Source organism: Lactuca sativa, chromosome 2, assembly GCF_002870075.4.
Source record: "Lactuca sativa cultivar Salinas chromosome 2, Lsat_Salinas_v11, whole genome shotgun sequence".
NCBI lineage: Eukaryota > Viridiplantae > Streptophyta > Magnoliopsida > Asterales > Asteraceae > Lactuca > Lactuca sativa.
The window spans coordinates 80,291,368-80,363,456 of NC_056624.2; the positions used below are offsets into that span (position 1 = coordinate 80,291,368).

A 72,089-nucleotide genomic window follows, 5' to 3' on the forward strand; every position below is an offset into this window, starting at 1 on the left:
GTATATATGCATGCATACATACTAAGGTCAGCATCAATCTAGAACATAACAAAAGTAATGATTGTTGAATGGCACAAGTAGGCTTGGGGATGTATAGTCAGGTCTAGGAAGGGCATAGCCTGATCAACTATGTCTAACCCAAAAGTGATTAGCATATGCCCGAGAATGGTTGTGGCGTTGCAACAAGTCTAAAAACTTACCAATTCTATCTACAAGCAAACGTTGAAAAGCACAAATCAAACATTAAAATACTATAGGAGTATTTTGTAATACTATAACCAACTTATGTGAAAACTAAAGACACCTATAAGTAATTAATTATAGAGTTAGACGCCTAATAGTTATCTCTTCCGCTCCTATTCTCGCACGTACAACATAGTAAGATCCTACTTACCGGACGACCCCTACTTTCCCAATCCGAACCCGAGAGATGGTGAATGGTTATGAGAAGAATCGGAAGCGGAACCGGGGGGTAATCAATCCTCCATGCATAGCAAGGGTTCCCGCGAACCGTTTCGACTACATCGAACATGTGCCCCGTTGGGCAACCGTGATCGAGGGTTGAAGTCGACAGCAATGACAGCAACCACCATGTGGAGACCAGCGAGGGTGCTATGACCTCAACCATGGGGGACCGACTGACAGAGCCCTCCCGGCGAAGACCCGGCAGATCGTGAACATCGGGGATTAAAACAGGAAGACTACAACCCGAGTTCAGAAACTGCGCGCTACTACAGACCCTACCGTCTTACGTACTCGAGACTCGGAATTAGACTACTATTTCCGAGACCAACTCTCTTTTTAGGACCTTATCGCCGCTTGTTAAGAGGAAAGAGATTAACAGGGTAGACACACGACATTCAAAGAGAGGATGGTTGCAGCCAAGCGTCGATTGGCAAAGCTGCAAGATGCATCGACTTTGCCTCAGGCACCACAAGGGACGAACTGTCATGAGTAAAGTTCATACCACTCACAAGACTTTGTAAATTAAGATCTTGAGTATGTGTTAGTGCTACTCTATTGTAGGTGTAAGCACGTCACTGCAATTTAAGCGGTTATACTAATTGAGAGATCTATTTGCTATCAAAACTTTTCCTTGCATGGATGTGAGGTATACCTACATCGAGGCCAAAAATGTTCGCTGAAACCACAATTACTAGAGTCGTATTAACAAGATGGGCTTAGGACCTAGCTTGGGGTCAAATTACAAGGTTTCACTGGGATACAAAACTACTAAAATGCATGAGTTTATCATTTATAGGCTTTCGTTATGAAATGTTTTCAAAACACCATAAAACAACTGAAATACGTTACAAAATGAACTAAGATAAACTTAGTTAGGAAACTCGCGACGTATAGCCATTCTAAAGACTCGTTACCATCTCTCCCCTTAAACCTTATGATTGAGGGGATGTTTTCTTTGTAGACCTATAAGGTGCGATCTTTTCAGCACTAATACACTGGGTCCCATCAAAACTCCTCAGCCAAGTGTGTTTGGACAAACATGATTCTAAGATGAGTAAAGCTTAACGACCGTATGATTGAGAGATCAACTCGAGAGATGGTGAATGGTTATGAGAAGAATCGGAAGCGGAATCGGGGGTAATCAATCCTCCATGCATAGCAAGGGTTCCCGCGAACCGTTTCGGAAGCAGAACCGGGAGATGGTGAATGGTTAATGGTTAACGACCGTACTTTCCCAATCCGAACCCGAGAGATGGTGAATGGTTATGAGAAGAATCGGAAGCGGAACCGGGGGGTAATCAATCCTCCATGCATAGCAAGGGTTCCCGCGAACCGTTTCGACTACATCGAACATGTGCCCCGTTGGGCAACCGTGATCGAGGGTTGAAGTCGACAGCAATGACAGCAACCACCATGTGGAGACCAGCGAGGGTGCTATGACCTCAACCATGGGGGACCGACTGACAGAGCCCTCCCGGCGAAGACCCGGCAGATCGCGAACATCGGGGATTAAAACAGGAAGACTACAACCCGAGTTCAGAAAATGCGCGCTACTACAGACCCTACCGTCTTACGTACCCGAGACTCGGAATTAGACTACTATTTCCGAGACCAACTCTCTTTTTAGGACCTTATCTCCGCTTGTTAAGAGGAAAAAGAGTAACAGGGTAGACACACGACATTCAAAGAGAGGATGATTGCAGCCAAGCGTCGATTGGCAAAGCTGCAAGATGCATCGACTTTGCCTCAGGCATCACAAGGGACGAACTGTCATGAGTAAAGTTCATACCACTCATAAGACTTTGTAGATTAAGATCTTGAGTATGTGTTAGTGCTACTCTATTGTAGGTGTAAGCACGTCACTGCAATTTAAGCGGTTATACTAATTGAGAGATCTATTTGCTATCAAAACTTTTCCTTGCATGGATGTGAGGTATACCTACATCGAGGCCAAAAATGTTCGCTGAAACCACAATTACTAGAGTCGTATTAACAAGATGGGCTTAGGACCTAGCTTGGGGTCAAATTACAAGGTTTCACTGGGATACAAAACTACTAAAATGCATGAGTTTATCATTTATAGGCTTTCGTTATGAAATGTTTTCAGAACACCATAAAACAACCGAAATACATTACAAAATGAACTAAGATAAACTTAGTTAGGAAACTCGCGACGTATAGCCATTCTAAAGACTCGTTACCATCTCTCCCCTTAAACCTTATGATTGAGGGGATGTTTTCTTCGTAGACCTATAAGGTGCGATCTTTTCAGCACTAATACACTGGGTCCCATCAAACTCCTTAGCCAAGTGTGTTTGGACAAACATGATTCTAAGATGAGTAAAGCTTAACGACCGTATGAAACCTACTCCTACCCACTGCCATAACTCCATCTCAGGAACGTTAGCAGAAACACTAGGAATAGTACAGTAAAGTGCAAAAATTTATATGCGTAAATATAAATCGTAAGGATGCACTTGAGATAATTATTTCCACTAACGAAGTCATTTTCATCGTGAAACAGAGCTATGTCTTCACAAAGAGGCAACCAACCAACTGGAAAGGCGCCAACCCTGCAGATAGACTCTGCTACTTTTCAGGCTGCAGTCACGGCAGTCGCGACAACCGTCATGCGCGCAATTCAATGCTAACAACACCAGTAGATATGGAAGCGGTACTGACAATACAGATGGTTGTAACAATCAGGAACATCAACAAGTGTCGACCAACGAAGGCGCCTCAGGCCACAAACCTACGAACAAGAAGCGAAAGTTCTGGGACAAAAAGAAGTGTAACCTACCTCAAAAATTCACTGGAAGAAAGCAATTCGTAGCTGCACCTGCCATTACAACAGTAGTCATGACGAATGCCGCGACACTAGCCACAAGGTCTGTCACCCAAGTGTCAGCCAGACCATATAAGGGATTGCTCCCAAAGTGTAACAAGTGTAACTACCATCACACAGGAGCTTGCCGAATTTTACACTGTAGCAACTACAACAGGAAAGGACATACCGTCCGTTTTTGTAAGGCCCTGACCCAACATCTCCCTTCAATCACCAGCACCAAGGTAGACCTAGTATGCTACTTATGCGGTGAAACGGGACACTTCAAGAGAGAGTGTCCAACCGAGAAGAATGACGGAGGAGCAGGAGGAGTGTGATGAACACACCAGCAGGAGCAACAGGGAACCATATTAGGACTTTTGTAATGTTTCCAACGACAAAAACGTTTAAATACCATATGTTTGTAATGAATTTGTTATGCTTGCTAAAGTCACCGTCTTTCTAAAAGTAGTTAAAATACTCTCTCATTCAAATCAAACCAAAGACATTCATATATGACCTTAGGACCATTACCTGTAAGATGTGATGACTTTGTACATACATCGGGGTCAATTATAATCAAAATACTAAAGTCTTGAAACAAATAATTCCATCCTGACTCCTATTCCATGTCTAGTAGTAAGAATTGAGTGGGTCCACCCACTTGACGATTTCACCAACATCGAATTGCATACGACGTTCATATACCACTCGATGGTAGGGATACCGTCAGGGATCATGATATCAAGTATCATTACTAGCTATCGAAACACACCCATTACTAGTGCTAGATACTATGGTATGAATCATCTACAGTAATAATGATATCAAACAGAATGGAGCACACTGAAAAGAATCACAAGATACTCCATCATTCTAATGAGCACTCCGTACGAATACAGATTAACACGTGTCCTACCTAAAAAGATATTGTTGTCATCATCCAATTTTGATTGATATAGCCCTCATCTTCCCGATTTAACTGCTACGAAAGGACCCTTCACCTAACCCTCCGAATATCGAAACCTTCGTCTCTCATAAACATCCAGCACGGACCTCCGGGTCAACTCTCGTTGTGAAACCCCCAAAACACGCACCAGAGGAGTGTTATACCTCCCGAAAGCTTATCACAAGTATTTCTAGGAGACCCTTCGGGAATGTCACGCATACAGCAGACAAGGTTCAAGCACAAAGCTTGGGACGGATACGGTTAGTCTACAACTACTATGTGTATACGCGAGGATAATGTATAATTAAGATTCTACGGATATTGGATGTGTGCTTCCGCCCTATTTCCTGTTCCATGTCTGGTTGTGGACTTGGGGCAGAGTCACCCATCCAACTGTCTTGCCAATCTTAAGCACATACGACCTATATGCGCAAGTTAATGATAGGTGGACCAGGTACGAGTCCTGCCATGAACTTCAGGCCAAGGTTGCCCAGGAGGACGAGTGAACGTCCTACCATCCAAAAAGGTCTAGTCGCGTAAACCAAACCCACATGCTTCCTACCGAGCTACGAAAACTGTCAGGTCAAACCTGTCAAACTACTCAGCAATGAAATTGAAGAACCAAGCTTCTCACCATGGAGATTTCCGGTATTGTTCTTCAAATAGAAAGGCAAATTGCTCATAGGTCCGTCGACTTCAGAGGCCCCGACAATATCTCCAGTAGAAACCATTACTATATGCCTCGCATAGACGAATAGGCCGATCAAACGCAAGGAACGAGGTACCCTTCAGGAATTGAACCTGAAATCCGAATATGACCAGTCGCGAGTATTGGAGAAGGATGTCCGAGGACAATCCTCCAAATTCGATGCGGACGCTGCAAGTCCATAATGATACCCCTCGGATAGGACCAACCCGCTCGCAGTCTTCATGAACTCAATGAATAGGGTACGCCATTCTTACTGGGATCAGTTCGTCATTATCCTTGAAAATGACTTGCTTATCTACCCTCGTAGTAAGAAGAAAACCAACAAGAGCAGCTACAACAAACCGTGGGAACAATACGATCAGAGAAGCCTTACCCGAAGTTCTCTAGATACGAGTTTTGGAATTGAAGAGTCAAATTCCTAAGACAAACTATTATTGATGTGGAAATTCTTGAGGACCCTTTCAATTAATCAAAACCGTTGAGAAATTGTCAGCACCAAAGGCGTCGACGGGAACACGCCGAAATTCTGGGTCTTGCTGACCTACCGTATTAGTTCCTTTAGAACTTCTCGCAAATTACGGAACCCCCCTTGTGACTTTGACCCTGAAGGGAGCAACCCTTTTCTGGGAAGAGAAGCAAGAGGGAGAAACCTTTAGAACTCCAGAGTTAGAGACCAAATTCCTCTGGAAGCCTCACTCTGGGAAGACTTAGTACGCTTCGGAAAGTGTGGAAAGCTAAAACCCAAGATAATTAGGCCCTTCGAGATTCTTGTCAAAATCAGCCCTGTAACTCGCAACTTCAATCTACCCCCGCGAGATTGGTAAAGTACATTCTACCCGCCACGTCTCGAACTTGCAGAAGTATCTATCCGACGAGACTCTTGTAATCCCCCTTGACGAGATCGATTTCCACAAGAGCCTCACCTTCGTGGAAGAACCGTAGTGACCATGGACGGAGAGGTCAAGCGGACGAAGCAACGCCGCTTTCCATTAGTGAGGGTTCGCTGGAATACTAACCAAGGACCTGGAGTCACTTGGGAGCTCGAGAATCAATCGATTAGGAAGTATCCCCACTTCTTGGTCCGATTATTCGGGACGAAATTCCCTCTAACGGGGGGATGATGTGATAACCGTCAATTTTCGGTCAAGTCAAAGTCAACTAAAGTCAACAAGTCAAACCGACCGACTCAATTAGCCTATGGGTACTAGGGATTACATTATGTAATTACTAAACAACTCGCTATTCTAATGAGAGATCATAAATCGAAAGTTCGTAGATCTAGATTTCCTTAACCTAAAACTGTGGTAAGTAACAAACCAAACCGATAAAACAATGTTGCATACTCATTGGGAGTGTGTAAGATCCTTAAACATGGCTTAACGGTGCTTATGGACCTTGGATTACAAAGCCAAACACTCACAAATGTCACACACGAAACCTCTCTCAATCGTTTTCACTCGATCTCTCTTTATCTAGAAATCTCTCCAAGAATGTGGAATCTCTCCGAAATCTCTCTCCACATGTGAAATCTCTCCCAAATCTCTCTCCGTATGAGAAATCTCTCCAAGAATGCGAAATCTCTCCCAAATCTCTCTTTGTATGAGAAATCTCTCCAAGAATGCGAAATCTCTCCCAAATCTCTCTTTGTATGAGAAATCTCTCCAAGAATGTGGAATCTCTCCCAAATCTCTCTCCACATGTGAAATCTCTCCCAAATCTCTCTCTGTAAGAGAAATCTCTCCAAGAATGCGAAATCTCTCCCAAATCTCTCTTTGTATGAGAAATCTCTCCAAGAATGCGAAATCTCTCCCAAATCTCTCTTTGTATGAGAAATCTCTCCAAGAATGTGAAATCTCTCCCAAATCTCTCTCCATATGAAGAATCTCTCCAAGATTGTAAAATCTCTCAAAAATCTCTCCCGAAACCTCTCTTGAAATTTTTATAATCAATTGGGGCATCCCGATACTTGGCTTGATAAGGAATCACTCAAAGAATGGAAAAATCTTGGAAAATAACCCTTTAGGACCGAAGCCTCCCCATAAGGGCCAAGTCCCTCTTGAACCGAGGTCTAGAGCAGAACCGAGGCCCCATGAGAAGCCATCCGGAGCCGCAGCCAAGGAGGCCGACCGCAGTCAGCAAGCCGCAGCGAGCCGACCGCAGCCAGCGAGTCCCCTGCAGCAGTAGCTTGGATCCTCAACCTCCCCTTCTCCTCGGACCGCACCCAGGTGACTAAGCCACTCCGGTTTTGGCTGCTGATGACCGAGACTCCGGTCCTGGACTTCGGATTTTACGTTTTTCACCCGGTTTTTGACTAATTCTCCATCTTAAGTCCGTTTTTAATCATTTTAACGCGGGATTTTCTCCAGAAATCATATTTTAACAATATAAGGCCCTAAATATTCATAATTTGGGCATATTTTTATGGAAATATTTATTTGAGAATAAAATCTTTTAAGTGAGATCTTGAGGTGGAGTGTGAATCTTGCCATAATATTTGACACAAACCACCACCCAATGCACATTCCTTTAACTAATCCTTGTACTCCTAGTCACTTCAAGACACTACCCCTCTCTTTTCCCAGCCACCCACGTCCAAAGGTGCTGGAGAACACTCTTATCTCTCTTCATTTCCCTCACTTCACACATTTTCCTCATTTTCACCAAGAAGATCAAACAACCTTTTCTCTCCAACTTCCTCCCTCAAATTCGAGATTCAAGGCTGATTATCAAGTTTTCTCACACTCTTGGTAAGTATAATTCATCCTCTCTATGATTATTACACTTTCGTTTTTCTCAAATCAATGATTCCTTACACAAACATCATCACATTCTTGTTAGATCTTCGAATCTTCAAGTGATTCTTCAAGTGTTCTTGAGTTGAACACTTCTCTTCTTCAACACTCATCTACTGAAACCACTCAAGGTGAGTTCATACCCCTACATTTTCATGTTTTCTTAAGTTTTTAAGGGGGGGGGGGGGGAATATAATCAAACTTTTCTAACAGCTTTCATCAAAAAAGTTGGACTCCATTAACGGACTGTTTTGGAAAACTTAAACATTTTAGTTTTCAAAACTGTTTTAGGTGCAAGTAGTTCCAGTTCTTAGCTTGAAAATGACTACTTGCACATCTCCATAAGATTTTTTCTACAATTTATGGTGACTTTTACAAAACTGCATATCATTTCAAACACCAATCCGGACCAGTCTGTGATTATGGACTTTTTCACCCAAGTTGGAGGTCATTTAAAATCATGATAAAAATTATGAGTAAACTAGACACATTTTGGGAACTCTCAGAATTTACGAATTTAGTTTTTGACTTCGTATGATTTTTCTACGACTTTTCTAAAACAGCGTAGAAAGGTTAAAAATTAGTTAACAGGTTATAACTTTCATAACACTTTGTATTATGTTGAGCAAAGTGTATAACAATAAGTTCTAAATATTGAATGTGTTTCCTTGTTAGTTTATCATCATAAACTAAAACCTAGTCATTCATGATAAGATTATTCATTCATTTAGAACACGTATATTAAGCTATAATAATCATAGTTTATGGATTCATAACACTAATGCGTTTTCATAAAAGAGTTCTTATACATTACAAACGTTTTGGATAAACCATAATAGGTATAGTTTATGTATCATTTACTTTTCAAACTTATTTATCAATGGTTTTCAGTTTAGTTCACGTAAATCTGTTAATGAATAAATTTGTGAGTTATTCGCTTCGGGTTACTTCCAAAGTAACCAAGTCAAAAAGTCCTGTAAATTGTAACCAGAGTCTCTTGTAGGGAGAACGTGATAGTTGTGTATAGATCTATATTGGGTTTGACAAACCCACACCTGAGCTGCTTGCAACAGCTAGACCAGCAGGTCTGTGGTGACAAGTTTCATTTAACGGCGACGCCTGAAGAACGTCGTATTACGAGGCCGTCTATGTCAAGTATGGTTATGATAGCTCACATGTGGTATTAACAAATCATAAGATTTATGGGTTCTAACTTCAAATTAGTGAGTTATGTCGATTTAGCTCACAGAAATTACTTTAAGTATGGAAAAAAATACTTGTACGCCTTCATATCAAAAAGGGTTTTATGTCGATTTAAAATCACTTTTTATATCAATAAGTACAGATATTACTGTATATTTTCGGTCTTGGTATTTAACACTACACATCATTCACTACAGGATTCTTCTCGAATTAAAAAGGGTTTTACGCCAATTTAAAACCATTTTTATATCTTTAAGTATGACAAATACTTGTTCATTTTCGGTCCTGGTATTTAGGACCACATATCTTTCATAAGGAAAATATTGGATTTTTCTTGGTAATATACATCTCCTTACAAAGATCAATTTTCAAACTCTTACTATCAAAAGCTTATGAACTCACCAACCTTTGTGTTGACACTTTTTCACAACTACTTGTATTCTCAGGAATTCAGTGAAACAGGAAATCAACAGCGTTTTGAGGATGGGACGATAAATCGTCAAACAGTTCATTTTGTATCATAATATAATTGATTTGAATCATGTAAACATCTACTTTGGTGTAACCTTTTCAATTATATTTATGATGGTTTTATTTACTTTGAGCACTATTATACTCGTTGTTGTGATACTATACATGAAGTCCTCTACCCCCGGACGTTTCCGCCATCCTTGGTTTGGGGGTGTGACACATGGTCCATTTGGGTTGCATATCATCAGTACAATTTGTTAGGATGGACTTTTGAACGAAGGTAATTTATGGTTTATAAATATATTATAAATTATAATATATTAATATGAAATCACATGTTTTAATTAGTATTGATCAAGAATTAATTTGGAATTAATTTAATGATCAAAAGAGACTAATTAAATCTATGGGGACTAATTATGATAATTAGTTATATTTATATGTGTTGGGCTTATGATCCATGTTGGACCAACTTTATGTATGGATACATAAAGAGTTGGGCCATATGAACCATTGATCTTATAAACCTATGGGTATGGATTGGGGTTATACCCATGACTCTTGAAATACCACACATATAAATACACACATCATGACCTAAACTGCCACTTGTGGTTACACATGAAGTTCTTGGAGTTCATGGGTGTTTTTGGGTGCATGGAATTCTCTCTCAAGTTGTAACACCCAAGTTTTGGAGGCCAAGAAAGGAAAGAAAACCTTAATGTTAAAGGACGACTCGGCGAGTCCAAGGAGGAACTCGGCAAGTCAGAGCGGGATCCGGGTCGAGGAGTTAGTGACTGACTCGGCGAGTCGGCCAAGGTGACTCGGCGAGTCTGGTCTGTGCGAGGAAACCCCTAATTTCGAGAGTTGTATCCTATATAAAGGGTGTTATGTCCCTCCCTCAGCCCCCATATCATCCCAGAGGACCTGCAAACCCTATAATTCGTGTGAGCTTCCATCATTGAGAGAAATAGCCTTGGAAAGGAACTTGAAGATCAAGAAGGTTGCTTCAAAGGAGAGGTGTGTGCTCGAGATCTACTTCGGTTTGTGTTCATCTTGGAGGTATTAAGCTGCCATTTTCCCTTCTTTGCATCTAGATCTATTTTGTCATGAGATTTGGGGGTTTTATGGTTGTTTGAGACCCAAAGCGGGTTAGGGGCTTAGATATGTTGTTGCCACTTCAGATCTATTGTTAGGATGGTCCATTATGTCATAAAGCATCAGGAGATGAGTAGTTGGTGAAGCCCTTTTGTCCTTAAACCAAACCCTAATGTGTTTTGAGCCTAGATCTCTTTAGTTATACGTAAAGTTTGCAACTTTACGTAGGGATTGAGTTTTGGAAGTATGGATCTATGGTTTGGATTCCCTGCATGACTCAGAAGTCCTCTGCATGTTTGAAGATCTGAATGGACTCGGCGAGTAGCATGAAGATGAGGAGGAACTCGACGAGTGGGATGAACAGCTCGTCGAGTCGGATGAAGTTGGGCATGAACTCGGCGAGTTGAATGAACAACTCGGCGAGTTGGATGAAGATTGTCTTGTACTCGGCGAGTCTGTTCTTGGACTCGGCGAGTCAGGTCGCGAAACCCCAAACCCTTCGAGTTGAGACTCGAATCAGTGAGTCGGTTGGAGACTCAGCGAGTTGGACAGGTCAGGACTCAGTAATCGTTGGACTCGGCGAGTCATGGACTGACTCGGCGAGTCGTGTCGCGAATGGAAAGACCCTGAGTATATGAACTCGGCGAGTCAGTAAGTGGACTCGGCGAGTAGGGTTGACCTGGAAAGGTTGACTTTGACCAGGACTTTGTCTTAGACCAGAATCGACTTGGTTAACTGTCGGGGGTCAGTTAGACTAAGTGTTGCATTGATATTGATAGCTCGGGAAGCTAGTAGAGCAGGATTCCAGTGAGAGGTCGGGCAGCAGCTAGTGGGATCATCAGCCAGTTCAGCCAGTGCAGGTGAGTTTCCCTTTGTATGAATGGGTCTACGGCCACAATGCCGGCCCATGTAGTTATGTGTAGAAGACTCGGGGGTTAGCCCTAGGCACAGTATGCTAGTATGATATTCGGACAAGGTCCAATGATAGAGGGAGGGTGCCCAAGAAATGGTTTATGTGATAGTTTATACTTGTTGTCTGTGTGATACTTGTATGTGCCTGGTAGGGAGGTGAGTGTGGGCGAGGTCCCGTATCTCACCAATAGCAGAGTGTGGATGGTGTTCCACATCTCAGTAGCAGCAGTCCAGGGGCGAGGCCCAAGTTAGGAAAGGAGTGAGGGTGGGCTGGGCCCGTACCTCACTATCAGTAGGAGTATGGACAAGGTTCCATGACTCATCAGTAGCAGGACACGGGCGGGGCCCAGAGATAGGCGAGGCCTTAAAGCAAGAGCTGTTAGTATATGTTTAGCTTATGTGATGTTATGTGATATGTGTATGTGCTATTATATGTTAGTGGGCGGGGCCCTGTGATAGGCGAGGCCTAAGTGAAACAGATCTGTATCCGAGCGGGGCTCGAAGCAAGGCGGGGCCTGGAGCGGCGGGGCCGTTGTAGCGGGCGAGGCCCGAAGTAGGGGGCGAGGCCCCGGATAGTGGGCGTGGCCCAGTATGTGCAGTATGTGGTTATGCATGGTATGTGGTAAGGTGGGGAACTCACTAAGCTTCGTGCTTACGGTTTTCAGTTTTGTTTTCAGGTACTTCTGGTAGCGGAGGGAGGAGCTCGGGGTGATCGCATGGCACACACCGTAGATTAGTCCGCCTGGGAATGTTTACTCTAATAATGAACTTGTGTTTTGAAAACTTATACTCAGATTATGTTTTGGAATGATGTCTTTGCTTAAAGTAATGTTTTATTAAAAGAAATTTTTTGGTCTTGAATTTTGGGACGTTACAAGTTGGTATCAGAGCCTTGGTTTGAGGGATTCGGACATGCTCTCGGGTGTGTCTAAACTCAAACTGAGGAATTGGTATAAAAGTTTTCAAATGGAAAGACAGTTTTGTAAAAAGAGAGTTTTGAGAAAGAAAACGGTTTAAAAAAAAAGCAAAAAGAATTCAGAAAGAAAAGAACTTTGAAAAGAGAAAAGAGGTGTGGTGCATGCAATCAACCGAGCTCAAGTAAGTACCCCAAAATACCCATACAAATTTATGTTATGATTATCGGTTAATAGAACAGTATGCTAGAATAGGACTAAGGATCTAGGGACGATGCCTTATGTGCCTGTTATTTGTGCAGGATTATATTGTTATGGTTCTGCATCATTATCGGTATGAGTATTTTATTTATGTGCGGTTGATTATGTCGAGTTATATGCCATCTGCATACCTTGAATATTTGTATGGTAGTTAGGGGATGTGCTCTATTGAAGAAGGTTTCGAAGGATGCAGTAACTGTAGCATGCTTGAGAAGGACTTGGTATGTCTCACTAGATCGGGGTTGTGTAGTGTTAGAGGTGGATTGGTCAGATCCCTAGCTATGGTAAGCTTGGGTTCCTTAGCAGATTGATTATGGGATGGTAGCAAGGACTGGGATTTCTTTTTGAGTATTGAGTAGCAAGGGGTAAGCAGGATCGAAGTGGGGGAGAATCCTTCGAGTGTGCCCAGAGAGGAGCACGCAGACCCAGAATGAGTGTGCGACCTCCGAGGAGGAAAGGAAATAGTTCAGCGTTTGATGGATTGAGGATTTCAGGGTTGGGAGTTTGAGAAACTCCCCATCAGCTAGTGCGTGTGATGGTAATGGTTAGTTTGTGGTTGGGGATTTAGATTGTGGATCGCCCGTAGGAGTCGAGGGAGTCGGAATGAGGATCTTGAGAGCTAATGGCACATGGGTGCCTTCGTATTAGCAGTCAGTGGTGGAAGTGTTGTAAGACTACGGGGCAGCCGTAGCATTCACTAGCAGTCAGCAATGGATGGTGATGTAAGGCTATGGGTAAGCCGTAGCATTCCTTAGTCGTTTCGTTAGCGGAGTTGGGGCGAGGCCCTTATTTTCTAGTGATCAGATAGGGATCAGGATGGGTAGTGGATGAGAATGATAGGGAATGGCCTGTATAGCTCTGGCGAGGTGAGACCTTGGGAGAGGCCGCTCCAGGATATAGTTGGGTAAGACCCGTGGGCGAGGCCCGTATGAGATTAGCAGTGTAGACGAGACCTGGGAGCAGGGTTGCTCAGTAGTATGGTTGGGTGAGACCCATGGGCGAGGCCCGAGCGTGAGTGAATAGACTAGTGGGACTAGAAGGATAGGGGCGGGTGGGACCCGTGGGCGAGGCCCGTGAGTTTTAGCAGCGCAGGTGGGACCTGGTAGGGACCCTAGTGTCAAGTTAGGGGATCGGGGATCCCAGGGTTGTAGTGCCTGAAGGGAAGAATTGATTGAGCAGTTATAGGTGGTCGAGGTTTCCTTTGGAAGTCGCTGAGAGCGACTAGTGATGGTGTTGGGACTAGCTACCGGTGGGAGCTGGTAATCCTGATATTCATAGGTTGGTAGGGACCAGAGTGGTCTCAGTTCATCCGGAAGGCAGATGAGGAATGGCAGAAAAATCCAGTCAGTAGTAGTGCGGAAAAGCGGGTTATGGTGAAATTCAGTTAGTTGAGTCGAGGAATGCTCGACACCAAGTTATGACAAGAGAGGAGTGTCAGTGGTTACTGGCAGTGATGACCCGTACCGCATCTAGCAGGAATAATGGAATGGTGAAGATAGGATCTTCACAGTGACAGAAGAAATAGTTGTTCTTGGAGCATCGTCTTGAGATGGCAAGGGAATCGTGTGAGGGAAGAAGGGGGGTGAACCCCTATAGGTTCAGTTGCAGTATTCGGAGAGTACCAGAAGGATTGTCGGTTGAGTAAGTTGTGTTCCAGGAGGTTCAGGGTCAGGGTTGACCCGAGGTGATTATCTGCAAGGATTGATGTTAGTCGGATTAATTGTTGGGATATTGAAGGCAGACCGCAGGCGGTGGGCCATAGCAAACTTCGAGGACGAAGTTTAGTTTAAGTGGGGGAGAGTTGTAACACCCAAGTTTTGGAGGCCAAGAAAGGAAAGAAAACCTTAATGTTAAAGGATGACTCGGTGAGTCCAAGGAGGAACTCGGCAAGTCAGAGCGGGATCCGGGTCGAGGAGTTAGTGACCGACTCGGCGAGTCGGCCAAGGTGACTCGGCGAGTCTGGTCTGTGCGAGGAAAACCCTAATTTCAGGAGTTGTATCCTATATAAAGGGTGTTATGTCCCTCCCTCAGCCCCCATATCATCCCAGAGGACCTGCAAACCCTATAATTCGTGTGAGCTTCCATCATTGAGAGAAATAGCCTTGGAAAGGAACTTGAAGATCAAGAAGGTTGCTTCAAAGGAGAGGTGTGTGCTCGAGATCTACTTCGGTTTGTGTTCATCTTGGAGGTATTAAGCTGCCATTTTCCCTTCTTTGCATCTAGATCTATTTTGTCATGAAATTTGGGGGTTTTATGGTTGTTTGAGACCCAAAGCGGGTTAGGGGCTTAGATATGTTGTTGCCACTTCAGATCTATTGTTGGGATGGTCCATTATGTCATAAAGCATCAGGATATGAGTAGTTGGTGAAGCCCTTTTGTCCTTAAACCAAACCCTAATGTGTTTTGAGCCTAGATCTATTTAGTTATATGTAAAGTTTGCAACTTTACGTAGGGATTGAGTTTTGGAAGTATGGATCTATGGTTTGGAGTCCCTGCATGACTCAAAAGTCCTCTGCATGTTTGAAGATCTGAATGGACTCGGCGAGTCCTTCTAGTGGACTCGGCGAGTAGCATGAAGATGAGGAGGAACTCGACGAGTGGGATGAACAGCTCGTCGATTCGGATGAAGTTGGGCATGAACTCGGCCAGTTGAATGAACAACTCGGCGAGTTGGATGAAGATTGTCTTGTACTCGGCGAGTCTGTTCTTGGAACCGGCAAGTCAGGTTGCGAAACCCCAAACCCTTCGAGTTGAGACTCGAATCAGTGAGTCGGTTGGAGACTCAGCGAGTTGGACAGGTCAGGACTCGGTAATCGTTGGACTCGGTGAGTCATGGACTGACTCGGCGAGTCGTTCACGAATGGAAAGACCCTGAGTATATGAAATCGACGAGTCAGTAAGTGGACTCGGCGAGTAGGGTTGACCTGGAAAGGTTGACTTTGACCAGGACTTTGTCTTAGACCAGAATCGACTTGGTTAACTGTCGGGGGTCAGTTAGACTAAGTGTTGCATTGATATTGATAGCTCGGGAAGCTAGTAGAGCAGGAGTCCAGTGAGAGGTCGGGGAGCAGCTAGTGGGATCATCAGCCAGTGCAGGTGAGTTTCCCTTTGTATGAATGGGTCTACGGCCACAATGCCGGCCCATGTAGTTATGAGTAGAAGACACGGGGGTTAGCCCTAGGCATAGTATGCTAGTATGATATTCGGACGAGGTCCAATGATAGAGGGCGGGTGCCTAAGAAATGGTTTATGTGATAGTTTATACTTGTTGTCTGTGTGATACTTGTATGTGCCTGGTAGGGAGGTGAGTATGGGCGAGGTCCCGTATCTCACCAATAGCAGAGTGTGGATGGTGTTCCACATCTCAGTAGCAGCAGTCCAGGGGCGAGGCCCAAGTTAGGAAAGGAGTGAGGGTGGGCTGGGCCCGTACCTCACTATCAGCAGGAGTATGGACGAGGTTCCATGACTCATCAGTAGCAGGACACGGGCGGGGCCCAGAGATAGGCGAGGCCTTAGAGCAAGAGCTGTTAGTATATGTTTAGCTTATGTGATGTTATGTGATATGTGTATGTGCTATTATATGTTAGTGGGCGGGGCCCTGTGATAGGCGAGGCCTAAGTGAAACAGATCTGTATCTGAGCGGGGCTCGAAGCCAGGCGAGGCCTGGAGCGGCGGGGCCGTTGTAGCGGGCGAGGCCCAATCTTGCTTCTACTCTGATAATGAACTTGAGAATGGCACACACCATAGATTAGTCCGCCTGAGAATGTTTACTCTGATAATGAACTTGTGTTTTGAAAACTTATACTCAGATTATGTTTTGGAATGATGTCTTTGCTTAAAGTAATGTTTTATTAAAAGAAATTTTTTGGTCTTGAATTTTGGGACGTTACACAAGTTCCACCTTTGTCCATGGTGTGTTGTGATTCCACTTGAGGCTTCCACACTATTGGGGCTAATCTCTTAAGACCAAATACATCAAGACTTCAAGCCACATGAAAGGTATGTTACCCTAACTAGTATCTTATATGGTTTATGTCAAATGCATGCTAGTTATAGGTTTAATGCTTTGGAAACCATTTGCATGTATAATTAGTGAAAACATAGATCCAAGGTATTTAGGGTTGTATTGGAACCATAGGATGTTGTGTTATACCAAAACCCAACAGTGTTCACGGCCCAATCTTGCTTCTAATAAGGGTTCACGACCTTACAATGGTTCAAGGCCCAAGGTCTTATGAAGGGTTAACGACCCTATGAAGGGTTCACGGCCGTGAACTCTTGAATATCTTGAAGATGGTGATGGAAAGGGATGAATCAAGGTTAGAACAAAGGGGTTTCTAAGTATGAACAAGTAAATGGATGAAATACTTACGTTTTGAGGCCTTTAGGAGTGATCACGGTTAAAGATAGTTGAGAGAGAATGGGGATGTTCACGACTGGAGCTTGAAGAAGTGAAGAGAAAATGAGTGAATCTCATATATATGGAGGGTGGTTCATGGCCCAAGCATGGGTTCACGGCCTGAACCACCTTTGAAGGTGTTCCAGGCTCGAGTGCAAACTATTGATTCCAAGGTAACGCTTCCCAACATTCAACCCTTGAGTGTACTTGGCTTAGAGACCCTCAAATTGACTCTAAACACAATAGTAGATAGTTGAAACAAGTCGGACTTTTGATTGATTGAACTGACTTACAAATAGAGTTTTCAGGTTGTCACATAAAGCAGCCTCACGACATGAGATTGGAGGCTAACGGCGTGAGATGGCTTGTATGAAAACTTTTGTTCGAGACTGGTCTCACAACGTGAGAGCTGATACAGACTAAGACCATGATCATTTTAGGGTTTCCTTCATATTTAAGCATCTGTAAACTCATTTTTTTGGGTTTCTTATTAGCCCCAAACCCTCTTTCACCTCAGAAAAAACCCTAATCTTCATCCTTGCTTGATTTTTGGTCATTTTAGAGCTTTTCTTGGTTTGGAAGAAGGAGAAAATAAGAAGAAGGTGATCTTCAGTTAAGGCTTGTAAGGAATCTTCATCATCATCATCTTACATTGTTTCTGGATCATTGTAAGTATCAAAGATTCTTCCTTTATTGTTCTATGAGGCTAGATCTAGGTTTTGTCCCACTTTTCTTCTTGGCTGTGCAAGTTTGATGGATGGAAACCATAAAGTTGGCAAATTTGTGAGTTATCAGGGTCTTAAGAGCGATATGGAGTTTAGATCTAGTGAATGGTTGAGTTTTGGAAGGTTGCATGAAAGTTGGATGTCTTTTCTTCAACTTTTGACCAAAATTAGATCTAGACATGTATTGGACATATGTCTTAAATGCATCGACTTTCCAGTGCATTATGGAGTTATAAGACCTTTTGGAAAGTTAGAGTTCAAGGCTTAATGGATTAAGCACTTAAAAGTTGGACTTTCGGCTGCAAACTGATCTCATGACGTGAAACATGGAGCTCATGGCATGAGGATTGAATGACCCCATTTCTGGTTAGCTTCTTGGAGCTCACGACATGGGAGGAGGCTCTCACGATGTGAGGTCAGCTCATGTGACTTTGCATGTCCGAGTTGACTGAGTTGAGTTGGGAAGAGTTGGAATCGAACCGAGTGAGATCTCATGACGTGGCCAAGGACTAGTCACAGTGTGAGGATGGATAAGTTGACATTGGGCTGTTGACTTTGACTTTAATCGTTGATTGTTGGTCAAAAATCTATTTTTTGAAGGTATACTTAGGGTTTACCTTTTGTGGATTGATAACAGGTGTTAAACACCCATCTTTTGGCAGGAGAGCAGTTAGCTGTGGTCAGAACGATTTTGATCTAAGTGTTAGTCAGCTTTGTGATTCAGGTAAGTCTCCTCACTATACCCATGGGTCGAAGGCACCAATGTCGGCCCATTAACTTATGTTATATAGGAAGACTAGGGGGTGGCCCTTGGCATTTGTATGAAAGACCCGGAGGTGGCTCCCGACACATTGTATCCAAGACTAGGGATCGGACCCTGACAATTATATGTAGTATGTTAGTTGTCTTTGTGTACTTGCATGGAAGACCAGGAGGTGGCTCTTTGCACATGTCTGTAAGATCTAGGGTTTTGGTCCCCGACCTGACAAGGAAAGACCATGATACGGTTCATAGCATAATTGCAAAACTATGGTTGGCACATAAAAATCCCTATTGTATGTATTATATGTGGTATCCTGGGGAATTCACTAAGCTTTATGCTTACGACTTCATATTTATGGTTTCAGGTACTTCCGGTTTGAAGGAAAAGAGCCCGACGTGACTGCACAGCATCCCCTAGAGTTTTTTGCATTGGCAAATTATGATCTGTACTCTAATGTTTAAATAGTATACTTACTTTAATCAGTTTTGGAACAACTCTTTTGTATGGTTTATTGCTTTAAAAATGGAAATTTTAGTATGAATTTTTGGGACGTTACAGAGGGGGTTATGAAGATCTTGGATGAGCGTTTGGGCAAGTTCGCACTGAGATTATGGCTATTATGGAAGCTCTCACTATTTCCTTTCATGACTTCCGTGCTTGTGTACTTCCTAAGTTCTCTGGGGAGAAGGACCCCATTACTAGTAGGAGGTGGTTATTAGATATGGTGAACACCTTTCAGACGAGCTTCTGCCTCGAGGGGTTAAACTCAGCAGAAGCCGCGTTCGACTTTGTTTTCTCTTCTTTCTTTCCTTGCCACCATTCGGGATACCCAATTAGCTTGAAGCATTCTTCTTTCTTATGTCCATTTCTTCCACAAAAACACAGTGATCATTCTCTTTGATTTCTTTAATGCTTCTTGGGAAGTTCCTTTGCATTGAAGAATTAAAGTTTTTGTCCCTTTTCCGGATGGCCTTGAATGCAACTGATTCGGGTGGTGTACTTTTGTCTATTGAAATTTCTCTCTGTCTTTCATCTTCAGCGACGAGGTGGTAGGCGGTTCCCAATGAAGGAGTAGGTTTGGTTGCTAAGATCTGGGTTTTTATAACAGTGAAATTTGGATCCAAACCCATGAGAAACTGGTAGAGGCGTTCCTTTTCTTGATATTCTTACATCATCTTCCCAATATCACATGAACACTTGTTTCAAGGACAGTGAGTAAGTGGCTGGATTGATAAGGTTTCGTCCCATAACGATCTCAAATTAGTGTAATATGTTGAAACTGAAGTGCCATCTTGTCTGGTGGCTATAACTTTTTGTTTTAATTCGTAATCTCTAGGGATGCTTTCTTTGCCAAATCTCTCAAGGAGGTTCTGCCATATTTCTGATGCTGTGTTTGCATACCTAACACTGTCACATATGTTCTTCTCCATTACAGCAGTAAGCCATCCCTTGATCATTGCGTCACACCTCATCCACATCATATAGTCATCGACCCCTTCTCTGGTTTCACGATCGTGCCATCAACGAACTCAAATTTATTTTTGGCGAAAAGGAAATTATCCATCTCCTGCGACTAGTTAGCATAGTTGTTGTCTGTGAGTACTTCATTAATGTGTAATTGTTTAAGAAAATAAGATGGATGAATGTAGTATGGGGAATTGTGATTGATAGTGGTGGAGCTTTCTCCCATTTTTCCTGTGTCTGATCTGTCATCTTCATAGACCTGTTTTAGGGTTCTTCAACCTGCTCTGATACCATCTAAAGAACCGATGGTATGAAAAGAATAATTTTATACCATCTAAAGAACCGTAGCCAATATAGGGCAAGAGTGGACCTTGGCCCACCGATACAAAATTAAGGTTACATATATATAGTATGTACAATATATATTTTGTTGAATAAAAGGAATTAGGGTTGTGATATGACTTATTCCATTCAAAACTTGAAATTAGTAGAAGAGAATATATTGTTGTCTATGTCGATTAGACTCCAATTTGGATTATTTTAACGATGTAAGACAACATCGTGTGCAATTTAAAATAAACAATTTAGTTAAGAATGCATATATAGTTACATTTTATTATCGTTTGAAGAATTTTGCTACTCGTTCGTATTCTGTATATTATTTGGCCTACTCTAAAACAAAATTCTGGCTACGCCACTGTGAACATGTGGTTCGGAAGACACTAACTCCCTTTTAACTTGTGAACTGACTTCAAAATTGGTATGCTCCCCTCAATTTGAGCTTATCTCTAAAACATTACACGCCTCCCCTCAAGAATATACCCACTTGCTTCTAAAAGAATATCAAAAGTAATTTGTGACTCTTCCGTATGCTCTGTGGATTCATCAACATTGTTTTCCAGAGATGACTTTGAAGTTATGGCAGTTACTATGACAACCCGAAATTTCAATTCGGTCAAACCCTAAAAGTCAACCACTTCGTATCATAAGTTAATGTCATTATTTCTTATTTTTAAGAAATATAAAGTTTGTTTGATTATTTTAATATTGTTTTTAAACGGTCGGGTGAAAGAAAGTGTTGTCTCGGGTTTTGAATTTTAAAAACCGCAAGCACCTCGTGTCTTAGAAGTTCTCGGACAAACTATTATGTTTGGGTTGAAAAATCATCCCAAAAACCGTAAACTCATACCTATGTATGAGTTTACTCCCCAAGACTAGCCATTATGTGTTTACTCCCCAAATACCCAAAAGAGTAAACTCTAAAAAGGCTTTCACGTATCATCCTAGATTTGATTCCAAATCTTCAAAGTTGTAAGTGTTCTAACCATTTCAAGTTAGTAAAACACTTAATCTAGTGTTTGTACATCTATTCATCCATTCATTTATGTATTTTGTCTAGATTTCCAAAACACTAAGAACACACACTAAGTGTTCTTGGACTTTTAGCTCAAATCAAGCCTCCTAATCGTAAGTACTTCCATCCTTGAGTGTTATTAAGCTAGTATAACATTTAAACATCAAGAAAATATGCCAAGAACACAAGGTTAAAGGTGTTCATGGTCCAAGAATGTTCTTGGGCCGTAAACACCAAGAAAGGCACAAATGGTGCCTAAGTCCCTAATCTAAGTCCTAGTTTGATGTTTAAGCCATCCTTGACAAGTTTAAACCTTCCCTTATTGTGTCTAAGCCTTGACAAACACCAAAGACCAACATTTATAGGTGTTTACGGTTTGGGGATCTCCCAAAACTGTAAACAACCTAAAGTGTGTTTAAATGGGTCATTTTCCTTCCTTGTGCCTAAAAACTAACTTAGACTATTACCTAGTTGTGTTAAGGACTTGAAAACATGGCAATACCCTTTTCCATAAGGGTTTACGGTAGTAAACCCAAAGGGAAATGACCATGAGGCCGTAAACTCCTCTAAGGAGTGTTTTTGTTGCCCTAGTCCCTTCCAAAGGCCAAATCACCTAGTAGAACGCAAGCTAATCAAGACATCAAGAAAGCATCATACCCGCAGCTGCCTCTGGCACTGCTTCGTCTCCCTCTGCCGCAAGCTAATAAGCACGACCCTGAGCCCTTGGGGCTCCGCTCCATCCTGTCCTCCTCCTGAACTCCTCAAGGTGGCCGGTGCTAGAGCCTGCACCGGTCCTGCAGGAAGCTGTGGATAGTTGACCCTCAAATGTCCAACCTGCTGTCAATGATAGCAAATCCTCGAATCCCGAATCTGCAATGACTGCCGACAGTCCCGCGCACAGTGCCCCTCTTTTCCGCACTTGCGGCATGCACCACCGGACCGGCAACTCTGGTGTGACCCCTCCCACACTTCCCACAAGTGTGGCGGCTCCGATCCCCCACTCTAACATCAACGGTACTGGACCGTTTCGGCGTTGGCTGCGACTGCATCGGAGCCTGCCTCAGCTCACGCAACTGTAAATCAACCTCTAACTCACGCCGCATGGCGGCCTCCTGCAACACCAACAAGGTCTCGCACCTCTGCGCATACACGAACTGTCTGATATCCCCCTTGAGCATACTCAGATATCGGGACATCTGAGCCTGCTCCGAAGCGAACTCAGGGCAAAACATCGCCCTCTCAATAAACATCCCGGTGCTCTCAGTCACCGACTCCAAATCCTGCTTCAGCTCAAGGAACTCCCGAGCCAATCTCTCCCTCTCATCTCGCGGAACATAACGAGTACTGAACATCTCTCTGAACTGATCCCCTGAAACCGCAGCCCTCTGCGCGTCGAAAAATGACCTCGTAGTCAATCTCCATCAATCCTTCGCTCCTAGCCTCAACAGGTTCAGAGCACACCTCACCCTCTGATCAGCAGGGCATAAACTCGTGGAGAAATACCCCTCCACGTCTGATAACCATCTCATAGCAACAATCGGGTCCTGAACCCTATCGAATGTGGGAGGCTTCGTGTAATAGAAGTCCCGATACTGAAAACCCCGACTAGCTCCTCCCCTTGCCGCTGCTACAGCCGTTGTAGCCGCCGCGGCAACCGTCTCTGCGAGAGCCGCATATCGCTCATCGAAATACTCAATCATGGCGGTCTTGATCGACCCAAACAACTCCGACAACTCAGCCCGAAACAATGCAGCAACCCCATCACGCAGGATCTCACGAATCCTCGCATCCCGCTCGCTCGTGCTCGTCCGATCGATAACCTTCGACGGCACTGATCCACCCGGAACTCGCTCTCCAGCTCCCGATCCTGATCCGGATCCACTATCATCATGCCTCGAGATCTCCATAATGAAGACACCCTACCAATCTCAGACACTTCCCAAAATCCTGGGATCCAACTCTCGCAACCCTACCCTAGAGACCATGGTTTCCCTGATACGTGTATGGGTCCTGTGCTTTCAGTAGTACGGGCCCATACTACCTTCCACACCTACCCATATTTGTATGAAGTACTACCACAATACCCTAGGGAACATGCATAACAACTATCAACCCTCACCACTAGAGGAACACTGAGAACATCCCATAAGGGACCCTAGGCTACAGGCATCACATATCAGGCAACATTATCATGAATTCCTGAAGATCCCTACCCTAACTCTAGCATGCTGCTCTATCAAGCTCAAATAAACAAATATCATGTATGGTATCTTGGGGTTACTTACTGGCTCCGGCTGATCGTACCTCCGTGTCCTCCTTTTACCAAATTTGAAAACCATTTTAATTTCTCATTTTAAAATCCTCCTCGATTTGAGACTGGAGTCACACGAATGTTTCCCCAATTCACTCAAACCAAGGCTCTGATACCAACTTGTAACATCCAAAATTTCAAAACAATTAAAACTTTTCAAAAGCCACTCATTTTAATAATGTTGTTACAAAAAGGTTTTCAATACATTATTTAACAGAGTATTTCCCAGGTTCAATTCATAAAACACCAACGTGAGGAACGGTACGATCACGCCTTTGCCTTGTCACAGACTCTTGAGAACCTGAAACATAAAACCACAACTGTAAGCCCGAGAGCTTAGTGAGATACCCCCAGAATACCAACCACATATACGCCTTTCCAGGCCCTGACCTTCCGGTCCATCACACAACATAATCGCCTTCCGGCCCATAACATATTGCCTTCCGGCCCATAACATATATTGCCTTCCGGCCCATAAGCATAAAATGCGTATACAACATAACGAATAATCATATAGTAGTTCATAGACAACAATCGATCAACATATTACATATCATAGCATTACTCTAACAAGATACCGGTCTAGCCGGTCACTATCATAACATTACCCTATGAATCAGTCAACATACTAAATGCATACATACGCCTTTCCAGGCCATGACCTTCCGGTCCACATAGTAATGCCTTCCGGCCTGTAACATATAATGACAACTTCCCGGATTTCCATCCGGTAAAAAGGGTCGGCCTTGGTGCCATAAACCCTAGCGATATAGTGAGGGTAACTCACCTCGAAACTGCCGACTGAACAGATAGCTCAAGCTGCTCCGATCACTGATACGATCTCCACCTCTGGACAGCCACCAATGCACTGAACTCAAACAATGACAACAATTACCAAAATACCCCTGGAACCACTGGTAAATCCTTGGTCAAAGACAAGGTCAAAGTCAACCCCTGACTGACCCTACTCGCCGAGTCAACCCTATGACTCGCCGAGTCCCCATACTCAGAACTTCACTTAACCCGCGACCTAACTCGCCGAGTCACCCCAAGACTCGCCGAGTTCAACGACTCTGAGTCCACTCGCCCTTGACTCACCGATTCCTTAAGATTCCCTTTCTACACGTCGAGTATCCCCTTTTCACGCGACGAGTTCCTCCTGGAAGAATCGCGGGGCCACCCCGACTCAACTCGCCGAGTCTGAAGAACAACTCGACGAGTCCCAGTAAATCTTCAAGCTACTCGCCGAGTCTGCTCATCGGACTCGGCGAGTCCATGCCATGCAACCGCTCAAACTGCTTTCTAAGGTCAGAACTGCTCCGACCATTCAGAAGTATGGCCTTCCTAGACTGATCCACCACGTAAGGTCCTCATTTCAATGCTCACGATACACCCCATGATTCATAATTCACATTTTGACCTAAGGCATAAGGATTCCAATCCCAAGCCTTCATCAATTCCCGAAATGCACAGGCATGGGACATTCTGGACCTCCAAAGGTCCTAATACAGAGTCACAATCGTTTGGGGGACTAGGGTAGCATTCAATCTAATCACAAAAGGGTTCCACAAACCCTAATTCCATAAACACATCAACATAGCAGAGTATACTCGAATTCTTACCTGGATGATGTATTCTCTGTGTCCCCAATCCTCAGAAGGTGACTCCCTTGCTGCTCCTTTAGCCAATCCCTTCTCTTCCTTGCACAACCACTCTTCTATAACCAACAATGGTCTATAATCCTTGCTCCAGATGCACACAATCGATTTAGGGTTCTTCTCAGAAGGCTAAAATGAACAATGACGGCCAATAAGTGCCTCTTATACGTCCCAAACCTGAACGGTTAGGGTTTTCGCTAAACAGCGCAGACTCGCCGAGTCCATATCTGGACTCGTCGAGTCCAGTCGCGAACCCGCGACCAGGTCTGCGATTCTACTCGGCGAGTCTAGGCTCCAACTCGCCGAGTCCCCTCTTAAAACACCCCAAAAACATAATTATTACAATACTTGAAATTCCGGGCTGTTACAACTCTCCCCCATTAGAACTAGACTTCGCCCTCGAAGTCTCACTCTGAAAATAGCTCCGGATGCTGCTCCCGCATCTCACGTTCCAGCTCACAGGTCATTTCCGATCCCCTCCGGTGCTGCCACCGAACTAACACTAGAGGTATCTCCTTATACCTCATAGCCTCGATCTTCCGATTTCTGATGACCACGGGTCTCTCAGCATAATTCAGGCCCGCATCCACCTGAATGTCTTCTAATGGGACCACTGCCGACTCATCGGCTAAGCACTTCCTCAATTGCGACACATGAAAGGTGTCGTGGATCTGTCCCCACTCCGCTGGCAACTCCAATCGATAGGCTACCCAGCCTATCCTTGCAATCACCCGAAATGGCCCAATGTACCGGGGACCCAACTTGCCCCTCTTCTTGAATCGAATCACTCCTCTCCAAAGGGAGGCCTTCAGGAGTACGAAGTCGCCGACCTGAAACTCAAGCTCGGATCGGTGGCTGTCTGCATAACTTTTCCTGTCGGCTCTGGGTGGTCAATAACCTCTGTCTCATCTGTTGAATCTGCTCTGTCGACTGAAGCCCGATCTCTGTACTGTCCATCGCCCTCTGTAACCGAAAATTACCCAAGATGCAACTCTGCTCTAAATCTCAACGATCACTCGACCCATAAGGGTTAGGAAACCATGAACCACCGAATCCCCGATCCAAAGCCCACTTTGTCCATTCCGGACCGACTGAGAGATCCATTCTCACTCTCAGAGCAACTCTCACAAGTTCTCCTCTTGCCATCACATACACATACTGAACTAGTCCCAACACCCGCAGGTTGGAAAACCCGATACACTGATGATATCCTCGAACATCTCCCAAGATGAACCACTACATCCATCCTACACTCTGATCAGAATCACACGGAGGATTTAAGATTCTCTCTCCCCCTGCATCCCTTCTGAGCCTCAACAGACATCACCAAACCGGATGGGTTCCTACTTCGCTGCTGCGAACACGATGCTCGAAGGCATACTCGAAATACTCTAACCATAACTCTGCTCTGCAGCTTTCATTCTCGTGAACTTGCACTCCCTTTCGGAGTTACACACCTTTCTCTTTTCCTTCCAAGGGACCCTCTTGGCCATAATGCCACTCCAACCGGTGCTACGGTGCTTGCCCCAATCGACACCACCCTTTTTGCGTAACTGCTATTCACATACTCTGGTTCTCATTGTAGGGGCTCTCAATCCCATGCACTCTCTCCACTCATCAAAATCACTTCCTCAGCTAAACAAGATCACTACCCGGGGCCAGACCTTCCAATGCAATCACACTGCAACATACACGATCCGCAATCTCAAACTGATCCAGCAATACCAACAGAGTCTCCAGCATGACTGGACCGACTCTCATAACACATACTAGCCACTTGAGGCTATATCTCTGTGGGTCCATACACCCAAACTCTGCGAACCCTCAGGTTCTAACTCTGGGAACCTTCCGGTTCCAGCTCTAGAAACATGCACAACATAATCCCGTGGGATTAATGCAGTACAACCCATCACGTACCTCCAACATACCAATACTCTGATCGCATAATCCTGGTTACTTACTCAAGCTTGATCCCGGCCTTCTCTCAGGCCTCCACAATCAAATGCCCTAGGCCTGTATCCCGCCCCGCGTACTCGACAATCGCTCTTGTCAGCCTATACTCTGAGCTGATAGAACACTGCTGAATCCCAACAGCTAAGCACCCTCACATACTCAACGATCTCCCGGAGAATTCTCCAATTCTCCCCCACTAAAGCACTGACTAACTGCCACCGATCGTCATTAACGACCTTTCAGAACAATCCTACACAAAGAGAACATTTACACACTGACTGCTTCCCACAAGCATAAGCAACCCTCAGCCAAGTACATCTCCTCCCTGATCAATCTGCTCAAAAGAATCTGGTTTTTCAATTATACACTCCACGACTGCAGATGCTACCCCAGTGCCGCATTACCACTATCAACTCTTACGAACGATAACCAACGGAATTCCCAAACAATAACCCGTAACCAAAACCCACAACCTGTAAGGGATAAATACCGCATCGAAAACCGCACAGGGCTACCGGCACCAAAACACCAAACTATAACCATACCAAACCATCAGGGAACAACGAATGCCAAAGCGAAAACTTGAAACACCAATCCATAACCATGCCAAACCCGCGAAACAACGAATACCGCATCGAAATCCACACTACCAGCACAAACAATACGCCACAATCAACGCAAGCTAATCAAGACATCAAGAAAGCATCATACCCGCAGCTGCCTCCGGCACTGCTCCGTCTCCCTCTGCCGCAAGCTAATAAGCACGACCCTGAGCCCTTGGGGCTCCGCTCCATCCTGTCCTCCTCCTGAACTCCTCAAGGTGGCCGGTGCTAGAGCCTGCACCGGTCCTGCAGGAAGCTGTGGATAGTTGACCCTCAAATGTCCAACCTGCTGTCAATGATAGCAAATCCTCGAATCCCGAATCTGCACTGACTGCCGACAGTCCCGCGCACAGTGCCCCTCTTTTCCGCACTTGCGGCATGCACCACCGGACCGGCAACTCTGGTGTGACCCCTCCCACACTTCCCACAAGTGTGGCGGCTCCGATCCCCCACTCTAACATCAACGGTACTGGACCGTTTCGGCGTTGGCTGCGACTGCATCGGAGCCTGCCTCAGCTCACGCAACTGTAAATCAACCTCTAACTCACGCCGCATGGCGGCCTCCTGCAACACCAACAAGGTCTCGCACCTCTGCGCATACACGAACTGTCTGATATCCCCCTTGAGCATACTCAGATATCGGGACATCTGAGCCTGCTCCGAAGCGAACTCAGGGCAAAACATCGCCCTCTCAATAAACATCCCGGTGCTCTCAGTCACCGACTCCAAATCCTGCTTCAGCTCAAGGAACTCCCGAGCCAATCTCTCCCTCTCATCTCGCGGAACATAACGAGTACTGAACATCTCTCTGAACTGATCCCCTGAAACCGCAGCCCTCTGCGCGTCGAAAAATGACCTCGTAGTCAATCTCCATCAATCCTTCGCTCCTAGCCTCAACAGGTTCAGAGCACACCTCACCCTCTGATCAGCAGGGCATAAACTTGTGGAGAAATACCCCTCCACGTCTGATAACCATCTCATAGCAACAATCGGGTCCTGAACCCTATCGAATGTGGGAGGCTTCGTGTAATAGAAGTCCCGATACTGAAAACCCCGACTAGCTCCTCCCCTTGCCGCTGCTACAGCCGTTGTAGCCGCCGCGGCAACCGTCTCTGCGAGAGCCGTATATCGCTCATCGAAATACTCAATCATGGCGGTCTTGATCGACCCAAACAACTCCGACAACTCAGCCCGAAACAATGCAGCAACCCCATCACGCAGGATCTCACGAATCCTCGCATCCCGCTCGCTCGTGCTCGTCCGATCGATAACCTTCGACGGCACTGATCCACCCGGAACTCGCTCTCCAGCTCCCGATCCTGATCCGGATCCACTATCATCATGCCTCGAGATCTCCATAATGAAGACACCCTACCAATCTCAGACACTTCCCAAAATCCTGGGATCCAACTCTCGCAACCCTACCCTAGAGACCATGGTTTCCCTGATACGTGTATGGGTCCTGTGCTTTCAGTAGTACGGGCCCATACTACCTTCCACACCTACCCATATTTGTATGAAGTACTACCACAATACCCTAGGGAACATGCATAACAACTATCAACCCTCACCACTAGAGGAACACTGAGAACATCCCATAAGGGACCCTAGGCTACAGGCATCACATATCAGGCAACATTATCATGAATTCCTGAAGATCCCTACCCTAACTCTAGCATGCTGCTCTATCAAGCTCAAATAAACAAATATCATGTATGGTATCTTGGGGTTACTTACTGGCTCCGGCTGATCGTACCTCCGCGTCCTCCTTTTACCAAATTTGAAAACCATTTTAATTTCTCATTTTAAAATCCTCCTCGATTTGAGACTGGAGTCACACGAATGTTTCCCCAATTCACTCAAACCAAGGCTCTGATACCAACTTGTAACATCCAAAATTTCAAAACAATTAAAACTTTTCAAAAGCCACTCATTTTAATAATGTTGTTACAAAAAGGTTTTCAATACATTATTTAACAGAGTATTTCCCAGGTTCAATTCATAAAACACCAACGTGAGGAACGGTACGATCACGCCTTTGCCTTGTCACAGACTCTTGAGAACCTGAAACATAAAACCACAACTGTAAGCCCGAGAGCTTAGTGAGATACCCCCAGAATACCAACCACATATACGCCTTTCCAGGCCCTGACCTTCCGGTCCATCACACAACATAATCGCCTTCCGGCCCATAACATATTGCCTTCCGGCCCATAACATATATTGCCTTCCGGCCCATAAGCATAAAATGCGTATACAACATAACGAATAATCATATAGTAGTTCATAGACAACAATCGATCAACAGATTACATATCATAGCATTACTCTAACAAGATACCGGTCTAGCCGGTCACTATCATAACATTACCCTATGAATCAGTCAACATACTAAATGCATACATACGCCTTTCCAGGCCATGACCTTCCGGTCCACATAGTAATGCCTTCCGGCCTGTAACATATAATGACAACTTCCCGGATTTCCATCCGGTAAAAAGGGTCGGCCTTGGTGCCATAAACCCTAGCGATATAGTGAGGGTAACTCACCTCGAAACTGCCGACTGAACAGATAGCTCAAGCTGCTCCGATCACTGATACGATCTCCACCTCTGGACAGCCACCAATGCACTGAACTCAAACAATGACAACAATTACCAAAATACCCCTGGAACCACTGGTAAATCCTTGGTCAAAGACAAGGTCAAAGTCAACCCCTGACTGACCCTACTCGCCGAGTCAACCCTATGACTCGCCGAGTCCCCATACTCAGAACTTCACTTAACCCGCGACCTAACTCACCGAGTCACCCCAAGACTCGCCGAGTTCAACGACTCTGAGTCCACTCGCCCTTGACTCACCGATTCCTTAAGATTCCCTTTCTACACGTCGAGTATCCCCTTTTCACGCGACGAGTTCCTCCTGGAAGAATCGCGGGGCCACCCCGACTCAACTCGCCGAGTCTGAAGAACAACTCGACGAGTCCCAGTAAATCTTCAAGCTACTCGCCGAGTCTGCTCATCGGACTCGGCGAGTCCATGCCATGCAACCGCTCAAACTGCTTTCTAAGGTCAGAACTGCTCCGACCATTCAGAAGTATGGCCTTCCTAGACTGATCCACCACGTAAGGTCCTCATTTCAGTGCTCACGATACACCCCATGATTCATAATTCACATTTTGACCTAAGGCATAAGGATTCCAATCCCAAGCCTTCATCAATTCCCGAAATGCACAGGCATGGGACATTCTGGACCTCCAAAGGTCCTAATACAGAGTCACAATCGTTTGGGGGACTAGGGTAGCATTCAATCTAATCACAAAAGGGTTCCACAAACCCTAATTCCATAAACACATCAACATAGCAGAGTATACTCGAATTCTTACCTGGATGATGTATTCTCTGTGTCCCCAATCCTCAGAAGGTGACTCCCTTGCTGCTCCTTTAGCCAATCCCTTCTCTTCCTTGCACAACCACTCTTCTATAACCAACAATGGTCTATAATCCTTGCTCCAGATGCACACAATCGATTTAGGGTTCTTCTCAGAAGGCTAAAATGAACAATGACGGCCAATAAGTGCCTCTTATACGTCCCAAACCTGAACGGTTAGGGTTTTCGCTAAACAGCGCAGACTCGCCGAGTCCATATCTGGACTCGTCGAGTCCAGTCGCGAACCCGCGACCAGGTCTGCGATTCTACTCGGCGAGTCTAGGCTCCAACTCGCCGAGTCCCCTCTTAAAACACCCCAAAAACATAATTATTACAATACTTGAAATTCCGGGCTGTTACACCTACCAACACTTGGATGCAATCCTTGTGATCTTTAACACTTGAAACAAAGTGTTTTCATGTTCTAGAGTGTCCCAACTTAATTTATTAGTTATAAATTGGCTAATTAGTTATATATATGTTCATTATATGATAACTAGGCTCGTGCGTGTGTACAAGTCTCCATTTGTCACCTAGCACCGTACCCAACACTCCAATCCAATCCACTCACCACAAGTGAGTTCATACCCCTTAATCAATGGTTTAAATGTTTTTAAATGCTTATATGGGGGGAATACAAGTCAAATACTTATAGTTATTACATCAATCACATGTGATTAATAACTACAAAACCAGTGATTTCCTTATTGTTCAAATTGTTTATCAAACTGTTTTGTTTCAAACTGTTTTACAAGTTCTTATACTTATCAAATACATTTGCTTAAACTTTGTTTTACTTATTATCAATTGCATGTCTATGTATGTATAGTTATATAAGAAATGTTTAAAGGACTTACGAAGGCTATCCACCCTATTTCCTTTTCGCGCTTGAGATGTGGTCTGGTGGGATATCGGGTACCCGTCCGAAGGTCGTTTAAATATTAGTTATATATCATGTGTACATACATAGTCATAAAAGGTCCTTCCAGTTCATTCAGTACCCTTGGGTAGTAAGGGTATACTTCCATGTTCATACGTACCAATACATCACTAGTAAGTTACCATAGGGGTAGCACAGGAGGATACTATTATTATTACTAGAACAATGAAACATACAATGAGTCAGTTTATTCATGAGTCAATACTTTGCTAAATATAGAGAGAGAACACTCATTACAGCTAGTGCACACAGTACATTACTATACATGCTAGATAGAGAGAGAGAACACACATTTCAGCTAGCACGCACAAAACATTACAGTACATTACCATACTATTATATAGATATGTTTACATGATTACGCTTACATGAGTACGTTTACATAGATACGTTTACATGAGTGCGTTTGCATATACGATAATAGGACAGGCATCATTAGGTGCTATAGCATAGAACAAGTTCAGGATCTAACTATACCGATGAATCACAACGCATTGTGATAGTTATATCGGGTATACATGATCATAGTAATGTGGATGTTCACGGCGTGCAAATATGCAGGAGTCGTGTAAAGGTCCCAAAATCCCTTTGACGGGGAAGGGCGTCTAGCCTGGGATCTATCCATCACATTAGGCCTTATCCCTCAAATAAGGCAATAGGAGTACAAAGGTAGTCACTTATTACAAATACTACAGTACTTATAAGAATTACCCTAGACTTAAGGTAATTAGTACGGTTGTAGTACGACACTACACCATAGTACTATCTCATTTTCCCATTAATATTCACTTCGTGAATATTCACACGATGCACGGTAATGTAGAATCTATATTTTTGGTTAATGATAGTCCGAATTGGGGAAAACACACACTCTATCAAGAGACATATACACAAACACTAGATGCCTTGGTAGAAGGCTACAATTAGTAGGAAACATAGGGTTTTCTAGGAGAGTTCAAACATTTTACAAAACATTGTACAAAACATCTTACAGAAACATTTTACAAACGTTTTCATACAAACTCAGACATTAATATACTTATGATCTCACCAGCATTAAGTTGATACTCGCTTTCAAAATAACTTGTATTCTCAGGTCACCACTAGACATGTACAGGTGCCAAGCTTTTGAGAAGATGGAGTTCGTTCAAGACTCCTCTTTTATTTTGATATGTATATTTTTGGTGTCTATAACTTTGACAGAACACACATGTATGAAATTATTTTATTAATGCAATGGATGATGTTGTTGCTTGTTTACTATTATTCATTGTTTGTGATACTGTACATGACGTCCTCCGCCCCAGAATGTTTCCGCCATTCATGGTTTTGGGGTGTGACTGTTACAAGTTTACCAAAAATAAGTTTGAAATGTACGAATGTTAGATTCCAAACTTCATATCCCGCCAATCATCACCAATACTGGAATAACCTTTACTGCTCGGGAATGTTGCATTAGAGTTAGTAGTCATTTTACAGATATTAAAAAATAGTTATTGTTATTAAAATATACGTTTGTATTGATTAGTTTACCCAATTTTTCTGATTCTTTTTACCATATACATTTATATTGTTTAGTTAATTTAAAGCGTGTTTGATACGAGCTTCCAGCGTTTGACAAAACGTTCAGTTTTAAACAAAAATTTTGTTTGGTACTACAAACTTTTAGCGTTTAGTTTAAACAAAACGTTTCAAGTCTAAAAGCTACCTCATGTAGCGTTAACAAAACGTTTCAAGTCTAAAAGCTATCTCATGTAGCGTTAACAAAAAGTTTCAAGTCTAAAAGCTACCTTATGTAGCGTTTAACAAAACGTTACCAGCTACCCACTACCAGTTAGTTTTCCGAAAAACTTTATTAGTTTTTCCAATTTTTTTACCATATATATTTATATTGGTTAGTTTACTTAGAACGTGTTTGACACAAAACATTTGAAAGTTTCTAGCTTTAAAGTTTGACAAAATGCTCAGTTTTAAACAAAAAGATGTATTTGCTGTATAACTATTTTAGTTTTTTCAAGATTTTAAAGTTTAGTGTTAGTTTGCTGTATAACTATTTTAGTTTTTTCAATTTCTTTTTACCTATTTTTATAGAAATTAACCTTTTAAAATGTTTGTTATATACTTTTGAGTTCTGTATCTCGTTTTTGTCTCATGCCGAGTTAAACAGGGCAACAGGCTCCATAAAACCCACAAAATTTCATCATCGATTGCCTCTGTTCTTGCCTTCTTCCTGCACTCGATGGAGTTGAGTGTGCCCCACACTTGTTTTGTAAACCGCAATCCATCATTTTCCTCTTCTCCGCTCCTCAAATCTAGGTTACTTCTTGTCCCCACATCTAACCAAATCAAGAATCCACTCGTTTCCTTCACTCAACGAAATAGGTTCAACTCAATGGAGTCGCAGAGAACAACAATATGCAGCGCCTCTTCTCTCGTCAAGGACCATGGCTCTGCGACAACCACTGATTCTCCTATGGATACTGGTAACCCTAATTTCTGGTCGTTTATGTCGTATTGATGGTTTAATCAATCACATTCTTAGTTATTTGTATGATTTTGTTTTTGCATGTTCAATTAAAGATCGAATTGGGTCGGTAAAAAGGGTTACGAATGAAACGAATGTGGCGGTGAAATTAAACTTGGATGGTGTTGGTTCACCTGATAGCAGCACTGGAATTCCCTTTCTTGATCACATGTTAGATGTCAGTATATTTAATCTTACGAACTTTTGAGCTTTTAGATCTTGTTTGTTTATGTTACTCTCCAAAACTTCTCCTCATTTTCACTTTTCAATTCAAGTTGACCTAAACTTCCACTTGATGAGTTGAATATTGTTTTCAATGTAGTTGTGAAACTTGTAGAAATTAGAGAAATAGGAGAGTTTCACTGTTATGATGAGGTTTATTTCATTGTTAGCAAAATCCATTCCAGCTTTATCATTAAACATTCAAAGTGGTATTAGGATGAGTTTTTCTTAATGGAAAGTAACATAACATAATAACTTTTATGATTACTATGTATTTGATCTATTCATTTCATGCTCATTATTTGTGATCTTTCATATCAGCAACTTGCTTCCCATGGATTATTTGATGTGCATGTGAAAGCTGTTGGTGATACTCACATTGATGATCATCATACTAATGAAGATGTTGCCCTTGCCATTGGAACGGTGATCTTACAATGATAAATGCTTTTATCTTTTATATTATTATATTAAATGCAAGAAACAACACCACACTTCCATTCATTTGTTCGTTATATTTTCCTATTACCACATTCCACTTTGAAAAACCTACTCAATTAAAACAAAGTCATCAAAAATGCAAAACATATTTCATTACTATAATTGGGTATAATTTCAAGTACAATGTGCCTAATATAAGAAAAAGATTGAAAGCACAATGCTACAAGATCTTAATACAAAAACATTTGAAACTAATAATGCAATAAGCCCATAATAGAAAGAAATGAAAGCAAGATATTATAACAAACAAATAAATGAAAGTATGTTGTTGTTTCTTGCATTTAGCCCTTTAATATTTACAAATGTTGACATTATATTTTCTCTTAGATTAGAGTATAAGTTAAGCTCCACTTTGCTTTTCAACAGGCTTTGCTTAATGCACTTGGTGATAGGAAAGGAATTAACAGATTTGGTGACTTCACAGCTCCACTTGATGAGGCACTTGTACATGTTTCTCTGGTAAATAATAAATATCATTTGCATCAATATCATCACAATAATAATAATTAATAAATAATAACATAACTATAATTGTATCAATGTAAGGCACTATTTCTTTTTCTTTTTCTCATTAAGTGCTTTATGGATAAATGATGTCTGAAGAAAATCACAGACATAGAAGGAAAAAATAAACGAGGGCAAATTTGTAAAAAGTTGGGAAAGCCTCTTTTCCATGACTTTCTCCATTAAGTTGTTTTTTTCAGCATTAATCAAAAGGAAGTAATCAATGTAGCTTACATTAAGTGAAAAAAAAAAAGAATAGTATGAAGTTGAAACCATAAACTATATAGTACATCTGTTGGAAAGATAAAATACGTTATTTATAAAACAATAAATATAAAAATTCACAAATGTAATTGTGTATGGAAACAGTGCTTATAGTAATTATTTTTGTAGGATTTATCTGGAAGACCACATTTAAGTTATGACTTACAGATTCCTACTGAGAGAGTTGGAACATATGACACACAGGTACTCATTTATCTTCAATACTCTACATTATATTTCTATAGATTTTATTTTTATTTTTATTTTTGTAATTGGTCAAATGCATCTTATGTTAATTTTTGAAACGACCATTATTCTAGCTAAAGCAGTCTTATGCCTTATTTCCTTTTGGCTTAAATGCAAGAAATAGAAAGTTACTTCTATTTATTGTTTATTATAGCATCTTGTACTTTAAAAAAAAACTTCCCAATTATAGCAATGTCATCCAAAACGAAAACATTTTTCACCACTATAATTCGGTAGATTTTTCGAAATAAAATATTGATAAGAAAAATAATTAGTATAATGCTATATAATTGGGTGGATTTTTTAAACTACAAATAAGAAAAAAAAGTTGAAAGTTACAATGTTGTAATAAAAAGAAATGAAAGTAGGATCCTTCAATAAACAAATAAACAGAAGTATGTTGTTATATCTCACATTTAACAGTATATGATATACACTGCAAATTATGAAGTTATTTATTTATTTATCTTTTTTGTAATCATATCACTATATTCTATCAATGTAATGACAATTTTTTTAACCACAGCTTGTGGAGCACTTTTTCCAGTCTTTGGTCAATACATCTGGAATGACACTTCACATCCGCCAGGTAATCTCAGTAAAATTTCAGATTGTATTATACTATTATACTATTATGTATGTAGATAAAATATAAAATGCTTATTTGTTGTATTTAAACCTTTTCTTTTTAACATATGAACTGCAGCTTGCTGGAAAAAATTCTCACCATATCATCGAGGCAACATTCAAGGCATTTGCAAGGGCTCTTAGACAAGCAACCGAATACGACCCAAGACGCCGTGGGACTGTGCCCAGGTTTTTCAAATTCACTACCATTTATAAAATTTGAAAAAGGAAGAATTTTCAAAGTACAATTTGCTTAATAAGAAAAACATTGAAAATACTTATGCAGCTCAAAAGGGGTGTTGTCTCGTTCCTGAAGAGCTTTGAAAGGAAATAGTAACAAACAATTGTGGATGTTATACTATTATATCAATCAGGTAATGGAAATAGAGTACTTTGTTATTGCGACTGATTAATCAGAATAAAGAAATTTCAGTTAATGTAAGTTTTGTATTCCGTGTGTTATGTAGATAGATGAAGGCATCAATGTTGGAGGCAACAGGGAGGTATAATTTATAAGAGAGACTCAAAGATCTTGTATTCTGCATGATTTTTGAGTTTATGGACTCGTATTTCTTCCATGAAATTTCCAATAATTCTCATTTTGTAATGTGTTATACTATCCATCATGTTGAGTCTAATTGATTCAGGGTTTTTGTTTGCTATTATTATATAATAAGGTAGTTGTATGGGACTTTCATTTTGCAATGTTTTGCGACTAGAGTTATTTGGAACTTGAGTGCCTTTGCAAAACAATGATGACAACATTATCTCTCACAACCACACCCTTCTTTACCAAACCTAACAGCATACATATCATCTTATTGCCTAATAGAAGCTATCTAGGGTTAATCTCATAAATGGGTAATCAACCATTTGTTACTAAAAGCGATTGTCCAAAAGATGTCTTAAAGCTTGATAACAAACTATTATTTTTTAAATACCGATAAAATAAAACTGTTTTGTAAACTCAGAGTTCTAGTTACTTAACTTTGCATAACATTTTTTCAACAAAGGTGCATAAACGCTGGAGAAGAGGTGAGTAAACAAATAAGATGAAGTCACTAAAGCTCTTGTTTGACATGAACACATGATTCTCTTAGACAGATATACATATATAATAATTATTCTTATAATATTATAATAGCATAGAGTGAATTTTAAACTTGTAAAATTCTAGGGTTTGGAATTTAATTATTTGAAAATTAAACTTTTAATTCAAAATTTTAAATTCCAAAACTTGAGGGCAAGTTTTGAAACATTTCAAAACTATCTAGATCAAAATTCAAATAAATAATTAAACAATTAGTTTTTGGTGATTATCTAATTTTGATCTAGTCCACTTTCATGCAAGATAATTGACCAAACAATTCAAATAATTAGCATTTATCATATAAGGAAATAATTATTCAATTAATTTGACATTATCTTCTATTTTGGCAAGGATAATCATACAATATCAATAAAATTCGTATTTTATTAATAAAAAACGATTTGGTAATTATCCCACAACAAAATAGGCATAAAATCCCGAAATTCCCTCTGTCTGACTGTCCGACTCGTCGAGTCCCTTACTGGACTCGTTGAGTTCATCCGACTCGACGAGTCCTCTTTGGGACTCGGCGAGTCTGTCAGACAGAAAGCCAAAAAAATCGAATTCAAGCAATAAACATTCATACAATGCATCAAATACAATAGAAACTAAGCAAATCTCTGATACCACTGATGAGTTTAGAGCAAAAGAACAATCTTATGTTTTCATGCAAAACCCTAAAGCTTGGATCTAGGTTTCTTTATAAAACATGTAATTCATCCAAGACTTGAATACCCTAATCTAGCATACATTGAAATTGAAATCTATACAAAACAAGTTTAGATGATACCTTTCAATTGTTGCAAGAATCCTTTGATCTTCAAGAAGCTTAGTGTCACAAGTGTAACACCTCTAATGACTCACAAACACCACAAGCATGAGGATGATCTAGAAGAGAGGAGAGATGGTAGATTTCAGCTATAATAACCTTAGGGTTTCTTGGTGTAGCTGAAACTGAAGCCCTGGGGTCCTTTAAATAGCTGAACAGCTAGGGTTTCAGTCAAAACCTAATTGGATGACTTAGGCCCTAAGCAGCTTGAGAACCTTCTGGAATAAGGCCTCCTTGGCCGAAATTAGAGTGGGCTTCCAGTCCTAATTTCGTCCACCTCATATCCAGGAAGATCCACAACCCAAAATCAACTATCACACAATTGACAGTTCCAGTCCCCTTTATTTAATTAATTTCTTTTAGCCACAAAATTAATTCTTAATTAATTCTTGACTAATATTAATTAAACTATATGACTTCTCCTTTAATATATTATTCATATAATATATTAATAAAGCATAATAACCTCTCTCTCTCTCCCCCCTCTCTCTCTCTATAAATCATCTTGTCAAGTTGCATTGGTGAATGCAACCCAAAAGGACCATGCACAACGGGTCAAGTACATACCAAATATAGTTATGGGCTTAGACACTAATCCAACAATAACTTCAGATCTTGAACCTAGGAGGGTTCTCATGGCATAAAGGTGCCAACTTTACTGCCATAACAACCCCATGCATCTTGAAGACTCCATTTTAGGGCCTTTTGAGCTAAATGGCCCATGCATGAACGTAAAGTTTGTAACTTTACGTATAATATGGACCCTAGGATGTCAGATCTATGGTTTGGATGCATTAAGACCGATTAAAATAGACTGTATAGTTTGGGGCAAAGAGGGACTCGACGAGTCGGGTAGTATTTCCCATCAAATCCTGTTGTTGATGGACCAGATGCTAAGATAGCAGAACACTTAGTTTTCTAGGCTCATTAGGGACCTGGAAATCATGGAACTCGGCGAGTTCAAGGTAATGTCCTAACCACATGAAGACGGACTCGACGAGTTCAAGAGGAACTCAGCGAGTCATAGACTAAACTCCTTCATACGGATGAAAATGAACTCGATGAGTTGGTTGAAGAAGGTCGGATGTGTTGTTGAAGGCGAACTCGTCGAGCTCTTGCTAGACTCGACGAGTAGGGACGAAGTTGTAGCTTTTCGTGGACGAGGGGACTCGACGAGTTGGAGAACCAACTCGGCGAGTCTAGTCAACCAGATGTTGACTTTGACCAAAGTTGTCTTTGACCAAGGTTTTGACCTTGACTTTGACTTGGAGTTGAGTTGACCATTGTAAGGGTTATGAGTATGAAATGGTAATGTAGAAAGGATGTTATATAGGGATTGAGGAGTCGAGAAGAGTCGATTTTCACACCAAGGACAGTGCAGACACTACACGACATTGAGGTGAGTTACCTCCCAGTAAAAGTGGGTCTAAGGTACCAAGGCTGACCCACTAGTAGTTGATTATAGTTGAGATAATTGTCTTTGTGATAATTGTCTGGTTTGCTATTACCTTATGTGTTCTTTGTGCCAGTATGATATGTTATATGTGATAATGGTATGATTTGGTTGTAAGGACCGAAGGGTAGGTCGGACACCCCAGATATGTTTGACAGCATGATTATGATATGTTATTATGTGATAGTTGTAGGGGGTGAAATAGTCCCCGTGATTGGGTGAGATAGATCGGAGGGTAGGCAGGCACCCCAAAATAGCCTGACACGGGTAGGTCAGCACCCCAGAATGGCTTGACATGTGTCACACCCCCAAACCTGGACGGCGGAAACGTCCGGGGGCGGATGACATTGTGTACAATATCATAACAATTGAATATAAATGAAGCATAGCAACCAAATATCATACATTAGAAATACACACTTACATAGTTTACATATTGAATCTTGCTCATCAGTTACACAAAAGTAAGAAAGTAAAATTTCTTGAAGTCGCACCACTTGATCTTATAGTCGAACTTATTACCTGCTACTGAATTCCTGAGAATACAAGTCGTTTTGAAAAGCGTCAACTAAAAAGTTGGTGAGTTCATAAGCAGTTTTGTATAAAAATGGTTTTTGTACTTGTTTAGAATAGTTTTCGTAGCGCTTTCAGAAATCTGATATTTTCTAAAAAGAAATAGTTTGAAAGTTTGATCTTATATTAATGCATGTGTGTTAATGTTTATGAAAAATAGAAAGAGAATGATTTCCAGACAACCCGATGTTGTCTGCAATAGATATTGTTGAAATCTCAACCTCGGTGGTTGAGTACCGGTGCTTATAGATTATCGTTTTATTAAAAAGAAGGTTCCCCGTTTTATTCCAAAAAGAAAATAGAATGGTTTCCTGTTTTATCCCATAAAGAAAAATAGAATGATTTCCTGTTTTATCCAAAAAGAAAAATAGATTAGTTTCCTGTTTTATCCCAAAAAGAAATTAGAATGATTTCCTGTTTTATCCCAAAAAGAAATTAGAATGGTTTCCCGTAAATCTTATAACGTTAATTCATCTAAGTGAGTCGTTATAACTATACTAAATAATGACAATTTCGCCTGTCTTTGCGTCTTTGGGACGCTGACGGAATAGAATAAGGTTTTTGTCACTCTAGACTGGCCTAGTTTATCTGTAGCGAACAGCTCAGGTGTGGGGTGTCACCCCCGTATAGATCTATACACAAACTCACGCTTTCCCTCCAGGAAACTCTGGTTATAACTACAGGCTACGATTGTACACTCAAAGGTGCCAACTGACAGGTCTCACTAGATCCTTAATCGAAAATTTACACAGAAAAGAAAAAAGAACACATATAAAACTCATTCACAGGCCCAATAAACATGTAAGTGGACCATTAAGGCCCACTATATGTATCTATTATTTCCAGGCACAAAAGGAATGTGAATGTCTATCCTAAGCCCAATATACATGTAAAGGACACTAAGGCCCACTAAACATGTATATTATTTCCAGGCCCAATAAGGATATGAATATCTATCCTAAGCCCAATATACATGTAAAAGGACACTAAGGCCCACTAAACATGTATATTTTTTCCAGGCCCAATAAGGATATGAGCATCGTTTTTAACCCGTTTCTTATTGTTTTGTTTATTTTAGCTTGATTATTTACGATACTGATATAGTAAAAATAACTCTTTAGCCCCCATTTTGTTCAAAACTTGTGTTTTTGACTTGTTTGTGGTAAAAATAACATTTTAAACTCATTTTTGTCAAAAATATCATTTTTGACTTGATTTTTGTGAAATACACATTTTTTTTTCTGGTTTTTGGCTTTTCTGACCTAGTTGTTGGAAAATTTGTAGAAAAATCATCGTAAGTAGAAATTTGGATCCGTAAATTCTGGAAGTTTGGAAATTTTGTCTACTTTGTTCACATTTTTTCTCATAGTTTTTATTGGCCTCTAACAAGTTGGTCCGAAATTGCTCACCTTCACAGGTTGGTCCGAAATTATTTCAAATCTGATAGACAGTTTTGTAAAATTCGCCAAAAATAGTAGAAAAATCGTATGAAAATATGAGAGTAGTCATTTTAAAGGTAATAACCTGAAAGTTTTTTATCTAAAACATTTTTGAAAAATATTACCATTAAGGAGGTTAAAACAGTTCGAGATTGGACTAAAACTTTTCTGTCAAGGGCTGATTTTTGAGTTTAAGTTATCTAAGTTTGTTCACAACACTTGATTTTGCTATTTTAAGTGGATAAATCCCAGATCTACAAGTTTACAAGTATTATATGTGAGGACACATAATTTTCTCAAGGTTTACATGAAGATCCAAGTGATAAACTTCATTTTCAAGTAAAGATCTAAAAGTTAAACACATAAACATGCATATATACATAGATCTAACACAAAAGCAATTTTATTCTCCCCCAAAAACATTATAAAACCGAAAACAAGGGGGGTATGAAGCTCACCTTGAGTTTGTGGGTTCGGTTTTGAAGAAGAAGTGAAAGAGTTTGATGCTATTTTCGGCCCTAGCAAGCTTTCTTGGATGGATCTCGAACTTAGTAGGTTTCTAGGAGTATGATCACCAAAAACTTACTTAGAATGAGTGATCTAACATGAAGATGAAGTTATATAACTTAAGTGTGGTAGTACTTACCAAGAATTGATGATTTTTGGTGGAAACCTTCTTGATCCACCTTAGATCTTTGAGAATTTGAGAAGGAAAATGAAGACTTTCTAGAGAGAATGAGGTTGAAAGAAGTTGGTGAAACGTGTGTGTGTGTTTCTCCTTTGGCCGAGATTTAAGAAGAAGAAGAAGAAAGGAGAAGAGAGAGAGGTGATAGGATGGTTGCATGGAGGTATGTGATGTTGCTTGGAAGTCTATGGTGTAATAAGGAGGTGGCTAACCCTCCTTATTGCATGAATTTCTATTTTTTTGTTTTTTTGTTTTCTTCTTGGGCCGAGAAAGAGGAAAGAAAGAAAAGAATTTGGGCCTTGAGTGCTTAAGTCCAAGATATGGGTCCAATATACATCAAAGCATGAGTTTTATGGCCCTTTGGGTTTAATTAAATTTGTTATGGCCCAATAAGGGTATTTTATTTCATTCTAGGCCCATTATGGCCCAAAATGTTAAATAAAAAAAGTGGGTCCAATTAGAGCCCATATAAGAGTTCTAAGCCCAAAATAATCAAATTGGAAACTTATTGGTCCATTAGGCCCAATAAGAAAATCCTAGTCCAAAATGGACTTAAACCGGGATTTTTAGGGTTTCCAACCTTTTGTTGACTACTTGAATGTTTGTGTAGAGTATTTGATGGAATTTTTGTGATCATTGAACAAGCATCATACATGTTTTTTTCCCAAGCTTTAACTAAAATGTTATCTTTGTTAAGGGTTTTACAAGGTATCAGAATTTCTAGTTGTGACATCTAATGGGTTTGAGCCATAAGAACTTTCCTATGTGCACATGCAAACCCTAATTGCTTGGATCTAGGTTTCTCTAATTGAACATGCATTGTATCCGAGACTTTCAATACTAGATCTAATGTAAACAATTGATTCTAATAATATGAATATGGATCTAGAACAATACCTTGGATTGCTTGCTTGATACTTCTTCTTCTTGGAGCTTAGAGTCACAATTGTCACTCCTCTAATGGCTTACAAACACCAACTAGCAAGAGAATGATCTTGAGAGAGAGGGGGTGGGTGAGAAATCGGCCCTAGGGTTCCTTGCCTTGCATGAGTGCCGATTTCCCTCACCTTAGGGATCTATTTATACTATGAGCTACTAGGGTTTCACCTTTAACCCTAATTGAATAACTTAGGCCCTAAGCAATCCAAGATCCTCCTAGATACTAGGTTTGGACGATTTTATGGTCCTCCAACCCTAAAATCCGTCCACCCTTCTATCCATAAGGATACATAGCCCAAAACACAACTATCACACATTTGACAGTTTATGCCCCTTTATTCAATTAACCTCTTTAAGTCACCAAATTAATTCTCAATTAATATATGACTTATATTAATCAAATAACATTATTATTCCTTTAATATATTATTCTCATTATATATTAACAATAATATCTCTTCTCTCTTAACAAATCATCCTGTCAAGTTGCTATGGTGAAGGCAACCTAAAAGGACCATGCACAACCAGGTCAAGTACTTACCAAATATAGTTATAGCCTTAGACACTAATCCAATAGTCACCCACTTGGATAAGTCTAGTAACTATATATGCAAACACAATCCGATTAGCAATCGTAGCTCTCAAAGACGTTGTCAAACTCTGATCTTATCAGTATCCTGTCCTTTAGATAAGGGATCGTACAGTCCTCTGTTTAGATATTATGCGAACAATCTTACGGAACTTATTGTCCAACAATTGGTTTCTCGATCTCAGATTCATTTGACATAGAACTTAATTGAACACATCAATTCAGTCCTGACCGGGCCCGACACATAAGTCAAAACAAATCTTCGAGGGGCCCTGATATCGCTTTTACCCTCTTAGGATAAAAGTAACAGATAAACTTCGACTTATATGCATTTACTATTTATTAATCAATCATACACAACAATGCGTTTTATGACATCAATTTACTGATGTGGTTTCGCATTATCAATGCACAACCAATTAATAAACAATAAACCATATATCTTGGTTTTAAGACCATATGATATTATCGTCTTGCGATCACTTGTGTCTCATTCCATAAAGGGATTCCAGCAAGTGCGGGTTTATTCCAATGCTCAAAACTTGTTCATAAGCACTCATGAACGTTGCAGCAAACCTTTGCTATGTCTAATACCCTATAGACAATCTACACACCAATTCATGACAATCTTCATTCATACCTACTTCCAACATATGAACGATTGTGGACCATTCGAATAATTCGATTATTCTTAATAACTCAATTATTCAGGAAGTCAAAACATGCGAAATGAAACAATAGTTAAACAATTAACATAAGACAGTAGCTTTCCTTATAAATAATACTTCTTTATTTAATCATCAAATGTCAATTACATTTATCTATTACATGTTTCCAAAACTATCTAATCTAAACTAATATCACCTTTCAGCCTAATGCTCCTAGCGTGCTGCAAATGCTTAACCCTGCTGTAACGCCCGTAGATCAGGGCTAGTCGATTTAGAGACGATAAGCATCAAAATGACTTTTTGATGGAAGATTATTTAGAAGGATTAATCTTAACCAAGTTGTAGTATATGTCACAAGGTTTCCGTGCATATAAAGAACGCCAAAATCTGAGTTATAACGAAGAAGTTATGACCTGTCGAAGTTTCGCGACAGAACCGGCACGACGTCGAGTGACGTAAAATATGAATTTAAGATAGAGCGATATTTAGCCTTAACGATCTAAACGAAAGTCGTAGATTTCGTTAAACCGAGAGCGTGCATAAAAGGAACGCCCAAATCTGACTTCGTATGAGGAAGTTATGATTTTTCTAAGTTTTGACTTAGCAGTATGCAGCCCAAATACTCGATTTGAGATCGAGCGGTTTTTAGCCGAAACAATCTAAATGAGAATCGAAGATCTCGTTGTTAGTAGCGAAACGATGAAAAGTTAGGCGAGAACGGACGTCAGACGAAGAAGTTATGAATTTATAACGAAGTTTTTCTGTCCCGGCCTTCTAAAAATAAATAATAAAAATAAAAGTCAAAATTAGCTGACGGAGTCTAAATGAAAGTTGTAGAGTATGGTCTGACCTTCGCGTGGATATAAAGAACGTCGAAAACGGAGCTCGTATGCGAAAGTTACGCAATTTAGAAGTTCGACGAGTCAATTACGCCCCGCGTAATTGAGTACGCCCCGCGTACTCAGTCGGATGCAACTTGTCTGACCAATACTCGAGTGCCATAGATCGACGCATGCAGTGACGTCAAAGTACGCCCCGCGTAACCAAGTACGCCCCGCGTACTGAGTACGCCCTGCGTAATTTGAGATTACGCCCCGCGTAATCCCAGACCCTCAGCCTATAAATAGAACTCGAAATCAGCCATTTTCTCTTGTTCAAACTCTTCCCTCTCTCTAAGTTTTGCCTCGATTTGCGTGCCAATCATATCCCGAAGCCCCGGTATTATTCCCGAGCCCCGAAGCGAGATCCGAAGCCCCGAGAATCCCGAAGAGCGTTATTCCCGAGCCGAAGCCCTGTCCGCGAGGAGCCCGGTTTTTGTGAAGATCTTCCAGATCTGCGGAGAGGCGCTACATCTACAAGCCCTAGTGCTGTCGAATCATCTTCTGAGCAAGTGAGTGTATAGTCACTTTCATCTTACACATAAATATGAAGTATTTTATAAAATACGTGTTATGTGTATACATATATATATATATATATATATATATATATATATATATATATATATATATATTGTTGTTTATATGCGTGAGTGCATAGCACTTTCTTCTAATACATAAATATAAAGTATTAGCTATGAAATACGTGCTAGGTGTTATATATCTATTTGAGATGGATTTGGAATTGATATTTTTATACGGGTGTTAAATGATTCAAATTGTGTTTGTATTTATATCTACAAAAATGTTGGGTAGAACATGGGTAGATGGAATAGTTGGTGACGATGCGACTTTGTGCCTATTTGATAAACCTTGGTGACGATGTGCCTATTGTGTAAGCCCTGGTGACTATGAGACGTAGTGCCTATTGTGTAAGACCTGGTGACTATGAGACGTAGTGCCAATTGTATGAACCCAGGTGACTATGAGACGTAGTGCCTATTGTGTAAGCCCTGGTGACTATGAGACGTAGTGCCTATTGTGTAAGACCTGGTGACTATGAGACGTAGTGCCAATTGTATGAACCCTGGTGACTATGCGACGTAGTGCCAATTGTATAAACCCTGGTGACTATGCGACGTAGTACTTATTGTATAAACCGTGGTAGCAAATGGACTGTCTGCCAGTTCCTCAGGTAAACCCTTAGGAATGAATGAAGAAAGTATAATCGATTCTTAGGGTAAAACCTTAATAAATAAAGAAGATAATGGGGATGGGTATTTGGGTTGATTGTTGATAATTGAATATAATAAATGTATTATTGTGGGTTGAAAACCCTATATGCTCACCAGGCTCCCAAGCCTGACCCACTCAGTTTTCTTTGTATCACAGGTATCAATACGAAGACATAATTCACTGAGAGAATAAAGGAGATGTAAACCATTAGTGTAAATGAATGTAAGTTCTGTTTATGCTTATGTTCCTGTATTGACGATGACATCCCAAACGTTTTAAAATGAATAAAATACGTTTCTTCGAAAATGTTTTAATAACGTATCTATCATGTTTTTCTGGGGAAAAATTCCGCAACACTTTTATTAAAGAAGTACTCTGATTTTTATAAAGCATAAACAAAATCGGTCTTTTCTGGCCGTAAAAATGGGGATGTCACACCTGCTCAGTCCCTTCGTAAGCGGATCTGCTGGGTTATCCTCCGATGATACCCTCTTTACTAGCTACGAGGTGTCCTTCTTCTACTCGATGTCTAATAAAGAGATATTTTTTGTCGATATGCCGAGATCTACCATGATCCCTCGGTTCCTTGGTCAAGGCAACCGCTCCTTCATTATCACAGAAAATTTCCATAGGCTCCTTTTGATGGGTTTTAGCCATAAGAACTTTCCTATGTGCGCATGCAAAACCCTAATGCTTGGATCTAGGCTTTCTAATTAAACATGCTTTGAATCCAAGACTTCTAATGGCTAATTAGGTTAAATAACAACATTGAAACAGATCTAGAACCATACCTTTGAGTTCCTTGTTGATCTTGAGGTCTTGGAGCTTCTAGAGTCACAATTATCACTCCTCTAATGGCTTACAAACACCAATAGTAAGGAAGATGATTTAGGAGAGAGGAGAGGGGAAGAAATCGGCCAGGGTTCTCTTGCTTTAGGAGAGGTGCCGATTTCCCTTAGCCATGGGGTCTATTTATACTTGTAGACTCCTTAAGGGTTACAACCTAAACCCTAATTGGATAATCTTCTCTTAAGGCTATCCAAATCCTTTCCATAGATAAGCCTTGGACGAATTTAGCTATCCTTTAGCTTCTAGAATTCGTCCCTTGTATATCTATAAGGATTTACAGTCTAAAGCTTAACTATCAAACAATTGACAGTTTATACCCCTTTATTTAATTAATCTCTTTAAGTCACCAAATTAATTCTAATTAATTCTATGACTTATATTAATCAACTAACAATATATTATTCTTTATATTATTCTCATAATATATTAATAATATTTACTCTCTCTTAATAAATCATCCTATCAAGTTGCTATGGTGAAGGCAACCCAAAAGGACCATGCACAACCGGGTCAAATACTTGCCTAATATAGTTACAGCCTTAGACACTATTCCAACACCTTTATGGTAGGCACAACTCGAAGATCACCAATGAAGTTCTTCAACCACATCGCCTCATTTGACGCTTTAGTCGCCGCAATGTACTCTGATTCGCACGTTGAATCAGCTACGGTTTCTTGTTTGGAACTTTTCCAGGTCACTGCTCCTCCATTAAGGGTAAAGACCTAGCCCGACTGCGAACGGTAGTTGTCCCTGTCGATCTGGAAGTTGGCGTCACTATACCCTCACACCTTTAAGTCATCACTCCCTCCGAGGACTAAGAACTATTCCTTGGTCCTCCGATGGTACTTAAGTATATTCTTGACCGCAATCCAATGAGCTTTTCCCGGGTTCCCTTGATATCTATTGACCATGCTCAAAGCAAAGGCCACATCAGGGCGAGTACAAGTCATAGCGTACATGATTGAGCCAACTGCGGAAGCGTAGGGTACTCGGTTCATCTCAGCTATCTCGGCTTCTGTAATCGGACTTTGAGTCTTACTCAGTTTGGCATTACTCTGTATCGACAGTTCTCCCTTCTTCGAGTTTTCCATACTAAAACATTTTAGTACTTTATCCAAGTAAGTATTCTGACGAAGTCCTATTAGTCTCTTACTTTGTTCTCTCACTATCTGTCACACACCCGAACCAGACGGCGGAAACGTCCGAGGGCTCTTGTGACTCAATTGAATACCATCACAATGATTATACATGAATCATAACATCATTCATCACCATGCATTGAAATATTACAACTGATATTGTTTACATTCAGTACATTGTTTTAAACATTACATTTCCATAACTTAAACCGTTCGATACTAATTTAAACAAAACACCATGACATCACTGGATACATATTCTTTGATTTACCTGTTACCTGAGAATACAAGTATTTTGGAAAAACGTCAACATATGAAATGTTGGTGAGTTCATAAGTCATGTTTGAAAAATAATGATTTTTGTGAAGTTTGAAAACCCAAAAAATCCGATATTTTTTGAAACGAGTATTGTATATAAGAAAAAGTGTGGAGATCCGTAGTATGCTTTTCAATTTTTTTTTGTAAACGTGTATAATTGTTAAACCTTGTATACATCACATAGGTAAAATTGTTGAACTTCCCGGGAAAACCCGATGTTTTCCTCATGCATAAAATTTCGTGTCTTATATATGGTTATACCGATACGACGATTGTTTTCGATAATTCCAGGTGACATTGGATTAATTATGGGTTGTGAGTCGTTATAATCACGCATTAATGAAAATGACTAGTTTATAACTACCAAATACAAACGATCCCTTAGGCGTCGTCCGTACTACTCACTTAATCCAACCACCCTGACTTCTCATAGCCCCACAACCGAGGAGAAAGGAAGGTATGAAGCCCCCATTATTTCCATAAGTCGTTCAAGGCTATCGGGAATGCGAAAGGCACTTGGCCCGTCTCGCATTTGACTTCTCGACTTTGCTAGCAGTACCAATGGGCCCTTGGGGCCCAACAGCACAATAAAGCTATTGAAAGTCCTTTTACATGGAATTAGGTCATAGAAGGCCCAATAACATGTAAGCGCGTTCCCTTCGGGCCTAAATATCATGTTATTGGGCTAGCTAGGCCCAACAAGCACGATTTGAAACTTTCAAGCCCAAAGATTGAATATTAACTTCTCGTAAATTTCGCGTGTTTATTGAAGTACTATTGTTTATAGATTTTTGATTCGTTATTGATTCGAGACCGAATCAATTCGTTTGGTAACGATGTTGGTGTTGAAAGTGTATTTGTTATTACGTTTCGCCGGTAGTCGTGGTGCTCGTATTTTATCTTAAGGGATTTATTTGTTTAAAAATAAGAGTTTACCTTTTTATGACCCTTCTTGGATAAAATTTACACTTTTAATCCTTTATATAAAAAGAATTTCCATTTTAGTCCTTAAACCATTTTTCTTGACACTTTAGTATCAAAACTTATTGAAAAGACATTTTCTGCCAGGTTTACTTGATAAACAGCTTAAGTCCTTCAAAAATGAAGTTTTCTCGGTTGGAACCCCCATTTTCGCAAACTTTACAGTTTTGGCCCAAAATGGAAAATTTTTGCATTTTTGATCCCTTTTGACTATGAAAAACATTTTTGACCTTTGAAATAGTTTTAATACACTTGTAATCCCCTGTTTTACAGAAACTTGCATTTTCAGCCCCTCAATTTCAAAAATCTCGCAATTTGGGGCTTATTGGGCCGAAAAGCCCAATTTAGCCCATTATGTTCAAAATTTACATTTTAAGCCCCTCAAAAGTGTTGATATTCAGAAAAATTATATTAGAAACTGTTTGGACCCTTTTCAACCTCCAGAAATTATCATTTGTCGTTTTGGGCCCTTAGTTTTGTATTTTTGACAATTTGAGCCCAAAAATGGGGTTTTAAGTCCAAAAATGTTCATCCTCACCAAGTAAACTATTTTTCTTGACTTGATTAGTGTAAAATGGTATAAGTTATGTTTATTTCATTCCTCATGTTGTAGATCTCGGTTTTTAGGTTCTTTTTGGCTAACATATTCATCACAAAACACATAAAATCATACATACAAGCATAAAAATCACACAAGGCATACATTTACTCATAGATCTACACATTTGCTTGTATTCTCCCCCACAAAAACTCATAAAAACTGAAAAAGAGGGGGTATGAAGCTCACCTTGGGTGTGGTTTCGGTTTTGGAAGGAAAAGATGAGAAGAATTCGATCCTAGCAACCTTTCTTGAAAGATCTCGAACTTGGATGCTTCTAAGGTGCTAGATCATAAGTTTGAATGGATTAAGAGATGATTTTTGAATGAAATGAAATAGCTAGCTAGTGGATCCAAGCAATATCTTACCTTAGATGATGATTTTTATGGAAGAAGTCCCTTGACACCTCTTGGATCTCGAAAATATGGAGGAGAAATGAGGAAGTTTCTTGAGAGAATTGTAAGTGAAATGTGTGTGTGTTTGGGAGCTCTCAGCCGAGAATCAAGAAGAAAGGAGAGAAGAGAGAGGATTGATAAGATGGTTGCATGGAAGTATGAGAGTTTCATGGAAAACCTTGAGGTAAAAGTGAGGTGGCACACACACAAAGTCAACTCTCTTTTCCTTTGGGCTTGGGCCGAGAATGGAGAGAGAAGAGAGAGTTTTTTTAGGCCTTAAAGGCTTAAGCCCAATTTCATAGTTATGTTGAGTGATTTTTGGTCCTAATAATTATAAGTGTGATTTTTATGACCTATTAGGGCTAAATTAGGTTAAATATGGACCAAAATGGTTCGTATAATTAACTTATTTCATTCTAGGCCCAGCATGGCCCAAATTATTGAAATAAATGGAAGTGGGTCCAATTAGAGCCCATTTAAGAGTTCTAAGCTCAAGATGGTCAAATTGGAAGCTTATTGGTCCATTGGGCCCAATAAGGAATTCCTAGTCCAAAATGGACTTAAACAAGAACTCCTAGGGTTTCCAATTGCTTATTGACTACTTGAAATGCTTGCATGGGGTGTTTGTTTGAAATTTTGTTGTCATAGAGTATGCATCATACATGCTCTTATGTCTTTGATTCACAATTTGACTTAAGTGTTGTAGTTACAAGGCACAAAAATTTCTAGTTGTGACATCATCCCCCCGTTAAAGGGAATTTCGTCCCGAAATTCTTTTGAAAGATAGATTTGAGAATGCTAGAATAGGTGAGGGTACTTTTGCTTCATTTGGTCGTCGCGTTCCCATGTGAATTCTGGCCCACGCTTCGCGTTCCACCGTACTTTCACGTTCGGGATGCGACTTTGCTTAGTACGCTTCACCTCCCTGTCCATGATTTCGATTGGTTCTTCGACGAACAGGAGATTCTCGTTGATTTCAATCTCATCAAGGGGAATGACGAGAGTTTCATCTGATAGGCACTTCTTTAGATTGGAAACATGGAACACGGGGTGTACACTGCTTAGCTCAGTGGGTAGCTGCAGTTTGTATGCCACTGGACCTATTCGGGCAACGATCTCGAAAGGTCCAATGTATCGTGGGTTCAGTTTTCCCCATTTTCCGAAACGAATGACCCCTTTCCAAGGTGAAACTTTTAACAACACTCGATCCCCGACCTGAAACTCTAAGGGCTTTCGCCGTTTATCAGCGTAGCTCTTTTGTCGGTCGCGCGATGCTTGTTGTCGAGCTCTGATTTGAACGATCTTTTCTGTGGTTTCACGAATGATCTCCAGTCCCGTTACTTCCTCGTCCGATGCCAGTTTCTTTGCTAGCTGGGTGTCGCCCACCTCAGCCCAACACAACGGTGATCTACACTTACGTCCATATAGTGCTTCGAAAGGAGCAACTTTGATGATCGAATGATAGTTGTTGTTATATGAGAATTCAACTAAGGGTAAGTGGGTATCCTAAGACTTCCCAAAATCTATCACACATGTGCGAAGCATGTCTTCGAGCGTATGGATGGTTCGTTCGCTTTGACCGTCCATTTGTGGGTGATAAGCGGTGTTCATGTCGAGATGGGTTCCAAGTGCTTTCTGAAGTGATTGCCAAAAACGTGAAGTGAATCTACTGTCTCTATATGAGATGATAGACACTGGTACTCCGTGAAGTCTCACGATTTCTCGAATGTATAATCGTGTCAGTCTCTCCATCTTGTAGGATTCTTTTATTGGCAGGAAATGGGCGGATTTCATCAGTCGGTCAACTATTACCCATATGGTGTCTAATCCATCTGACGTCTTGGGTAGCTTGGTCACAAATTCCATAGAAATCCCTTCCCATTTCCACTCGGGGATCACTGGTTGCTGTAATAACCCCGAGGGCTTCTGGCACTCCACCTTTACTTTGGCACAAGTAAGGCATTTGTTAACATAGGTGGCAATTTCTGCCTTCATGTTAGGCCACCAATAATGTTGTTTAATATCCAAGTACATCTTGTCCGAACCTGGATGGATGGAGTATCGCGTCTTGTGAGCTTCATTCTTGACTACCTCCCTAAATCCTCCGAGTTTAGGGACCCAAATACGGTTCATGAAATAGTATACTCCGTTCTCCTTTACCTCTAGATTCTTCTCCATCCCGCGTAATGCTTCGCTTGCTCTGTTTTCCGTCTTCATGGCATCTGACTAGGCTACCCCGATCTGAGTGGTTAGGTGAGATTTGATGGTTATTGAGAGATTTTTCGCACGATGATTAGAGTACTCCTTCCGGCTCAAGGCATCAGCTACCATGTTGGCCTTGCCTGGGTGGTACTTGATTTCACACTCGTAATCGTTTAATAGTTCAACCCATCTTCGTTGCCTCATATTCAGCTCTTTCTGATTCAAGATGTGCTGGAGACTTTTGTGGTCCGTGAAGATGGTGCACTTTGTGCCATAAAGGTAATGCCTCCAAATCTTCAGAGCAAAGACCACTGCTCCCAATTCTAGATCATGGGTTGTATAATTCACTTCGTGTGTCTTTAGTTGGCGGGATGCGTAAGCTATCACTCTTCCACGCTGCATGAGAACGCAACCTAAACCCTGATTCGACGCGTCACAGTAGACCATGAAATCTTCCGTTCCCTCTGGTAAAGATAGTACCGGGGCACTACAGAGGGCTTGCTTCATGGTTCAGAATGCAACTTCTAGTTTGTCCGTCCATTTGAATGGTACGCCCTTTTGTGTAAGCAAGGTAAGTGGCTTGGCGATCTTAGAGAAGTTTTGAATGAACCTCCTATAGTAGCCTGCTAGGCCTAAGAATTGGCAGATTTCTATGGGTGTCGTCGGGACTGCCCATCCTTCGACGACTTTGACCTTAGAAGGATCCACATGAATTCCTTCCCAACTAACAACATGACCTAAGGAGTTCACGCTACAGAGCCATAACTCACACTTAGAGAGTTTTGCGTATAGCTTTTCCGTTCGCAGGGTTTCCAGGATTTGTCGGAGATGTTGGCCATGCTCTTCTTCGCTTCGGGAATAGACTAGAATGTCGTCAATGAAGACGATGAAAAAGTTGTCGAGGAATGGTCGACAGATTTGGTTCATCAGGTCCATAAATGCGGCAGGGGCATTTGTTAGGCCGAAGGGCATTACGACAAATTCATAATGTCCGTAACGAGTTCGGTAAGCGGTTTTGGGAATATCCTCTTCCCGGACCTTGAGCTGATGCTACCCGGACCGTAGATCTATCTTAGAGAAGTTACTAGCCCCTTGGAGTTGGTCAAATAGATCGTCGATTCGTGGGAGTGGATAGCGATTTTTGACAGTGAGTTTGTTTAACTCTCTATAATCGATGCACATTCTAAAAGATCTGTCCTTCTTTTTGACAAAGAGGACCGAAGCTCCCCATGGCGAGTAGCTGGGTCGGATGAATCCCTTGCTTAGGAGTTCGCTGAGTTGGCTGGACAATTCCTGCATTTCAGCAGGAGCTAGCCGGTAAGGCGATTTAGCGAGAGGGTTGCTCTTGGAATGAGGTCAATTCGGAACTCAACTTGTCTCTCTGGAGGTACTCCAAGAAGATCTTTAGGAAATATGTCTAGGAATTCACGTGCTATTGGAATGTCTTGAATGTTAACCTCTTCCTTGGTTTTATCCACTATGTGAGCCAAGAACGTCAAATCTTTCTTTCGTAGATGCTTCTATGCCTGGACGCACGAGATGAGGCGAAGGCTCGTGCTAGGTTTGTCTCCGTAAATAACTAGGGTTTCGTGATTGGGAAGGCGAAGACGAACGGCCTTCTCGTGACATATAATTTCAGCATGGTAGGGGCTTAACCAGTCCATGCCAATAATCACATCGAAACTCCTAATGGAAACAAGCATTAAGTCTATTCGAAAGACGTGTTGGTTTAGGGTTAGGGTACATCCGATGTAGATTTCCCCAGTGGATTCGGTTTTCCTATTGGCCATTTCCACCGTAAAGGTTTCATTGAGCTTCTGGGGTTGTTGTTTTAAATAATGTTTAAACTTATTGCTCACAAAGCTTCGCTCTGCTCCGGTGTCAAATAGGATGCATGCACAAGTGTGGTTTAGGGGAAACGTACCGGTAACAACAGCGGGATCCTGAATCGCCTCCCCCTGACCCATGGCCAGCACCCTTCTTGTTCCTCCATTTCCGGGATTGCTGTTGTTAGGGCAATCTCGACGGAAATGTCTAGTCCTTCCACACCCATAGCAGGTGTGGCTATGTCCGACATTGTTTCTGCCGGTGTTGGTGTTGTTGTTGTTGTGGTTGTTGTTGTTGTTGATTCTGAGGAGGGTAAGTCCTGCAGTACCTTGTCGTGTGCCCTTTCCAATTGCAACTGGTGCACTGCATCTCCCTGCATTCCCCATTGTGATGGAGGCCACACTTGTTGCACTTGGGAAGATTATCGGAATAAGGTCTAGGAGCATTTAGAGCAGCTGAGGCTGGAGCATGTGGTGTGGACGAAACTTGCGCGGTGGCAGCATTAACCGCCACTGTCTGCTGCTTCTTGGAAGTCTCGGAGCCTTGACGCCCCTTTCTCTTGTTGTTCTCCACATCCATATTTCTTCCTAGTCCGTGCAAATCAGAACAAATGTGGTAACCACGCCCTGTATCAAGAACCCAAGAAATAGCATGAGATGAATCATTAGATTTAATTGTGTATATACCTGCAAAAGATGGCTTGATCTTTCCATCCTTGATGGCGTGCAGATATTTCAGGCAGTTTCTCTTCCAATGCCCTATTTTGTGGCAATGATGGCACTCTGCCTCTTTTGAGTTACGGTTTGGCTTAGCAGGATCAACCTTGGTCCCACTAGAAGAGGAACCATCTTGGGACTTTCCCTTGTGGTGGTTCTTCAAAGAAGCCTTCCTCTTCTTGCCCCTTCCCTGCCCAATAGCCAAAACAAGAGCAACGGATGGATTGGGAGTTGGTGCAAAAGACTTGTCCTTTAGGTTGCTCTCAGCAGTCCCTAGGATACCTTGGAGTTTGCTTAGGGTGACCTCTTCCTTGTTCATGTGGTAGGTCATCCTAAATTGATTGTAGCATGAGGGCAAGGAGTGAAGAACAATGTCGATAGCCAAATCTTCCCCAAAGTTGACATTAAACTTGCGAAGACGATCGACATACCTTTGCATCTTTTGCAAGTGCATGGTTAGAGACTCTCCACTTCCCATTTTAGTAGTGATCATATTCGTTATGATCTCATAGCGCTCTTGCCTCGCGCTTTGGTGATATCTCTCCATCAAGTCTAGATGCATCTCATAAGGATACATGTCCTCATAGGACTTTTGGAATTCGGAGTTCATTGTGGCTATCATGATGCAATAGACTTTCGTTGCATCACGTTCATGTGTCTCAAACACAACCATTTCTTCGGGAGTAGCAGTTTTTGGATTGATCTTCTCGAGTTTCTCATCAAGAACATACTCCTTATCCTCGTAACGCGCGATCGTGCGAATGTATCTTATCCATTCGCTAAAGTTTGATCCATCGAAAGTCACTTTTTGACAAAGGCTCATTAGCGTGAATGAGCTAGCAGCAGCGTTGTTTGCGTTAGACATCTACAAATAGAAAGGAACAAAGTTGATTAGAGTTAAGTCCCTAATTAACACCCAAAATGAAAATTTAGGGCTAGGACCCAACAACATTATTTATACATTAGAAAAGGGATACTGTGATCCAACATGCAAATAATTTGGAGGTAAGTGAATGACGATTCACTAATTTTTCACCATGAATAACATAAGCTTTAAGTTTTAAATGTATTGAGAATTCCTAGATTCCTTGAGATTCATTGAACGTTTCAATGGCATGTTTAAATCTCGATATGCCCCTCTAGTTTGTGACTGGGATACCGAGGATCACAAAGCGGGTGTGAATAACCATGCAAATCTACATGGTGCCTTCATTGTCACAATCACCTATTCGATGTTCCGGTAAACTACACACGCTCCACCGAACTATGACAAACAATGAATCACCATTTTCCACCTTTGCTTAGAACCAATTAGTGTGCCGGTTAACCACACACGCTCCACTAACACCTAAACAAGGGTGCAAAGTGTAATTTCATGGGATTGCATCAATTCACTTTTCCTAAAGTAACTAAGATTGAGAATTTTTATAAAACAGTTTAGTTGCTTTAAATAGATTCATTATACTTATTAATGAGAAGAGGTTTGCCCTATCCTACCTGTTCGGCTAACGACCCTCTACCAGTCAAGCAAGCGGTGGGTGTGAGTGTACACCCATTAAGCGCCATTTTATAGGCAACAACCTTATACCCACCGTATAGACCGACTTCGTGAATGAGGCCTACTAACGGTAAGACTAGCATTTTAATCATACATACATACATACATATATATATATATATATATATATATATATATATTAAGCTTGTAATAATATATTAGTATAGTGTTGAATTTTAAACTTGTAAAATTCTAGGGTTTGAAATTTAAATTAAATTTTTAATCACAAAACTTAAATTTCAAAACTTGAGGACAAGTTTTAAACTTTTCAAAACATAAGGATCAAATAGCAAATAATATAAATCAACTAATCAGATTATCTCAATTTGATCTTATTCAGTATTACTTGCAAGACAACCCACCAATTCAATTCAAATAATCAATTATTATCATATAAGGAAATTATTATTCAACTAATTGGTAATTATCTTTTGTTTGGTCAAGAATATACTCATATATTTGATAAAAATCAGATTTTAATGACCCAAAACAGTTAAGGCAAGTATCCTCAAGTAAAACAGCAAGAAATCTCGAAACTACCTCCTTCTGACGCTCGAACTCGCCGAGTTCCCACTATGGACTCACCGAGTTGGAGCTACTCGCCGAGTCCACAGTGGAACTCGCCGAGTTCATCAGGCAGAATCATAAAAATCGAATTTTTCAAGCAACAAGCAATTAACCAATGCATCAATTTAATAGAAATCAATCAAAGCTCTGATACCATTGATGGGTTTGAGCCATAAGAACTTTCCTATGTGCACATGCAAACCCTAATTGCTTGGATCTAGGTTTCTCTAATTGAACATGCATTGTATCCAAGACTTTCAATACTAGATCTAATGTAAACAATTGATTCTAATAATATGAATATGGATCTAGAACAATACCTTGGATTGCTTGCTTGATACTTCTTCTTCTTGGAGCTTAGAGTCACAATTGTCACTCCTCTAATGGCTTACAAACACCAACTAGCAAGAGAATGATCTTGAGAGAGAGGGGGAGGGTGAGAAATCGGCCCTAGAGTTCCTTGCCTTGCATGAGTGCCGATTTCCCTCACCTTAGGGATCTATTTATACTATGAGCTACTAGGGTTTCACCTTTAACCCTAATTGAATAACTTAGGCCCTAAGCAATCCAAGATCCTCCTAGATACTAGGTTTGGATGATTTTATGGTCCTCCAACCCTAAAATCCGTCCACCCTTATATCCATAAGGATACATAGCCCAAAACACAACTATCACACATTTGACAGTTTATGCCCCTTTATTCAATTAACCTCTTTAAGTCACCAAATTAATTCTCAATTAATATATGACTTATATTAATCAAATAACATTATTATTCCTTTAATATATTATTCTCATTATATATTAACAATAATATCTCTTCTCTCTTAACAAATCATCCTGTCAAGTTGCTATGGTGAAGGCAACCTAAAAGGACCATGCACAACTGGGTCAAGTACTTACCAAATATAGTTATAGCCTTAGACACTAATCCAACAACATAATCCCTCAATTAGAGGGAATTTCGTCCCGAAATTCATTCTAAAGTAGCATCCCAAGTACTAAGGAAAAAGTGTGAGTGTCTCGGTTTTGTCTAGCCTCTTCGTTCCTAGGAGATTTTAAGTCCTTGCTTAGTGATCTAGCGGACCTTTTCTACTACTCTTTGACCTTGCTCCTTTGGTTAGCTAAGTGATGTTCATCTCGACCAATCATAGAGGCATTCTGCTTTTGCATCATGTATGGTGAAGTGAATGGAAGGTCATGGTAATTGAGGATTGTGTACTTGGCGTCCCAACAGTAGTGCCTCTAAACCTTAGGGCGGACATGTTTGTTACCAGAGTTAAAGTTTCATGCGGTATAGTTGGACTCATACTTCTTAGGTTGCCATGGGAGTTTCTTACATGCGGTATAGTTGGACTCATACTTCTTAGGTTTCCAGAGTTAAAGTTTCATGCGGTATAGTTGGACTCATACTTCTTGTTTCTACAAGTGGGTCTAGTAAATCCTTGATTTGGGATAGGAGTTATCGATCCTTGAGGATGGGTTCATTTGATTCTTAGTAGTCAGTGGTCCTATGGACACTTAGCCCTTCCTATTTATGATTAGGATAGGTCTTCTCTAAGGCTCAAGTCTTGGTTTGATAACCTCATACTTACTGGGTCGTTCCATCGACCGAATACCTTCAACGTTTATGTTGGTGCTAGGTGGTTTTGGTGGTATGGCTACGAGAATGGCTCCATGAGTTGAGTTGATCTCCGAACTCAACTTGGCATGTAGGTGATGTTTTCGAAAGGGCTTTGGAAACATCTTAGGGGGGGTTTATAAATTTGTAGGTTACCCTTGGTGTCCTTTGCTCCTCGTTTCTTACCTCTATTACGGGCTAGAAATGAGTGTGGTATTACTTACATGGGTACCTAAGGGTTTAGATGTCCGAGATAGTTCGAGGATTGTCGTTACAAGTTGTAGGGGTTTCGTTAATCGATTGCTAAGGTGAAGTGTCTCCTTGGTACATGAATTTCGTATGGTGAGGATCAAGTCGTCCCATGTCAATTGACATCGTTGGGCTCCTTATTGTAATAGGTGCTGGACTGATCTGAAAGGGATAATTGTTTGAAATGATAGTGTGTTCTATGTACACATTTGTAATGTCACCCACTTCATTCTTGGTATTACTACTGCGGTTGTCTCGATCTGAATTTTTGGATGCCTTAGCAATACGAGTGCCTTGGCATAAACGATGTGATTTCATAGTCTGATTTCTATTAGACCTCTCTATGATGGTTTGATGTAGCTTACTCGTACGTAATTCAAGATTGAAAAGGTTGTAGACTGAGTGGTTATGCCCTAAATCCACAGTCAACCAAAGAATAAGGATTAAGGCGGTTCCATGCACTCTAAGTTTGTAGAATCTTAATTACACACGGCCTTACGTTTACACTAAGTTATCATAACTTTCGCAAGGCTCTTTCATTTTCCTATGAAGGGTATGATTAGTTCGGATGAGGGAGTACTTTATGATTATGATTTTTAATTGGCAACAATTTTGTGAAAATGCGATGCTTATATTTTGTTGCTTTGAAACGTACTGGTAATCCCAGTAGGGTTCCTTGTTGCTTCATCATGTTCTGTTGTTAAACTCCTCGTGGTCCTTTGTCATTCTTCTCTGTTGGACAATTCCTCTTGAAGTGTCCTGTATCACCGCATGTGTGGCATACTGGACTTACTTTTGGGTTGAGGGTTGGAGTGACGCATGGGGATGGGGCCCTACAGATGTGGGAGATGTGACCCTTCCTGTTGCACCTATTACAATGCAATTCCTAGCAGACTCCATGATGATGGTAGCGGCACTTGCTGCAGAGTGGGAGGTATCCATGATACGGTTTTCTCGGTGCTGGGGGGCTAATTGGGTTAGGGGCTGCTACAACTTGTTGCCTTTGGGAGGCCCTTGAGTCGATCCGCTTCCTTTCTTTTTCCCCTGCTTTCGCTTCATGACCTTAGGTTTGGAGTTTGGGGTGTCTGGGTAAGTTGTCCCTCGTTGGTTTCCTTGGTTGATACTACGATTAGAGTAATCGACACCATTTCCATTTCCATTTGGATTGTTGGCGTTGATTTGCGCCATGACGGCTGTCACGGCAGCTGTTACAATGGCTTGGAAGGTTGCGGCGTCCATCTGCAGAACCGGTGTTTCGCCGGCTAGCTGGTTGTTTCCATGGGAAGACATGATTATGTTGCATGATGAGGAACAGGTTCATGAGTAACTATCGTTATTCCTAGTCATATCTCATCTATGATTATAGATATGAACTTATGCGTGTACGCATATACATCACATGTTTTGTTTTATGATTCTCGTTGTTTCGACCTACATCCCTATGATGTATTAATGGTAGTATGTAGAAATAGGTATTGTACAAATGTTAAGTTACCCTAATAGATTGTAGATATCATATCCTTAAGTTGGCTTAGGTTACATGAGTTCTCGTAGGGCGTACCTCTCTCGATTTGCTTCTACTAGTTGTGACGAATTACATGGTAGACCTAGGACTTAGTGTGATGACTCTCATATGCCTAAATAGCATAAAGGTGTCCAACCATTTCGCTCATTTCACGAGTGGCCTCTTCTGCTCTCTACTCTGCTAAGGCTGCCTTAGCCTTAGCTTCCATGAGCTGTTGCCTTAGGGCGGTCACCTCCTCTTCTAAGGAGTGGAGATGATTGGTAAGGTCTTCCTGTTCTGCGTGTTGGTTCGGTATTACTTCTGAGGGGGTAAGGCTCGCTAAGGATCTCTTTGGCGCCTTCATCCATGTCTAACTCCTCATCAGAATCCATTCCCTCGAGGTTCCTCTCTTGGTATTTTTTAGGACCCAATTCTGGGTTCTCCCTTTGCACTTCCTTTGGTTCTCCCTCAGTCCATTCGTTGGCTATCATCATGGGGTAGTAGGGGTCTTCGGGGTGAAGCTCAGTCATGTTGCCTTCGTGAGTGTGGAGGTATGAGATACATGTAGAAGATTTAAGTGTGGAGGTCATAGGATATTCTAAAATGCAACTATAGTATTACATGTTTGATCTTAGGACTTCCTGATGTACGAAATCGATACGTTTTTAGACTTGTTGCTATTGTTTAGTATCATAAAATACTCCTATAGTATTTTAAACCTTGGGTTTGGTTCTAATGCTCCTTTACATGTAGGGTTTGTAAGTTTTAGACTTGTTGCAACACCACCATCACTCCCAAACACATGTTGGTCATATTTCGAATAAATACAGTTGATCAGGCTCTATTTATTTTAGATATGATTACATAACTGCCCAGGTTTGACTGTAGTGTTCAACATCCAGATACTTTTGTTTTGTTCTTATTATGATACGGTTCTAGCAAGTATGTATACTTTTAGAAGAAACTTATATTCTTAAGGTATACTTTTAGTCAGAGTGTTTTTAGTCCCATTGTATTTATAGTTGTATATCTTGTATGGTTAGATATACTAGTTCACTATAAACAATGCTCTGATACCAACCTGTCACACCCCCGAACCTGGACGGCGGAAACGTCCGGGGGCGGATGACTTTGTGTACAGTATCATAACAATTGAATATAAATGAAGCATAGCAACCAACGATCATACATTAGAAATACACACTTACGTAGTTTACATATTGAATCTTGTTCATCAGTTACACAAAAGTAAGAAAGTAAAATTTTTTGAAGTCGCACCACTTGATCTTATAGTCGAACTTATTACCTGCTACTGAATTCCTGAGAATACAAGTTGTTTTGAAAAGCGTCAACTAAAAATTTGGTGAGTTCATAAGCAGTTTTGTATAAAAATGGTTTTTGTACTTGTTTAGAATAGTTTTTCGTAGTGCTTTCAGAAATCCGATATTTTCTAAAAAGAAATGTTTTGAAATATTTGTGTTTGATCTTATATTAATGCATGTGTGTTAATTTTTACGAAAAATAGAAAAAGAATGATTTCTAGACAACCCGATGTAGTCTGCAATAGATATTGTTGAAATCTCAACCTTGGTGGTTGAGTACCGATGCTTATAGATTATCATTTTATCAAAAAGAAGGTTTCCCGTTTTATCCCAAAAGGAAAATAGAATGGTTTCCTGTTTTATCCCATAAAGATAAATAGAAAGGTTCCCCGTTTTATCCCAAAAAGAAAATAGAATGCTTTCCTGTTTTATCCCATAAAGAAAAATAGAATGATTTCCTGTTTTATCCAAAAAGAAAAATAGAATGGTTTCCTGTTTTATCCCAAAAAGAAATTGGAATGATTTCCTGTTTTATCCCAAAGAGAAATTAGAATGGTTTCCCGTAAATCTTATAACGTTAATTCCTCTAAGTGAGTCGTTATAACCATACTAAATAATGACAATTTCGCCTGTCTTTGCGTCTTTGGGACGCCGACGGAATAGAATAAGGGTTTTGTCACCCTAGACTGGCCTAGTCTGTAACACCCATAATCAGAAAGACCAAGAAAGGAAAGGAAAACCCTAAGTTAAAGGGGTCAACTCGTTGAGTCCATGGGTGAACTCGGCGAGTTGGAGCGGGACCCGTGTCAGGGTATAAGTGACCGACTCGGCGAGTCAGGTCTGGGTTGGAAAACCCTAATTTCCGGGCTTAGAGCCCTATTTAAGCATCATTTCAGGCCCTCACCCCAGCCTCCATCACTCCCTCTACCTTCACTCGAAACCCTAAGCAGCCATTGAGTGTCATTGAGCTTCTCTTGCCATTTTTGAGTGATTTAAAGCTATAAGGAAGAAGGAAGACTTTTGGTGATTCAAGAAGTAGCAGTGGACTCTGTGTTGGTGTGTCATTTCAGATCCTAGAAAGGTATTAAGCTCATACCTTGGCTGTTATTCACTTAGATCCCCTTTCCTAGTTAGATTTTGTCATTTTGGGCCATTTCCAAAGCCAATTCGTGTATTGTGCCTTTGTGAGCAAAGAGAACTTCAGATCTAGGGTTGTCTTGGCCTAGAAACCCATAAAGCAGCAGTCTTTGGTGTGTTGGTGAAGCATGCTTGTCACAAAACCAAGCCCTAGAGTGTTTTAAGCTTATAGCATCTTGGTTTCACATAAAGTTTGCAACTTTACGTGAAAGATGGGCCTTAGAAGAGTGGATCTACAGTTTGGATCCCCTGCATGGCTCGAAAAGCCACTGTATGGATTAAGAGCTGATGCTACTCAGCGAGTCACATGGGTGGACTCGGTGAGTTGGATGAAGTTGGGCAGGAACTCGACGAGTTGGAAGAACAACTCGGCGAGTCTGTTGAAGATTGCCTTGAACTCGGCGAGTCAAGTCATGAAAACCCAAACCCTTCGAGTTAAGACTCGGATCAGTGAGTTGAGTGGGGACTCAGTGACTTGGACATGACAGGACTCGGAAATCGGTGGACTCGGCGAGTCGAGTCGTGAATGGATGGACTCTGAGCATATGAACTCGGCGAGTCAGTAGGCAGACTCAGGGAGTAGGGTTGACCTGGAAGGTTGAATTTGACCAGGACTTTGACTTTGACCAGAGTTGACTTAGTTTGACTTCTAGAGTTCAGTTCGGAACTAAGTGTTATGTTGACACTAGTAGCTAGTGGAGCATCGGTTTAGAGGGTTGTCGGTCAGCAGCCAGAGGATTATCAGCAAAGTTTAGCAGTGCGAGGTGAGTCTCCTCACTGTTTGTATGGGTCTAAGGCACCGATGCCGGCCCATTTAGTTTATGTATGATAGGAAGACCTGGGGGTTAGCCCTAGGCAATATGCATGAAAGACCAGGAGGCGGCTCCTGACACACAATATGTTATTATGAAAGGTAGGAAGACCTGGGGGTTAGCCCTAGGCAATATGTATGAAAGACCAGGAGGTGGCTCCTGGCGCATTGTATGCTATTATATATGAAAGACCGGAAGGTGGCTTCTGGCACACTGTATGCGGTTTAGCTAAGTAGAGTAGTATGTACGGTTGTCTTTGTGATACTTGCATAAAAGACCAGGGGGTGGCCCATGGCACCTGTCTATAAAACCCAGGGAGTGGCCCTAGGTTTGACCAGGAAGACCATGTGCGGCCCATGGCATAATGGCAAGACTATGTTTGGCACATAGCACCTTATCAAGACCATGTTTGGCACATAGCACCTTACTTGATTATGGATATGTTGGTTATGTATGGTTCTTGGCTATGTATGGCATGTATGGATCAGTTGGTTTGTATGGTATGTGGTATCTAGGGAACTCACTAAGCTTCGTGCTTACAGTTTTTAGTTTTGGTTTTAGGTATCCAGTTTTTAGAGAAGGAGCTCGGGAGGGTTGCAGTGCACACACCATGACAAGTTAACCTAGGATGTTTTACTCTGATAATTAAACAAGTGTTTGGAAATGAGACTATGATTTGTAATATAAACCCTTTTTGTAAGTTTGAACGACTTAACTATGAATTAGTAATGTTTTTAAAAGAAATTTTTTGACCGTATTTTTGGGGCGTTACATAGTCTAACTGTAGCGAACAGTTCAGGTGTGGGGTGTCGCCCCCGTATAGATCTATACACAAACTCCCGCTTTCCCTCCAGGAAACTCTGGTTATAACTATAGGCTACGATTGTACACTCAAAGGTGCCAACCTGTTGGGTCAAAATATGGTTTATACTTTGCTTTTCTGGGCAATTATATTCTTATGTAATATTTTATGAGCTTTCAATTTAGTTTACGGTCAGGTGGGGTTTACGGTTGAGTTTACGGTCGTAAACAGGTTTACGGCCGTAAACCCATTTACAACCCATGTTCACCAAGCCCATATTCTCCAAGTATAAATATAGGTGTTAGGGTGAGGAGTATTGATTGATGAACGAGAGAAGAGAGTTTACGGCCTAACGAGAGAGAAACAAGTGTGTGTCAATCTTGTATTTGAGTCTACATTCTAATCATCAAATAAAATAAGATTCATATTATTCTTCTTCTCCTTATCTTCCATTTGATCTGACATCATCCGTTTGATTGGGATTCCGCACCATCAAACGGATCTGATTGATACACAGGCAGATTAGGGACTTACAATTGGTATCAGAGCTTGGCTGTATCAGTCAATTTTGTCAGATTTGGAGCATTATTTGATCTTATTTGAAATATTCTTACGTTTTTGGATAGATCTTTGAAAAATAAGGGGGGTTTGTTCTTCGTGTTTTTCATAAAAAAAAAGGTTTTTGATCGAGTTTTGGAGCAAAAAAAGGCAAAAATAATTGTTTTTGGTCGTAAGCTGTGAGGGGGTGGCGGCCAGCAGCTAGGGTTTCCGAGGAGTTCACGGCCCGAGGTTTGCGGCCTCGGCTCGAAGTATACGGCTCAGCAGTTTGTGGCTCGGTCTCACACCTTGGTCTCGTATCGCTCAACAGCCTCGTCCTTGCAAGCTGCTTCTCGCCTCGCATCAAAAATAAGACGCGCATTGGAGGTGCCGGGGATCGAACCCGCGACCTCCAGCTCCCAAACACAGCGCCTTAGCATCTCACCTAGCAAGCTTCTTGTGTTATTCCTCTGAATTTTAAAACATCACCCGTCTTTTTCGCTTCAAGTTTCGCATTTTTGACACTTTTAACCCCAAAACTCAATTCCTTTTAATTTTAAATTCCTTTTTCATCCAAAATTAAAAATAATAATAATAATAATAATAATAATAATTAAAAATAATAATAATAAATAAATTAAATTAAAATTAATAAATAAATTTATATTTTAATTTTTGACTTCTATTTTTTAACTTTTGACCTTAAATTTTGACTTTGACTTCCAAGTTTGACCTTTGACTTTAAACTTTGATTTTTTTCGTTTAACTTTTAAATTTTCAAATTTAGCTTTTTGGTTTGACTTTTGAGTTTAACTTTTTAAATTTGACTTTTAAGGTTGACTTTTGAGGTTTATAATCAAAGGGTTTGACTTTTAAGTTTGATTTTGGCTTCTAGTTGTGCTTTTTAATTGATTTTAAGGTCTAAGAGGGAGTTGAAAACATGAAAGAGAGTCGTCAGGATATGTTAAGACAAAATTTCCACATTTTCGATTATATCCCTGGAGAAACCCTCGAAACTCAGTTGCAACGATTTACTACACTTACTACTGAGATGAATATAGCTGGGATCTTCTTGACTAAGTCCGAGATAAACAAATAGCTGCTAAATTCACTTCTAAAATTGTGGGATATGAACGTAGCTGTCATCAAGAAGACAAAAGATCTCAATCGTCTTAGTATTGCTAATGTAATTGAAGAGCTTGATGCTTTAAAGAGTTATGTAAACCTTCCGGTCGATGAAGTTTCATGTGAAGTTTCATGTACATCAGTTTGTGAAACTATGATTAAATTTCTTCGGGAACAAATTGATTTATTAAAAAGAGAAGTTGAGGACATGAGATATGAAGGATATCAAATCAGGAAAGGACATAAACCGCTGAAGGCTGAATTAGAAGCAAAAACCAAGGACTTTAGGAAGCTTCAGGAAGAGTATAGCAAGAAGTGTGAAATTATGACCATGTTAAGAGACAACTTGCTTCTGTAACTGAAGAACTTGACACATTGAAAATTAAGTGTGCAAAAACAGATGTCAGTTTCAAAAATTATACTGCGTCAAGTCAGACAGTCAAGTCCTTATTTGAAACCCAATTAAAATTTAAAGATAATCAAAACAAGGTTCTAGGGTATGATAGTGTTCCTCCACCTTTCAATCATAATTACACATCCATCCCTATGACTCAGGAAGAAATTGCCAGGGAGGCACATCTTAAATATGGCAAACGAGTTGGATTTATGTCAGGGGGAGTTATTAATGTTGAAAACACTAATGTTTCTACTTCATGTGCAGGTAAAGTAGTAGAAGATGAGAACAAGGAGAACACTACCGAACAAACCGATGACTCCTTGAACTCAGAATCTGTTGCTTCGAATTCTGTCACTCCTAACAAACCTGTTGTTGAGAAATACAGGCCTCCAATTCCAGCGCAACAGAGTGCTTGTTGCAAGTGTGCATGTGGGAACAACAAGAAACGAGGCAAGGATATGCTACCAGGGGCAGGAAGAAATAGCTTCACAGTGTAGAAAAAGACTTGTTTTCACTGTGGAACACCTGGACACATTGCCAGAAATTGTCCTAATCGCGCGTACGTTCCCTACTACGCACAAGGATGGAAAAATGCGCCAAGTGGGAGATACTTCAAAAGAAACCCTTCCAGGTCACGTTCATGTTGGAATAGTGTCTAAGGCTGCAACTATATTAGGCAAGTATTTGACCCGGTTGTGCATGGTCCTTTTGGGTTGCCTTCACCATAGCAACTTGACAGAATGATTTGTTATGAGAGAAGGAATATTATTAATATATTATGAGAATAATATAAGGAATAATAATATTATTATTTGATTAATATAAGTCATAAATTAATTAGGAATTAATTTGGTGACTTAAAGAGATTAATTGAATAAAGGGACATAAACTGTCAAGTGTTTGATAGTTGTACTTTGGGCTATAAATCCCTTATGGATAAAGGGGGGCGGTTTTAAGGACTACGGATAGGCCTTGAAATCGTCCAAAGGCTTATCATAAAGGGGATTGGATTGCTTAGGACCTATGTTATCCAATTAGGGTTTTAAGGGTGAAACCCTAGGAGCCTTACAAGTATAAATAGACCCTAAGGGTTAAGGAAATCGACACCTATGCTCTAGAAGAAACCCTGGCCGATTTTGATCCCCTCTCCTCTCTCTCAAATCATCCTCTTGCTAGTTGGTGTTTGTAAGCCATTAGAGGAGTGACAATTGTGACTCTAAAGATCCAAGGACAAGAAGATCAAGCAAGTGATTCAAGGTAAACTTCTAATTCTGATTTCTTATTGTTATTATACTCTATTAGCCATTAGAAGTCTTGGATTCAATGCATGTTCAATTAGAGTAACCTAGATCCAAGCATTAGGGTTTGCATGTGCACATAGGAATGTTCATATGGCTAAAACCCATCAGTGGTATCAGAGCCTAGATTGGTTTCTATTGAATTGATGCATTGGTTGCTTGTTTGATGGCTTCAAAATTCGAACTTTGTGTTTTTTCCTAATGAACTCGGCGAGTCCCATAGTGGACTCGGCGAGTAGGCTAGACTCGGCGAGTCCATTGTGGAACTCGGCGAGTCCAAGCATTAGAAAGAGCTAATTTCGGGATTTCTTGTTGTTTATCTTTTAAATACTTGCCTTAATCATATTAGGTAAATATAAATCCGATTTTATGATATATATGAGTATATTCTTGACCTAATTGAAGATATTTATCAATTAATAAAATATTAATTTCCTTATGTGATAATTGATTAATTATTTTAATTAAGTTGGTAAATTGTTTTGCAAGAAATTATTAAATAAATCAAATATGGATAATTATGTGATTAAATGTTAATTTAGATTATTTGTTATTTGATCCCCTATGTTTTGAAAAGTTTAAAACTTGCCCTCAAGTTTTGAAATTTATGTTTTGTGATTAAAAGTTTAATTTAGACAATTTAAATTTCAAACCCTAGATTTTTACAAGTTTAAAATTCAACCCTATACTAATATAATATTACAAGATTAATATATATATATATATATATATATGTGTGTGTGTGTGTGTGTGTGTATAATTAAAATGCTAGTCTTATCGTTAGTAGGCCTCATTCACAAAGCCGGTCTATAAGGTGGGTATAAGGTTGCTGCCTATAAAATGACACTTAATGGGTGTACACTCACACCCACCGCTTGCTTGATCGGTGGAGGGTCGTTAGCCGAACGGGTAGGATAGGGCAACCTCATCTTCTCATTAAAAGTATAATATGAAATACAAAGTAACTACATGTTTTTCAAAATTCCCAATCCTAGTTACTTTAGGAAAAGTGAATTGATGCAATCCCATGAAATTACACTTTGCACCCTTGCTAAGAAGTTAGTGGAGCGTGTGTGGTTTACCGGCACACTAATTGGTTCTAAGCAAAGGTGGCAAAGGGTGATTCATTGTTTATCATAGTTCGATGGAGCATGTGTGGTTTACCGACACATCGAATAGGTGATTGTTACAATGAAGGCACCATGTGAATTTGCATGATAATTCACACCCACTTTGTGATCCTCGGTATCCCAGTCACAAACGAATCTCATCCAAACCTAGGAATTCTCAATACATTTAGAACTTAAAGTTATGTTTTCATGGTGGAGAATTAGTGAATTGTCATTCACTTACCTTCAAATTATTTGCATGTTAGATTACAGCATCTCTTTTCTAATATGTAAATATTGTTGTTGGATCCTAGCCCTAATTTTCTTATTGGGTGATTATTAGGGATTCAAATTCTAATCTATCTTTGTCCTTTCTATTTGTAGATGTCGAACGCGAACAATGTTGTTGCTAGTTCGTTCACATTGATGAGCCTTTGCCAAAAGGTGACTTTCGATGGAACAAACTTTAGCGAATGGATAAGATACATTCGCACAATTGCTCGCTACGAGGACAAGGAGTATGTCCTCGATGAGAAGCTCGAGAAGATCAACCCAGAAATCGCTACTCCGGCTGAAATGACTGCTTTTGAGACTCGTGAACGTGATGCGACAAAGGTTCATTGCATCATGATAGCCACAACGAATGCCGAATTCCAAAAGTCCTATGAGGACATGTACCTGTACGAGATGCATCAAGACTTATTAGAGAGATACCATCAAAACGCGAGGCAGGAACGTTACGAGATCTTCACTAACATGATCTCCGCTAAAATGGGACATGGAGAATCTCTAACTGTGCACTTGCAAAAGATGCAAAGGTATGTCGATCGTCTTCGCAAGTTAAATGTCGACTTTGGGGAAGATTTGGCTATCGACATGGTGCTTCATTCCTTGCCTCCGTGTTACAATCAATTTAGGATGACCTACCACATGAACAAGGAAAAGGTCACCCTAAGTAAGCTCCAAGGTCTCCTAAGGGTTGCTGAGAGCAACCTCAAGGACAAGTCTGTTGCACCAACTCCTAATCCACCCGCTGCTCCTGTTTTGGCAATTGGGCAAGGAAGGGGTAAGAAGAGGAAGGCCCCGTCTAAGAGCCACTGCAAGGGAAAGTCCCGAGATGGTTCCTCTTCTAGTGGGACCGAAGTTGATCCTGTTAAGCCTAACCCTAACCCAAAGGAGGCAGAGTGTCACCATTGCCACAAAATAGGGCATTGGAAGAGAAGCTGCCCAGAATACCTGCAAGCCATCAGGGAAGGAAAGATCAAGCCGTCTTTCGTAGGTATATACACAATTAAATCTAATGACTCATCTCATGCTATTTCTTGGGTCCTTGATACCGGTTGTGGTTACCACATTTGTTCTGAATTGCAGGGACTAAGAAGAAATAGGGATGTGGAGCATGGAAGAATAAATTTAATCATGGGGAACAGAAGATCGTCGCCTGTGACCAAGATTAGAGTGTATTCTTTAGTGCTTAGGAATGGTTTATGTTTAGATTTGAACAATTGTTGCTATTCGCCAGAAATGGCAAGAAACATCATTTCATTTCATGGTTTGTTTAG

At 40.9% G+C, this 72,089-nt stretch overlaps 1 protein-coding gene across 1 annotated transcript; it reads left to right on the forward strand.

Moving 5' to 3' along the window:
• The first annotated feature begins 34,341 nt into the window (after nucleotides 1–34,341).
• On the forward strand, nucleotides 34,342–37,789 carry LOC111888687 (imidazoleglycerol-phosphate dehydratase 1, chloroplastic). Its single transcript, XM_023884814.3, has 9 exons — nucleotides 34,342–34,679; nucleotides 34,777–34,898; nucleotides 35,264–35,368; nucleotides 35,810–35,902; nucleotides 36,341–36,415; nucleotides 36,984–37,046; nucleotides 37,164–37,273; nucleotides 37,371–37,458; nucleotides 37,552–37,789. Exons 1-8 carry the CDS (start codon nucleotides 34,436–34,438, stop codon nucleotides 37,396–37,398), a joined length of 840 nt encoding a protein of 279 aa, XP_023740582.1. The 5' UTR covers nucleotides 34,342–34,435; the 3' UTR covers nucleotides 37,399–37,458; nucleotides 37,552–37,789.
• The last annotated feature ends 34,300 nt before the right edge of the window (nucleotides 37,790–72,089 follow it).

Coding starts and splice junctions, on each gene's coding strand:
- LOC111888687 (XM_023884814.3), top strand. CDS start 34,436: ATGGAGTTGAGTGTGCCCCACACTTGTTTTGTAAACCGCAATCCATCA. Junction 34,680..34,776: donor TGATTCTCCTATGGATACTG/GTAACCCTAATT, acceptor GTTCAATTAAAG/ATCGAATTGGGTCGGTAAAA. Junction 35,369..35,809: donor TTGCCCTTGCCATTGGAACG/GTGATCTTACAA, acceptor GCTTTTCAACAG/GCTTTGCTTAATGCACTTGG.